Raw genomic sequence first — 72,089 nt, 5'->3', positions numbered from 1 at the left:
CTTTAGCCTTACAAGTAAACATTGTAGACCTGCACTTATTACCTGTCCTCTCCTTTCAGTGTGGACTTGCTATTCTGCCTTTTTCCTATCAGATATAGATGGTGGGAGATTCAAGGGCTGTAATGTTTTCAAATGTTAGAAGTAAGTAGTTCAACTGTCACTTGATAGCGAAGGCCATGCCTGTGGCCTGTGTTGTGCAAATGTTAAATCTTACTGATCGGGCTAGGCTCAGGTACTTCGGTATGGTGGCAATGCCTACTTAATTAGTGAAACCTCGGACTCTGCTGAATGGACCCAAAGGGTGTTTAACCTTTCCTTTCAGATTAGCCATCAGCTTTTCTGCTTCTTGTACCTCACCTGCTGTGAAAGGCCTGTGCTTATATGAGGGTCAGTTTGAGGAAGACTCCAGCAACTCTACTAAAGAGTAAGAGATCTTAGGTGTACAAGATTATAAAAGGCATAGATATAATGGACAGCCAGAGGCTTTTACATTGGGCAAAAATAGCTAACATGAGGGGTCATAATTTGAAAGTGATTTTGGAGGAAGGTATAAGGGGGATGTCAGAGGTAAGTTTTTTACACGGAGAGTGGGGGTGAATGGACTGTGTTACCAGGGGTAGTGGTAGAGGCAGATACAATAGGGGCATTTAAGGGACTCTTAGATAGGCACATGGATGAAAGAAAAATAGATGGCTATATGGGAGAGAAAGGCTAGATTGATCTTAGAGTAGGTTAAAAGATCGACACAACATCAGGGACGAAAGGACCTGAACTCCTCTATATTTTATGTTCCATCTACGCTGGTCACCACTGAGATGCACTTCCAGAGCAGCCTAGGAATTTACATTCACAACGCTGTGTGGTTATCTACTGTGCAGCTTATCATTGTGAGAGGACTATAATATTATTTTTACAGCCCTATTTGATGTGAGGAAGCAGCTGCAAAAGATTTAGGCTTTTTGCCCCAGCTGTTGTTTCTGGTGAGTTGCTTGGAAAATGCAGGAATGATCCTTTGCCAAAATGTAAATGAGGTGCTGAAACTCTCGGACTAATTTGTGTTTCCATTTGAATACCGGTAATTTGGGTGTGTTCATATGCAGCATTTAGTTCTGGTAAAGTGTGCTGCCATGGCTATTGCATTCCATCAAAGCCTGATTTGCCCCAGGAACATATGGACCTCTTCATGTCATTTTGGAGCTGTGAAGAGCTTCTTCTTCCAAATCATCTGCCAATTTTTACATCCATTGCATTTACAAAATAAAATGCCATGTAGTCATATAAGCTTGTGAATTTAGATTTATCAAACAATTTTCAATAAAACCAATATTTTCAGTTCCTCTCCCATTGTATTCTGCACAATGACAGAAAAGAATGTCTTCATCATGAAAATGCCTCTTCAAGTTAAATTTGCTTGTGAAATCAAAGATTGTGAGAAGTGCATTTGCCAGCTATTTCCCAATAAATCACCCAGAAGTCACAATTCCTGTAAAGAGTATGTTTACGTACAGTACATGTATGGGTCCACCCACAGCCTTCTTCATATATTAATCTTATGTTTGTTATTATAGAAACATAGAACATAGAAATATAGAAAACTCTCAGCAGCGTACATGCCCCTCGGCCCACAAAGCTGTGCCGAACATGTCCTTAACTTAAAAATTACCTAGGGTTACTCATAGCCCTCTAATGTTACTTGCTTCAAAAAGGTAACAATTATACCAGTGCCTAAGAAGAATAATGATGTCTGCGTTAATGACTATCACCTGGTAGCACTCATATTGACAGTGATGAAATGCTTTGAGAGGTTGGTCATGACTAGACTGAACTCCTGCCTCAGCAAGGACCCAGACCCATTGCAATTTGCCTATCGCCACAATAGGTCAATGGCAGACACAATCTCAATGGCTCTCCACACGGCTTTAGACCACCTGGACAACATAAACAGCTACGTCAGGATGCTGTTCATCGACTATAGCTCAGCATTTAATACCATCATTCCCACAGTCCTGATTGAGATGTTACAGAACCTGGGCCTCTGTACCTCCCTCTGTAATCAGATCCTTGACTTCCTAACTGGAAGACCACAATCTGTGCAGATTGGTGATAACATATCCTCCTTGCTGATGATCAACACTGGTGCACCTCAGGGGTGTGTGCTTAGCCCACTGCTCTACTCTCTATATACCCATGTGTGGTTAGGCTTAGCTCAAATACCATCTATAAATTTGCTGACGATACAACCATTGTTGGTAGAATCTCAGGTGGTGACAAGAGAGCATACATGAGTGAGATATGCCAACTAGTGGAATGATGCTGCAGCAACAACCTGGCACTCAACTTCAGTAAGATGAAAGAGCTGCTTGAGCACTTCAGGAAGGGTAAGATGAAGGAACACGTACCAATCCTCATAAAGGGATCAGAAATGGAGAGAGTGAGCAGCTTCAAGTTCCTGGGTGTCAAGATCTCTGAGGATCTAACCTGGTCCCAACATATCGATGTAGTTATAAAGAAGGCAAGACAGCGGCTATACTTTATGAGGAGCTTGAAGAGATTTGGCATGTCAACAAATACACTCAAAAACGTCTATAGTTGTATCGTGGAGAGCATTCTGACAGGCTGCTTCACTGTTTATATGGAGGGGCTACTGCACAGGACCGAAAGAAGCTGCAGAAGGTTGTAAATCTAGTCAGCTCCATCTTGGATACTAGCCTACAAAGTACCCAGGATATCTTCGGGGAACGGTGTCTTAATAAGGTAGAATCCATTATTAAGGACCTCTAGCACCCAGGGCATGCCCTTTTCTCACTGTTACCTTCAGGTAGAAGGTACAGAAGCCTGAAAGCACGCACTCAGCGATTCAGGAACAGCTTCTTCCCCTCTGCCATCTGATTCCTAAATGAACATTGAATCTTTGGACACTACTTCACTTTTTTTCATACACTGTTTTTGCATTTTTTTTAATCTATTCAATATAAGTAATTGATTTACTTGTTTATTTATTACTTTTATTTTATTTATTATTATTAGTTTTTTTCTCTGCTAGATTATGTATTGCATTGAACTGTTGCTGCTAAGTTAACAAATTTCACGTCAAATGCCAGTGATAATAAACCTGATTCTGATTCTGATCATTGTTTATTGAAAATTACATGACTGTTTACAAACTACTGATGTTGTTTTAGGTTGTCATGCAGAGAATATGAAGCCTCATCTGTTTATTGTTAATCCTTTGAGAGGTTTTCTTTGCTATCTTGTTAGGAAAAGTAGGCAGGGAAATGCTGGCTGAAATGCCGAAGTAATTCTGTTTCCATAATATACTATTTTGGACAATGTGTATACTCAGATGCACTGCCAAAGAAGCGAAGAAGACAGCAGCCCCAGAAGTAAACTTATTTACACACATGACCCAACACATTTATTTAATTAAGTTGAAAACAGTGACAACGGAGCAGTGTTTTTACAAATTTTCATGGAATTGCATTGGTGTTGGCAAACATAACAAGTTAGATTGCATTTCCAGGCACCAATATGAAACATTCAATTTGGTGAAATGAAAGCCTAATAGAAGCTCCTCAGAAATTGTTTATTTATTCACTTATGAGATGTGAGTTAACTAGCTGTCAGCATTTGCTTCTTGCCCTTAATTTGCAAGAAGTTTTTAGTATGCCACCTTATTGAATCACTCTGGTCCTTCTGATGAAGGCACTTCTATAGTGCTGTGGAGACAGAATACAAGATTTAAACCCCCGGTGATAAATTTAGAAGTGGCAAACGTTGGAGGGAAAACATATTGAATGTAAATGCTTGTATGCCAGAATTTGGTATGGCGCTCGGCCAGGAGAAGTAGCAGCCGGCGGTCAGCTGGGAGAAGCAGAAGCAGGTGGTTGCTTGGGAAATGGAGAAGTCGGTGGACAGCCTGGAGAAGGAGAAAATGGTGCTTGGCCAGGTGAAGAAGAAGCTGGCGGACAGGCTGGAGAAGGTTCGGAAGAGCTGTCCTGGGTGCAGACCGTCTTGCTGCTTGCTTCTCCAAGATATTGGAGTTAATACACAAAAGCAGTGTACAGTGTAACTGTGAGTGACTGTGTTGGATGTTGATAATGTGAGACCTGTTTCCCTTGTTTGGTGGAGGGACAGGTGATGGGGCAGCAACATGGCCTTGGTTGTAGCGAGGACTAGGCCTCAAGCGGGCTTGCTTGCTGCTACACTCCAGGTGAGACAACACTGGAGGTGGTATAGCATTGAGTCCATGCTTGGTTGGGAGCTGGTGTCACCTGTTAGTGCCGCCCTCTCTACTGTTCGACAGTTGGAAGGACAGGCCTGGTTGCCGACAGCTGTACTGTCAATTTGCATGACGCTCATGTGTTTTCTTGCAGGACGATGCTTGTGTTTTATTCTCTCTCTCACTATTTTGAATGTGTGTTGTGTGCCTGAGCCCCAGAGGAGCACTGTCTCATTCAACTGTTTCAACGTATGGCCTGAACGATAATTAAACTTAATTCGATTTGATTTGGATTTCCCAATTCATGGAGTGACATCAAAAAGGACTAAAGAACCCCAGAATCAAAATCATGCTTATTGTGAAATGCATTGTTTTGTGGCAACAATACAAGACCTAAAACAAATCCCAATAAATTATAATAAAAATAAATAAATAAAAGGTGCAAAAGAAAAATAATGAAGCGGTGTTCATGGATCAATAGAATGTTCAGAAATCCTATGGCAGAAGCTGTTCCTAAAATGTTGAGTATGAGTCCTCAGGCTGCTGTGCCTCCTTCTCCCTAATGGTAGTTATGAGAAGAAAGCACCTCTCAGCTGGTAAGGGTCCTTAATAATGGTTGTCACCTTCCTGAGGTGAAGACATCTCCAACAGGGGGAGGCTTGTGCCCATGATGGAACAGACAGAGTCAGACACCTCCTTTTGAAGAAGCCACCACTTACACAAGTGCAGGACAAAGTATTACTTCTCAGAGCCGGAGGACAGATCCTCAGCTGTAACAACCAACGGGACCCACTGCTGCTACTGAGAAACTTGGAGCAACTGAAGATAGGCTGAGCCCCTCAGAGATGGAATTGAGAATGTATAGCTTTTGGGGTTCTCTCCACCCATTCTCCCTAGCCTGTCATAACTCTGCAAATGTGTGGTAGGGGCTGGCGGTTGGAATTCTTTTGAAAAACCTTCCGATATAGTTCTCTGGGGTGTTTGGCAGCCATGGACACGATGGGCTGAAGGGTCTGAATGTGTGCTGTGTGCCTCTATGACTCTTAGGCGGTCCGCAGACCGAGCAGAGGGTAAACAGATTCCAAATGGTATGGAGCATAGACAAACTGATTTTAAAGATTTGCTGCTGAAGCCCCTGCAAATCTACTGTACTTCACAAACCAAACTGAGAAATAGGCTATGAGGACATTTTAATTATAAAGGTTGTTCTGTAGCGGCTTGGATTTTGGACCCCAGCACGTAACCCTAATAATCGCGGCATATTCCAAATTACAGAACATGGGGGTTTGCTTGGAAGAGGTGCCAACACTGAACTACTGTGGCATCTCTCTTCTCATTTGACAGAACCCTATCTATGATAGAGACCCTGAAAGAAATTATGGTGGTAGCTTTATCAGCTTTGAGTGAATGAATCACCAAACCCAAAATCTTTCATGACCAGTGCCCCCTTTGTTATTGTCAATATTGCATCCACACCCGCAATCATCCACCTACAAGAAAACTGGAAATGAGGTTGAAAGAATACAGAGAAACTTAACAAGGAATTTTCCGTGTCTGGAGGACCTGCGATATGTGGGAAAATTGAATAGGTTAGGACATTATTGCTTGGACCATGGAAGATTTGATAGAGGTATGTAAAATTATGAGGGATATAGATAGGGTAAATGCAAGCAGTCTAACTCTACTGAGGTTGGATGAGACTACAACTATAGGTCATGGGTTAAGGGTGAAAGGTGAAAAATTTAAGGGGAATATTGAGGGGAAGTTTCTTCACCAAGCGGGTCATGAGAGTGTGAAATGAACTGCAAGTGCAAGAGGTGCACATAAGCTCAATGTTTAAGAGAAGTTTTGATAGGTACTTGGGTGGTTGGAGTATGGAGAACTATTGTCCTGGTGCAGGTTGATGGGAGTAAGCAGTTTAAATGGTTTACCACAGACTAAATGGGCAAAGGGTCTGTTTCTGTGCTATACTTTTCTATAACTCTATGACTAATCAGTGATTCACAGGTTCCAAACTCTGTCAATTTTTGAAATATGTGTCATTGATCTGTTACTTGGAGATATATGTCTTTTAGAGTGCCTTAGATCTCTGGAGTCCTCTCTCTTTATCTTTCAAAAAGTGATGAATGATTAGCCTTTTTATTGTTTCATTAAGAACATGGTTTAAATCTCCATGGGGGACAGCAACCTTTCCTTTAATGTGGCTCAGGTAATTGCAGCTGCAACTGATATAAGTAACTCACATTTAAAATAAAGTGTTGAATGCTAAAGATGGCATTAACTTCTTCACTGTTTTAATCTGCACTCATCCTTCTATGTTTTCCTTATGACGCTGTCCTTGTAAGGGTTGAAAGGTTTGGTGTTGGTCATCAGACTAGCTAACAAACACTGCAGACTTGTTGACCACTACAAGAAGATAAGTGCACATGGATGGGACAGGGCTGTTTTATCAACACTACTGCATCTCCTGACCCCATGTGAATTAAATAAAAAAGATACTTCTATTTGGAGATGAACCTTGCATCTGTATTTACCGTAAGAAATAAAAGCAGAAAATTCTGGAAACACTCAGCAGGTCAGCCAGCATCTGTGGAGAGCAAAGCTGAGATAATGTTTCAGGTTCACAACCTTTCATAAAAAATGGAGTTCGGATGAAAGTTAATCACCTTCAAGCATTGTATCTATTTGAATGTGTTTAGGGAAGAAAGGAGCAGTGTCCTGGGTGTCACAGGGACCTAGGCTGGCTGGTGAAGAGTGGACCCCTAAGTAGTCATTTCCTTTGTTTGAGGAATCTGTTAATGAATGCTCGCATGTCGCCTAATGATAAGGTTCAATGCACCTGGGAAGTAGAACTTCAACATTCACTTTCAGATAATCAATGGAGTAAAATTTATTATTTAGTCAATAATTCATCTATCTGCGCACACCATATCTTAATTCAGTTTAAGATAGTACACAGGGCCCATATGTCCAAAGATAAGTTGGCGCATATTTTTTCTAATATAAGCCCTATATGTGACAGATGTAACAGAGAAGTGGCTACTCTAACTCATATGTTTTGGTCATGTGTAAGTTTAAACAATTTTTGGAGGGATGTGTTTGGAATATTATCTGAAGTTATAGATGTGGATGTTCAACCTAATCCACTTACAGCAATTTTTGGGATTATTCCAGAGGAAGTAAGCAAAGTGTCTGCTTCCGCCCAACATGTGATAGCTTTTTCCACTTTACTGGCTAGGAGAGCTATTTTGCTACACTGGAAAGAATCTAACCAACCTACTGTTTTCTATTGGCTCTCCTCCATTATGTCATGTCTAAGCTTGGAGAAAATTAGAAGCCAGACATTTGATATATCCTTTAATTTTGAACAAGTCTGGTGACACTTTATTCAATATTTTCACATGATTTAATTTACTTTTATTTATTTATTTTTCTTTATTCTCTTTGGGGAAAATCCTTATCCATGAAGGTTCAAGGAAGGGGCCCAGCCCTGTGTCTTAGGAAGGGACTTGGCCCTGTGCTCTAAGAAGGAGTTCCTCGTCCTGCCCAGGAAAGCCTCGAAGAGCCCAAGCCTCACCTAGTTCCGGGGTCCGAGCCCGAGTGAAGACCCAGGTTCTGGGTCCTTGTCCATTTTCTGGCTCGGAGTCCAAACCCAGGCTCCTAGTTCCCAGTTCTTTGTCCTGGTTCCTCTTTCCTAGCCCAAGTCTATGTTTGTGTCCCGGCTCCTAGTCTGTGTCCAGTCCTGTCCCTAACTCTAGTCCAGTCCAGTTCCCAGCACTTCAGTGTCTGTGTCTTCTCAACACCCCCCTTATGACAATCCTGCCTGATGGTAAGAGGTCAAAGAGCTTGTGGGACAGATGGGTGGAATCCTTGACAATACTAAGGGCCCTGCATACAACTGGTCAGGACACTCAACAGTACCACTCTACGTCCATTCTGTATGCTGTCTCATCATCATTGTTGATGAGGCCAATCAATTTTGTGTCATCAGTGAAGTTGATGATTCATTGTGAGCTGGATCGAGCAGTACGTTCATGCATCAATAATATGAACATCAGGCTAAACACACAGCCTTTCTGGGAGCCAGTGCTCAACACGATGGAGGTAGAGATTTTGCTGCCAACACTGACTGACTGTAGTCTTTCTGTCAAGAAGTCCGAGATCCAGTTTCAGAGAGAGGTGTTGAGTCCCAATGTCTCAGTGGTGTTGCCACTTATAGCAAAGGCTCAATACTGAGAGTGGGTTGGGGACATGGGGTAAAAAGCACAGACACAGCCATTTATAAAGTGCCTACTCCAAGGGAGCCCTCATCGACAATTGTACTCTAGATAGGCTTCCCTGATGCACTGTGCATTCTCTCGTACTGGCCATCCAAGGCTGGCAGTACTGAGATACCAAATTTGTGAGAAGACTTTTTGTCATGTTCTCAAGCCTGAATTGCTCTGTCTATTGAGGTTAAGGTCCTCCTTGTCACTGGACTCTTCTACCTGGCCACAGTGGATCTCTGCCACTTATCACAACTTGGCCATAGCATCGGAAAGGCCACTTGAGTCCTGTATTCACGGAGAAAGCTCTTTCATCTCTTTTGACGTCAGTGTGGAAAAGATGGCAATGCAACCACTGGACTATTGCAGCTTTGCAGGCTTCCTATAAGTGTACTGGTGCCAATAACGGCTCCTGTCAACAACCCAACAAACTTTTGACAAACTTCAAAAAGTTTATACTCCTTTAATATGTTGGATTGATGTGGATCATAAATAAGTTTCTCTTGATATGTTCCAAAACACAAGTAATTACTTCATCTTGGCTAACTCCAGCTTGCTGGAAGCTGACTGTGACCAGCACTGCTCAGAGGGACAGATCTTGGGGAATAAGGGTGGCCCTCCACTTCTATGGCACTCATGCTGGTATGTTCACCAACTACAGAGACTGAGCAGACAAAGTATGAGCCATGTCAGAACCAGGAATGTGGAAGAAAATGCCATTGGTCTTCCACAAATGAGATTTTGTTCTTGATCTGGGGAATCATCATTGTAATCATTCCATGAATTCAACTTTGAAAATTAAAGACATCAGGTGGTGCTAGAAGAAGGTCTGAAGGTTAGGAGAAGTAGGAAGATAATGGTAGCCACCAGGGCAAGTCTCATCTCCAAGCTGAATGAAAGAGGCAGCCATTGGCCACAGAGAATATAAGGGACTCCCAGACTCCTTAAAATGGTGCAGCAACACAACAGTTAATGCTGCATCCTGAGGGGTCCAATAGCTCTGGCTTGATCCTGACTTTGGGTACTGTCGGCATCGTTTTCAAATTCTTCCTGTGAAGAACTGAATTCCCAAAGGTGTGCTGGTAAATTAACTACTTGATGCAGGTAAGAGGCAAAAGAATCAAAGGACAGTTAAGAGGGAGAGAGGAATAGAGATGGAGGAGAGAGGGAGAGAGGGAGAGAAGGAGAGGGGAAGAGGGGAAGAGAGAGAGAGAGAAAATTAGCTATTGGAGTACAGGGAAATTGGGAATGGGTTAGATAGGTTTGTTCTTTCAGCAGCTGGCATGGACACAATGAGTTAAATAGCTTCTTTGCGTTTAAGTATGTAAGCAAATCAGTAATAACTTTAATAAAGAAAAATTTGTGGTGGTTGTCTAAAGTGTCCGATGATGACAGGAAACCTGTGTGGGAGAGTTTCTAAAGTGGAAACACCATGGCACTGGGGCAATTCCACTCTCTTGACCTCAGAAGTCCGTGTCCAGTGGTGCTATGAATAAATATCACACACTGTAGTCTTCCAGTTGTAGTGGATGACCAATAAATATTCTATGCCTTTCCACACCCTTCTCTCTAGTGTAGCCCTCCTGTCAAAGCGGAGTAGCAAAGTGCAGGCACATGCAAACAGCTACTTGGAGGCACTCAGCAGTTAGTGGTGGGGCAGCTCACTTACCTTTAGACCCCACCAGACATGTGGCTCTCATAAAGAAAAATATTCTTTTATAAAAGAATCATTTGATATATTTTTCAAAGCAAAAATAAATCAAGTGACTTATTGCATACTACAATACTAAACATGGATAAAGTACACCAGTCATCAACTGGGAGAGACAAAATGATGCACACAGACATTTTAAATCCTGCTGTGAAGTTCCACCTGTACTGAGTAGATGTATCACTTCAATTACCCAACCCCATTATCTGAGCAATTTGATACTAGTTTTCTGCACTTGCCACTGAGTGGCTTCTTGCTTCAATGACTGCAACTTCCACGTGTTCAAAAGTTGGTTGATAATGTGAACATTTTTCATTGTTGATCAATGGGAAGGAAATGCTGAGGAACATTTCAAGCCAATAATTATATCCATTCAGCAAAGAGGCATTCCTCACAAGCCTCAAAACTGGGTTCATTTTAAGCCAACACACCAATTGAACATGTCACAGTACACACTAGGGCGTGACTGATGAAATCTCAGCTGAAGCAGGACCATGTATCATTTAGTTGAAGAAAATTAGATCTACTTTCCAATTGCCTTCCGGCATGAGTATCAATTCTCACTTTAAGTGTTTTCTCTTAATCCTCTCACTTTCAATCTCCTTCATAGAGGGGAGATCCTGGACAAGGGACGATATATGCCTAATGTTTCAGCTTGGCATGTCAGTATGCTTCTATTTCTTGGCATCTCATAACATACAGGTAGAATCATGTATTTTGTAAGAGTCCCTCTGATGCACAAGATCATAAGAGGCTTGCAGGGCACTGTTGACTCAGCCGTTTCCATCTTGGGGACAGCCCACCTTGCTACCAATGGCATGTTCAATGACACAGCGCCTCAAAAAGGCAGCATTAGATTAGATTCAACTTTATTGTCATTGTGCCGAGTACAGATACAAAGCCAATGAAATGCAGTTAGCATCTAACCAGAAATGCAAAGAATAGTGTTATTTACAAAATAACTGCGAATAAAAAGTACATAAATAAAACAGCACACAAATGTAAAAGTACTGAGACAGTACAATATGGGTACAATACTGCTTAGCGCTGTGATGTGAGATTCAGCAGGGTCCCAGCCTCAGGGAAGAAGCTCTTCCTGTGCCTGCTGGTGCGGGGGTGGAGGCTCCTGTAGCGCCTACCGGATGGGAGGTGAGTAAAAAGTCCATGTTAGGGTGAGATACATCCTTGATGATGCTTTTCGCCCTGTCCAGGCAGCGTTTATGGTAGATGTTCTCAATGGTGGGCAATTAGGTGCTGATAATCCCCTGGGCAGTTTTCACCACACGCTGGAGTGCTTTGCGGTCTGATGTGGGACAATTGCCATACCACACTGAGATGCAGTTGGTGAGTATGATACAGTGGTAAAAGTCCGTCAGTATCCTAGGACAGAGATGAGCTTTCTTGATGCTCGGCAGGAAATAAAGGCGAATTTGTGATCAGGATGGGGGAGTTCAGAGACCAGGTGAGATCCTCGGAAATGTGGACACCAAGGAATTTGAAGCTTGATCGATGCTCCACTACAGCTCCATTGATGACACTCCATCATCCATGACATGTCCTCTTCCTGTTACAAACATCAGGGATGTGGCACAGGAACCTGAAGAACCACACTCAATACTTTTACAACAACTTCTTCCCCTCTGCCATCAGATTTCTTAACAGTCCATGAACCCATGTACACTACCTCATTGTTTGTTTATTTATTTATTTTTGTAACCGATACTAATTTTATGTCTTTGCATTGTATTGCTGCCACAAAACAACACATTTCACAGCATATGTCTGTGATAATAATCTGATCAGAAGTAACTATCTTCTCATTTGGGATTATAATCCATTGTTCATCGAATAATGCAGCAGCCATGGCAAAAGCTAGAACATTTCATACAGATGCGGCCTAGTGTCGTGAAGGCAGAACTTTTAAGGGTAAAGCATTACTCAATGTCTAGCTAGAGTATATTTAAAATTCAGCAAGCACGTTCATGTTTCAGGCATGGTATCAGCAACTGATGAGGGATGATGGAATATGCAGCAATGCCAGCAACTGCCACACAAGTGTGATTAAGCTGTGTATAATTGACCTAATTAGGATTATATTACTACAGTACTTTGCAAGCACGAGAAAATCTGCAGATGCGGGCAATCTAAAGCAACTCACACAGAACACTGAAGGAACTCAGCAGGTCAGGCAGCAACAAATGGAAAGAGAAAACAGTTGACATTTCGAGCTGAGTCCCTTCCTCAGGACTAAGAGGTAAGGGGGAAGATGCCAGAATAAAAAGCTAGGGGAGGGGAAAGGGGCTGGCTGAAGCCAGGTTGGAAAAGAAAGAAACTGATAGGAGAGGAGAGTGGATAAAAGGAGAAAGGGGCCCAGTGAGAAATAATAGGTAGGTGAGAAGAAGTGAAATGTCAGAGCAGGGAATAGAGGAAGCTGGCAACATTTCTGTGGGGTCTTGCACTGTATTGTTTGGTGGGATTCTGGCTTCTGTTTGTTGCCAGAGGTCAATCCTGTATGTTTGGGGGGGATGTTCCGTGTGGTAGTTCCTCCATTGTAGCAAAGCTTTTCCTCGATTTTAGGTGGTTGGAAACTGGCACATGATGATGTAGTGGGTGCCATGGATCCGAGTTCTGTTCACCTTTTTCAATTTTTGTCGTAGTGTGTCTTCGGATCTCTGGGGGAGCAATGCCTGCAAGTCTGTAAATGATGTTAGTGGGTGTGGGGAGCAGTGTGCCGGTGATTATTCGGCTGGCTTCGTTAAGCAACGGGTCTATTTTCTTCGCATGGGCTGATCTGTCCCACATAGTGTGCACTGGAAAGATTTTTTTGCAGTAGTGAAGTGGGCTGTGTTTAATTGACCTTGTCCATCTGGGAATCACACAGATTCTGCTTTCATAATAAAATCCAGTCTAACCCACACTGATATCTTTTCAAACAAGTTTTGCAACTGTTTTACAGGGGAGTGATTTTGGATTTGCTAATAACTCTAAATACAATGTGATGATCTGTCAAACATTGGCAATTTATTTTTTCGGATCACTGAGGTTAAAGGTCACATCAAACATAGACTTTGAGTGTTTGAAGTGATAGAAAAAAACTTCCTTGTGGTAATGTAAACACTATAATGAGGTCAACGTTCAATTGAATTTCCCAAAGGGCACTCAGTCACCTAATAATGGGTGAAGTGTTGCTCTACTCAAAGTTATAAAGATAAAGATTAGCTTTATCATATGCATCGAAATATGCCATTTACGTCACATCAAATCAAATTAGTGAGGATTGTGTTGAGCAGCCTACAAGTGTCCCCAAGTTTCTGTCACGACTACAGCATGCCCACCAATTAATAACCACAGCCATACATATTTGGACTATAGGTGGAAACTGGAGCACCCTGAGGTAACCCATGCTGTCATGGGGAGAACACACAAACTCCTGACAGACAGCATCAGGAATCGAACCCCAATTTCACAGCTGTCACTGTAATCATGTTACACTAACTGCTTACGCTACATTGATTTCCATCAACGCAGCATTTTTTTTCAGAGCTGTGTGAAGTACAATGGATTTAGCTATGATCTTTGAATCCTCTTTGGCTACAGGGGAAGTGCCGGAGGACTGGAGAATGGCAAATGTAGTTCCCTTGTTTAAAAAAGGCAATAGGGAGAAACCTGGGAACTATAGACCGGTGAGTCTTACGTCGGTGATCTACGAACTACTGGAAAGGATTCTTAAGGATAGGATCTACGAGTATTTGGAGAAGTACAGTCTACGCATGGATAGTCAACATGGCTTTGTGAAGGGAAGATCGTGCCTCACGAGCCTGATTGAGTTTTTTTGAAGAGGTAACAAAAGAAATTGATGAGGGTAGGGCTGTGGATGTGGTCTACATGGACTTTAGCAAGGCATTTGACAAGGTCCCTCATGAGAGACTCATCCAGAAAATCATGAGGCATGGGATAAGTGGAACCTTGGCTGTTTGGATAAAAAATTGGCTTAAAGGAAGAAAGCAAAGGGTAGTTGTGGAAGGAAAGTATTCTGCCTGGTGGTCGGTGACTAGTGGAGTGCCACAGGGATCTGTCCTGGGACCCCTGCTATTTGTGATTTTTATAAATGACCTGGAAGTAGAGGCGGAAGGATGGGCGAGTAAGTTTATGGATGACACGAAGATTGGAGGAGTTGTGAATGGAGCTGCAGGTTGTCGAAGGTTTCAAGAGGATATAGACAGGCTGCAGAGTTGGGCAGAAAAATGGCAGATGGAGTTCAATCCAGTTAAGTGTGAGGTGATGCGTTTTGGAAGGACAAACCAGAAGACTGAGTACAGGATTAATGGTCAGTTACTTAAGAGTGTGGATGAACAGAAGAACATTGGGGTTCAAATCCATACATCCCTCAAGGTCGCTGTGCAGGTCGATAGGGTAGTTAAGAAGGCCTATGGGATGCTAGGCTTCATTAACAGGGGGATTGAGTTCAAGAGTAGAGTGATCATGGTGCAACTCTACAAATCTCTGGTGAGACCGCACTTGGAGTATTGTGTTCAATTCTGGTCACCTCATTATAAGAAGGATGAGGAAGCTATGGAGAGGGTGCAGAGGAGATTTACCAGGATGTTGCCTGGTTTGGAGAGCAAGTCATATGAAGCAATGTTAGCAGAACTGGGACTTTTCTCTTTGGAGTGTAGGAGAATGAGAGGGGACTTGATAGAGGTCTACAAGATCATGAGAGGCATAGATAGGGTGGATAGTCAGTACCTGTTTCCCAGGGCACCAATAGCAAATACCAGAGGGCATATGTACAAAATTAAGGGAGGGAAGTTTAGGGGAGACATCAGGGGTAAGTTTTTTACACAGAGGGTTGTGAGTGCCTGGAATGACTTGCCAGGGATGGTGGTGGAGGCTAAAACATTAGGGGCATTTAAGAGCCTCTTGTACAGGCACATGGATGAAAGAAAAATAGAGGGTTATGGGGTAGTGTGGGTTTAGTACTTTTTTTTAAGGATTATATGGGTCAGCACAACATGGAGGGCTGAAGGGCCTATACTGTGCTGTAATATTCTATGGTTCTACGGTTCTATGGATTCCAGTTAACTGGGCCATCAGTAGATTGGGGCAGTCATTTATTTGGGAAAGTTCATAAAGCATAAAAACTAAATCAACAAAATAGCTGGTATTCCGTTCATTTAATTGGAGCACTATGCTACTTAATTGGAACAGGAGGTTGTTGCCAAACAGTTTCAAACTAGTATCAGTTGTGTGCACTTGTGTTGCCATTAGGCACTACATGTGCTTAAAGCAGTCAGTTTTTAAATACAGGCAGTTGCATGTGTTTGTATTCAAAAATCAGTGATTTTTGTCACTGATAGTTGGTGTGAAACAAACAGTAAGACAATTCAGAACAGTTTTGCTCACTGTGGTTTCAAGCATTCGGGTTTGGAGATGCCAGAAATGGCCGGGTATGAAAATGAAACAAATTCACTAGTTCACCAAGTTAGGAACTACAAGTAATTTGAAGGTATCAACAACCATCTTGAATGTTACAATGGAAGTAAAGATTTGGAGGGAGCAATTGGCTAAGTCGTTGGGTGAAGGCAGTGATTTTGAAGGCACTAAGTGTCTGCAGTGATTTTGTTCATTTCCTGTCAATAGAAAGATGAATCCCTCTGCTGATAATTATTAGGAAATTATACATAATTTTATAGTACTGTAGAGGTATTGGTAGTGTTTAAATTTGTTCTGTGTTTTATTTAAATTCATAGATAGTTATGCAGTTAAATAGTTATTTGTCTTTTTTATACCTTTTAACTGAAACTTCAGCCAATCAGGGCTAAATTATACTGGTCTAGATGTGCTCCAATTCATCGTCATCCACTGTAACTTCTAAGTCATCATGTAAAAGCACTGATAACTTCAATTTCTTGTTGTTGCAATTCTCAGCAACAGAATAAGGCTAACATCTAACATATTTATATTATATTTATATCTATATTTACTATAGATGATATGTCAATGCATCCCAGTTAAATTCAGCTTGAGATTTTACTGTGCAAGATGGATGTTAACTCTGCAGAAGACCTATAACTTAATCCACAGTCTTCATCCATATTTACGCAAACAGACTTCTTCTGCTTTCTTTCCACCTACTTCCAACATGTGCATGGGTGTAATCCAGCCGAGCAACAGCTGTTGATACATGTGACCCAGGGTTGCAGGAAACTCATTTGATAGCCGGATATCCTTTGGAAATACTAGTAGTTTTGATATTCCCTAGTGCTATCCATTATAAAAATCTAAAACTATATCTAGGCTCCTTACACTCTATTACAACTATATTTCCTCAAAGTTGATTGATATACAGCTTTAGTTAGTCCCTGTGGACTATTTTTGACCCTGTGTTTCCAAGAGTGGCCATTACCAAGGGATGAAACAGATTTTCAGCAGCTGTGATTACATTGCATGCTGGGTTTTGGGGTTAGTGCTTAACCTGTAAAATGTCAAAATTAGCCCATAAAATAATTTGTATCAGCCTGTTGGCTAAAGTGGAGAGAAGCTAGAACTAACTTATATCTAGTGTGGTCTCAGGGGACTGCAAATATATTTGATCCTATAACATTGCATATTCCAAAAATCAAAGATGTAATGTTTATTTAACCATCATAGGTCAGGTTATGAGTATTTTAAGTGAGATCAAGAACAAGAAAGAACTGAAAAACAAAAACCATGAAAAGAAATACTTTGGCAGCGCACACAAAATGCAGGAGGAACATGGCAAGTCAGGCAACACCTAAGGAGGGGAGTCAACAGCTTTGGACCAAGACGCTTCATCAGGACTGGAAAGGAAGGGGGCAGAAGTCAGAATAAGAAGTTAGGGGGAGTGGAAGGAGTACGAGCTGGCAGGTGACAGATAGAGGCAGATGAGAGGGAAAGAGGGTGGGTGGGGTTGGGGGATGCAGTCAGATAGTGTCAGGTGATTGATGAGGGGCTGAAGAAGAAGGAATTTGAGAGGAGTGGACAGTGCACTATGAAAGAAAGGGAAGAAGGAGGGCCACCAGAGGGACATGATGGGCAAGTGAAGAGAAGAGAAAAGAAGGGTGAGATGGGAACCAGAATGAGGAATGAAAGAGAGAGAGAAAGGGGAGAGGGAGAAATTGCCAGAAGTTAGCAAAATTGAAGCTTACACCATCAGGTTAGAACATAGAACATAGAATAGTACAGCACATTACAGGCCCTTCGGCCCACAATGTTGTGCTGACCCTCAAACCCTGCCTCCCATATAATCCCCCACCTTAAATTCCTCCATATACCTGTCTAGTAGTCTCTTAAACTTCACTAGTGTATCTGCCTCCACCACTGACTCAGGCAGTGCATTCCACACACCAACCACTCTCTGAGTGAAAAACCTTCCTCTAATATCCCCCTTGAACTTCCCTCCCCTTACCTTAAAGCCATGTCCTCTTGTACTGAGCAGTGGTGCCCTGGGGACGAGGCGCTGGCTGTCCACTCTGTCTATTCCTCTTAATATCTTGTACACCTCTATCATGTCTCCTCTCATCCTCCTTCTCTCCAAAGAGTAAAGCCCTAGCTCCCTTAATCTCTGATCATAATCCATACTCCCTAAATCTCCTCTGTACCCTTTCCAATGCTTCCACATCCTTCCTATACTGAGGCGACCAGAACTGGACACAGTACTCCAAGTGTGGCCTAACTAGAGTTTTATAGAGCTGCATCATTACATCGCGTCTCGTAAACTCCATCCCTCGACTTATGAAAGCTAACACCCCATAAGCTTTCTTAACTACCCTATCTACCTGTGAGGCAACTTTCAGGGATCTGTGGACATGTACCCCCAGATCCCTCTGCTCCTCCGCACTACCAAGTATCCTGCCATTTACTTTATACTCTGCCTTGGAATTTGTCCTTCCAAAGTGTACCATCTCACACTTCTCCGGGTTGCACTCCATCTGCCACTTCCCAGCCCACTTCTGCATCCTACCAATGTCTCTCTGCAATCTTTGTGTCATCTGCAAACTTGCCAACCCACCCTTCTACCCCCACATCCAGGTTGTTAATAAAAATCGCAAAAAGTAGAGGTCCCAGCACAGATCCTTGTGGGACACCACTAGTCACAACCCTCCAATCTGAATGTACTCCCTCCACCACGACCCTCTACCTTCTGCAGGCAAGCCAATTCTGAATCCACCTGGCCAAACTTCCCTGGATCCCATGCCTTCTGACTTTCTGAATAAGCCTACCGTGTGGAACCTTGTCACATGCCTTACTAAAATCCATGTAGATCACATCCACTGCACTACCCTCATCTATATGCCTGGTCACCTCCTCAAAGAACTCTATCAGGCTTGTTAGGCACGATCTGCCCTTCACAAAGCCATGCTGCCTGTCCCTGATCAGACCATGATTCTCTAAATGCCTATAGATCCTATCTCTAAGAATCCCTCCAACAGATTTCCCACCACAGACGTAAGGCTCACTGGTCTATAATTACCTGGACTATCCCTACTACCTGTTTTGAACAAGGGGACAACATTTGCCTCCCTCCAATCCTCCAGTACCATTCCCATGGACAACAAGAACATAAAGATTCTAGCCAGAGGTTCAGCAATCTCTTCCTTTGTCTTGTGGAGCAGCCTGGGGAACATTCCATCAGGCCCCGGGGACTTAGCCGTCCTAATGTATTTTAACAACTCCAACACCTCCTCTCCCTTAATATCAACATGCCCCAGAACATCAACCTCACTCATGTTGTCCTCATCATCATCAAGTTCCCTCTCAGTGGTGAATACCAAAGAGAAGTATTCATTGAGGACCTCACTCACTTCCACAGCCTCCAGGCACATCTTCCCACTTTCATCTCTAATCGGTCCTATCTTCACTCCTGTCATCCTTTTGTTCTTCACATAATTGAAAAATGCCTTGGGGTTTTCCTTTACCCTACTTGCCAAGGCCTTCTCATGCCCCCTTCTTGCTCTTCTCAGCCCCTTCTTAAGCTCCTTTATTGCTACCCTATATTCCTCAATAGACCCATCTGATCCTTGCTTCCTAAACTTCATGTATGCTGTCTTCTTCCACCTGACTAGATTTTCCACTTCACTTGTCACCCATGGTTCCTTCACCCTACCATTCTTTATCTTCCTCACTGGGGCAAATTTATCCCTAACATCCTGCAAGAGATCCTTAAACATCGACCACATGTCCATAGTATAATTCCCTGCAAAAACATCATCCCAATTCACACCCGCAAGTTCTAGCCTTCTAGCCTCATAATTTGCCCTTCCCCAATTAAAAATTTTCCTATCCTCTCTGATTCTATCCTTTTCCATGATAATGCCAAAGGTCAGGGAGCAGTGATCACTGTCTCCCAGATGCTCACTCACTGACAGATCTGTGACCTGACCCAGTTCGTTACCTATACTAGATCTAGTATGGCATTCCCCCTAGTTGTTCTGTCAACATACTGTGACAGGAATCCATCCTGGACACACTTAACAAACTCTGCCCCATCTAAACCCTTGGAACTAATCAAGTGCCAATCAATATTAGGGAAGTTAAAGTCACTCATGATAACAACCCTGTTATTTTTGCACCTTTCCAAAATCTGCCTCCCAATCTGCTCCTCTGTATCTCTGCTGCTACCAGGGGGCCTATAGAATACCCCCAGTAGAGTAACTGCTCCCTTCCTGTTCCTGACTTCCACCCATACTGACTCAAAAGAGGTTCCTGCTACATTACCCACCCTTTCTGCAGCTGTAATAGTATCCCTGACCAGTAATGCCACCCCTCCTCCCCTTTTCCCCCCTTTCTATCCCTTTTAAAGCACTGAAATCCAGGAATATTGAGATGAGGATGGAGGTCACCTAGACAGAATATGAGCTGTTACTCCCCCAACCTGAGTGTGATCTCATTGTGGAAGTAAAAGAGGCCATGGAAAGACATATCAGCATGGGAATGAGGTTTAATTGAAATGAGTGGCCTCCAGGTGATATTGCCTTTCTCAGTGTATGGAGTGAAGGTGCTCGATGAAGCAGTCCCAGAAAGAAAGATTTTTATTAAGGTATGCTACACTTAATGAAGTATAAATGTTAGTCAGGACTGGATTAACTCATTAATTCAGTACCGATGAATGGTCTCAGCCCAAAACAATGGCTGGTCATTCTCTCCACAGATGCTGCATGACATGCTGAGATTCTCCAGTGCTTTGTTGATCCAGACTTCCAGCATTTGCAGAATCTCTTCTGTTTATAATTTCAATGCACTTAGCTGAATGAGTAAGGCAGATGAATTGAGGGCATGAATTGACTCCAGGGACTGGAAAATTGCGTCCATAACAGAAAAATGCATGAGAATATGGCAGGACAGGCAGTAAAATATCCAGTGCATCCATGCTTTAGCTTCTACCGAGGAAGAGGCAGAAATAAAGAGGGTGTGTTATTTTGACAAGGGAGGACATACAGTAACAGCATTGCTTAATGAGGATTTTCTCAAGGGATCATCTAATGAAGCCATCTGTTTAGAACTTAAAAACAAGAAAAGGATGGTCCTTTTGGTACGGCTACATTATAGACCTGCCCCCAGTAGTTCGTGGAGCAGATATGCAGAGATTGCACACAGTTGTGCGAATTGTACTAGTGGGAGATTTCAATTTTCCTGGCATCATCAGATGGGCCACTAAGAGTACAAAAGGAATGGATGAGGCAGAGTTAGTGTGGTGTGCCCAAGATACTTCTCTCATTCAATAGATGGAGGGACCTATTTGGGTAAACGCAATATGGATCTCCTCATGGGAACAAGCTGGGGCAAGTAACTGAAGTGGCAGTTAGGGAGCACTTTGGGTCCGGTGACCACAATTCTATTAGTTTTAAATAGTTATAGAACAGGATAGAATACATGCACAAGTTAATGCTTTGAAAATGACTGGGGCCAACTTTGAGGCATTAAGGAGGACCTAGCCCTGGTCAGCAAGACAACTACTTTAAGGGAAAGGAACAGTTTGAAAGTGAGATTGGCAGGAAATGTAGAGGAAGCTTGATCCACGCGCAAAGCAGCTGAGGGGATCTGGCATTGAGCAATAACTTTGATAATAAACTTCAAAATAACAAGCCATGAGGGGACACAAAACAAGAGAGAACAGATACTTAGCATAACAAGGTAACAAGTTCACTGATGGCTAAGAGCAACTGGCTGAGGCTGGCTTGTTTGTACAAGGATTGTGGATGAGAGCTGGGTTTAAATAGGCTGCCGCCAATGGTTTACAAATGAGTGGCAGGTGACTCCTGTTAACTGGGTGGAAATCGGGAAGTGCCTGCCTCTGCAGGCCTGACACAGTCCCTGATGGCCCAAAGTGATCTGGATGGGTCCGATGAGTGGTGAATACAGGATGTAACTTGACAGCACCCAGGATCTCTCCTCTGGGCTATGACCTTCACAGTTGACTAGGTACTGCATGTCCCATCCATGATAATTTGAATCTATCAACCGGTGAAGCATGTTCACTGGAACAACTTCCACCATCCTTGGATCTGGAGGTGCAGGCTCAGATGAGTTGAGTGGTCCATGGGCAATGGGCTTTAGAAGGAGACGTGGAAGGTAGGTGTGATGCAGAGGGACGGTGGCAGCTAGAGGTGGTAAGTGATTGGGTTGGTGTGGTAGGCAATCTTAAAGGGACCAATCGACTGGGGCGAGAGCTTGCTGGAGTCCATGCACAGAAGCAGATGTTGGGTGGATGGTCAGATATGGTCCTCAGTCCACAGGCACCGATGGGGGAATTAGGTGCAGTTGGCAGGTAGGATGGCCCTCTATGTCCTCTTCCAAGCATTCCAGCATTAGCAAACCAGGGTCCCAGCAGGTGGGGCTTCTACCATTGGCTCTTTCATTGGGAACAATGGGGATTGGTAGCCATGAAGCGCTTAAAAGAATGACATACTTGTGGCTGAGGAGGTGTGTAGATCATGGAACAGTTCAACCCAGAGCAGGCATTTTTTCCATGTGGAGAAGTTAGAGGTGGCAAAGCACCACAGAAAATTCTTCACTTGCTGATTGGCTTTTTCAGTGTCCATTGGTCTGGGGATGATAGCCAGAGGACAAACTCGCTGAAGTGCAGAGAAGGGAAGCAGGAGACGAATTGTGGGTCACGGTCCAACTCAGACTACTAAGGGAAGCCGTGGAGGTGAGCTATATATTGGAGAACCAGGTTCGCTGTCTCAGCGACTGCCAGAAGTTTGAGGAGGGTAATGAAGTGGGCCGCATTGGAGAACTAGTCCACACCATCACAATAGCCCCTTCGTAAGGTGGGAAACCAGTGATGAAGTCCATTCCAATGTGAGATCATGGGCATTGGTAGGGGTCGCAGGAGCCCAGAGCACTTCTGGTTGGAAGAATTAGACAGGGCACATTGAGGGCAGGCAGAGATAAACTGAGGTACAAATGTGATTATGGTGGGTCACCAGAAATGGTGTTGTGGAAAACCCACTGTCTGTTGCATGCTGGATGACCAGAGGGGGATGAGGAGTGCCTCAGAGTGCACAATCATTGGTCATTGGCATATACGTGCAGTTGTCGCGTGTCGGCTGTAGCAGGTACGTGCTGTAGATGCTGGCTGATATGGTTCTCAAGAGCCCATGCAATTGGGATGAGGATCTGTGGGGACAAAATGATGGGCTGAGGGTCAACCTCAGTCTCCGCTGGGTTGACCTGTCATGACAGGGCATCCACCTTAGTGTTCTTGGAGTTGGGTCAGTAGGAAATAAAGCTGAATTGCTCCGAGAGGAGAGCCTGGTAAGCCTGACGTGGTTGGTGTTGGCAGGTCATTTGTATGGATACAAGGTTCTGGTGGTCAGTCCAGATCAGGAAGAGTTCAATGTTCCCCATCAGCTTATGTCTCCATTCCTCCAAGGCCCATTTAGCGGCGAGTAGCTTCCTGTCTCCTACTACATAACAGCGCTGTGTAGAGTTGAAATTGCCTGAAAAAATGGCACAAGGGTGTGTCTTCTTGTTCGGTCCTCAGTTGGAGAGGATGGCTCCAGGGCTCATGCCAGATGCATCCACCTCTACCACTAAAATTCTGGAGGGGTTCAGATGGTGGAGAATGGGAGCAGTGGTGAAGTGTGTCTTGAGTTTTTTGAAAATGTAGTAGTGGCAGCACCAGGTTTTCTGTGAGATAGGTGATTTGATGAGGGAGGTGAGAGGTGTGGCAATTGGGATGTACATCCTGCTAAAATAGTGGTAGAAGCTCAAGAAGGCCACAAAAGCCCTGTAGTTTTCAGAATCAGAAAGAGGTTTATTATCACTGGCAGGTGTCATGATATTTGTTAACTTAGCAGCAGCATTATAATGCAATACATAATAATAGAGAAAGAAAAACATCATAAATAAGTAAATCAATTACAGTACTGAATCAATTAAAAATCATGCAAAATCAGAAATAATATATATTAAACAAAGTAAGGTAGTGTACATGGATTCAATGTCCATTTAGGAATTGTATGGCAGAGCGGAAGAAGCTTTTCCTGATTCACTGAGTGTGTACCTCCAGGCATCTGTATCTCCTTGCTGACGGTAACAATGAGAAGAAGGCATGTCCTGGGTGATCAGTGTCCTTAATAATGGACGTCGTCTTTCTGAGGCACCGCTCATTGAAGATGCCTTGGGTACTATGGAGGCTAGTATCCAAGATGAAGCTAATTTTACAATTGTCTGCAGTTTCTTTCAGCACTCTGCAGTAGCCCTCCATACCAGAAAGTGATGCAGCCTTTCAGAATGCTCTCCATGGCATGTCTATAAACTTTTTTGAGTGTTTTTGAGTGTTTCAGTTGACAAACCAAATTTCCTTAAACTCTTAATGAAATATAGGCGCTGTCTTGCCTTCTTTATAGCTGTATCAGTATGTTGCGACCAGTTTAGAACTTCAGAGATCTTGACACACAGGAACTTCAAATTGCTCACTCTCTCCACATCTGAGGATTGGTTCATATTCTTTTACCCTTCCTGAAGTCCACAACTAGCTCATTTGTCTTTCTGACATTAATGCAAGGCTATTGTTGTGACACCACTCAACCAGCTGGTATATTTACTCCTGTACGCCCTCTCATCTCCATCTGAGATTGGACCAACAATGGTGGTATCATCAGCAAATTTATAGGTGGTATTTGAGCTTTATCTATCCACACAGTCATGGGTATAGAGAGAGTAGAGCAGTGGGCTAAGCCCACACTCCTGAGGCGCAGCAGTCTTTCTCGTCAGCGAGGAGAAGATGTTATCACCCATCCTCACAGACTCTGGTTTTTCAGTTTGGAAGCTGAGGATCCAATTGCAGAGGGAGGTACTGGGGCCCAGCTTTTGTAGCTTATCAAGAAGTATTGTGGGAATGATGGTGTTAAACATTGAGCTATAATCAACAAATTGCATCCTGACGTAGATGTTTGTATTGTTCAGGTAATCTAAGGCCTTGTGAAGAGACATTAAGATTGTGTCTGGCATAGGCCTATTGTAGTGTTAGGCAAATTGCAGTGAGTCCAGGTCTTTGCTGAGGCAAGAGCTTATTCTAGTCATGACCAACCTCTCAAAGCATTTCATCACTGTAGATGTGAGTGCTACTGGGCGATAGCCATTAAGGCAGCTCACACTACTCTTCTTGGGCACTGGTATAATTGTCGTCTTTTTAAGCAAATGGGAAATTCCACCTGCAGCAGTGAGAGGTTGGAAGTGTCCTTGAATACTCCTGCCTGTTGGTTGACACAAGTTTTCAGAGGCTCATCATGTACTCCATCGGGGACTTCCACCTCTCGAGGGTTCACCCTCTTTAAGGGTGCCTAACATCAGCCTCCAAGACAGAGAACACAGAGTCACCAGGTGCAGCAGGGATCTTCACAGCTGCAGTTATGTTCTCCATTTCAAAGCAGGCATGGAATCTCTGTATCAAAACAGAGAGTTGGTTGAGAGTGCTGAGCAGATGGCCAATGTTTTCCTGCTGCTTCTGGATTGTGTACTCATGTTGGCAGGCGACTTCCTTTAGGCAAGCAAACTCGGCTGGGTCTATCGTTGGTTCACCCATCCTGTCAGAAAATGTAGAGAAAGCTTCACCCAGACAAAGAACAGCAGAGATAATTTAGCAGTGAGTGATAACTTTACTAATAAATTGCAAAATAACAAGCCAAGAGAGGTCACAAAACAGGAGAGAACTGACACTTAGAGTCATTGAGAAGTACAGAACAGAAACAGGCCCTTCAGTCCATCTAGTCCATGCCAAACCATCTAAACTGCCTACTCCCATCAACCTGCACCAGGACCATAGCCCTCCATATCACTACTAACCATGTGCCTATGCAAAATTCTCTTAAGCATTACATGGTTAAGGCCTGATCACGAGAAGTTAGCATTGATTTGTGCATAGGTGAAAGTTTTGGGCTTATATGAAGAGGTAAGTAAGAGGATAGATAATAGTCTGGCAGTGGATGTGTTTATAGACTTTAGTAAGACCTCTGGCAAAGTTCAACATGGCAGGCTGATTTGGAAATTTAGGTTACAAGGGATTCAGGAGCAGCTAGTGAGGTGGATTCAGAATTGGCTCAATGATAGGAAGCAGGCAGCAGGAGGTGATGGTTGATTCTCCTATTAGAGGACTGTGACTGTGACTCCTATTAGAGAGTGCCCTAAAGTTCAGTGTTGGTACTTCTATTATTCAGCATCAATGTAAATGCTTTAGGTATGAATGTGCATACAACAATTAGCCAGTTTGCTGATCATACTAAACTGGGGGTCTTGTTGATAGTGAAGCTGGTCACAATGAATTGCAAAGATATTTTGATCAGCTAGGGAGATGAACTGAGGAATGGCAAATGGATTTCAACTTAAATAAGTGTGAGGTGATGTATTTTGGACATGCATACCAAAGATGGACACTGAAAGGGCTATAGAACAGAGGGACCACTCTGTTATAAGTACACAATTTGCTGACAGTGGCTACACAAGTAGACAAATGGAAAAGAAAGCATTTAATACTCTGCATCTCATCAAACAGGACATCCCATTTAGGAGAAGGGACATTATGTTGCTATTATATGCAGTAAGTCATTAGTGAGACTGTACATAAAATATTCTGTACCATTTTGGTCCCCTTGTTATGGGAAAGACAAGATTTACAATGATGCTGTCTGGACTAGAGGGCCTGAATTAAAGGGAGAGGTTGGCTGTGATGGATCTTTATTCCTTGTAGCATAGTAGAATGAGGGGTGAGCTCATAAAAGTCCATAAAACCATTAGGGGTTGGATAGTCAAAATATCTTCCCTAGGGCAGGGACTCCAAAACAAGAGGTACAGGATAAACCGGGAGAGATTTAAAAGTGACCTGAGAGACAGCTTCTTAGCATAGAGGACAGTGAGTACCTGGTATTCAAGGCAAGTACAAATCCAACAGTTAAGAGACATTTGGATAGGCGCTTGGAGGGTTATGGGCAATTGGGACTAGCAGGGAGGATACTGTGGTCAGCATAGACCAGTTGGGCCAAAAGGCCTCTTTCTGTGTTGTATGGTTGTGTGAATTTGTAAATAACCCCATGTTATTTTCGATTCCTTTTTACTTTCTTGGGATAAACTAGGTCACAAAGTTTCTTCAATGTATTCAATTTGTGATGGGGCAATGACTCATTCCAGTGATATTGGTATTCTTTAGCATCCATTATTTTCTGGCATAGGACTGTCACAATGTGTATTGATTCAGCAGTGAAACATTCTGGTCCCAAATTGCATTGCTATTGATTCCAATGTTAATTCTTGGGTTTGACAGCATGACTAAAACAGGCATCGAAGAGAGTAATAAAGGGGCTCAGTCACTATTGAGTGACATTTGCACTATTCATTATTGATGACAGAGGCAGTTTCACAGGCCCTAAATGTTTCTGAATCACTAGCCTGTGAAGATACAACCAGTGATGACTGCTGCCACTTAGTAAGCACAAAAGCCTCGGTGACAATTGTTCTTGGCACTTTAGGTTTTCTCAAAGAAGGTGTGGAAGGAAACCAGACTACTTTCTATTGTTTTATCTAAATAATGTTCATGAATGTTTCCTCTCTATATACGTATGTTCAGTTCTATTCTTCATAATGACTTGAATGGGAGATCTAAATACCCTCCATACCTATACTACTTCCACTTATCTCTCTGCCCCACTCAATTCATCAAGATGCATTATCAGCTACTCATCTGTCACACTGTAACCTTACCCTTTATATAGTTCATCTCCTTCCTTCTCAGTATTCCAAGCACTTACATCTTGCATGATGTAGGAAGTGAATCAGAGAAGACTAAACTGAATGATTCACTGAGCAGGTAGAAAGGACAGCTCAAGAAGCTCAAACACCAGGAAATCTGCAGATGCTGGAAATTCAAGCAACACACACACAAAATGCTGGTGGAACACAGCAGACCAGGCAACATCTATAGGGAGAAGGATTGTTGAAGTTTCAGGCAGAGACGTCGACAGTACTTCTCTTTATAGATGCTGCCTGGCCTGCTGTGTTCCACTAGCGTTTTGTGTGTAGCTGAAGAAGCTGCTCACCAGAAATCTAACTTGTGCCTTTACTTGACGCATAAGGATGAAGATCCAGGTTTCTGAGGCCTACTCTTTGACAGAAAGAACTTGCCAGCATTTGCTACTGTCTCTTGACTGCTGGTCAGTAATATCTGGAGGCAGAAATCGTCAAAGCATCAATTTGTACAAGGTTCTGGCCGGTGCCATTAACTCCGCAGGCAATCATGCCAGGCGAATTCAGTGAATGTGGCATATGACGTAGGCAATATGCTCTGAGCTTTATTACCTATTCTGCTGAAGGCAAGGGGAGTCAAGCAGAGAAAACTCATTTGACTTACCCCAGATTGCTTACACTTTACTGCCTGGCTGGTGAGAATGCTGTAACAAGTGGAATCTCATGATCTGTTGCTGGTTGGATGCCAGTTTGGCCAGACTGTCTTGGCAACTGCTCCCAAGCAGAGGTTGCAGACCACAAATTTATCACCAGCCCATGACAGAATTATAGTGACTGAGAGATTTACTTGCAGATTTATGGACTGGAAAAGATATTGCTTCTTTATCTTTTTGGAACAGTGACCCAGAAATGTGAAAATGATACTTAAACTATGATGGATGGGTTTCAAAACCCAGTAATTAAAACAGTCCACTTGCATAATTTTCTTTTTATCAGCAGTCCAATCATCTTGAGACAGGTCAGGGCGAGAGATTTAAAAAGGACCATTCGGGCTTTCAACTTTTTCTGGTGGCCCGATCAAATCAAGGGAGGAAGCTAGATGCAGTCAGGGTGAGAGATTTGTAAAGGAACAGCGGCGGATTTTCTGTTTTTTCCAGCAGCCCAATCGAATCACAGCTCTTTAGCAATGGTAACTAAAAATAAGGTGGGGACAAGCAGAGCAGCCATTGTGTGAGTGGACCAGTGTTAGAGTGGGAGGCTTGGACTCAATAGGCTTGAGCCAGGTAAGTTGCTTCTTCTTCATTCTTCATCTCTTTGTGCATAGTTAGAGCAGCGAGGATGGCTCCAGGGATTGTGCTGTGTTCTTTCTGTGGGATGTGGGAATTCTGGGAGACATCCAGCCTCTCGGATAACTACATCTGCACCAGGTGCACCGAGCTGCAGCTCCTCAGAGAATGTGTTAAGGAACTGGAGCTACAGCTTAATGACCTTTGACTCATACGAAAAATGAAGAGGTGATAGACAGGAGCTACAGAGGAATAGTCACTCTTAAGATGCAGCAGGCGGATACCAGGGTGATTGACAGGAGAGGGAGAAAGGGCAGCCTGTGCAGAATACCCTTGTGACCATTCCCTTAATAATAGATATACCACTTCGGATACTGTCTAGAAGGATGACCTAAGCCCTACTTGGGGGGGGGGGGGGTGGGGGGGGGGGGAGATGTGGAAAAGCCACAACAACTGGGTCTCTGGCACTGAGTCTGGTGGTATGGATCAGAAGGGAAGGGGAAGAATAGGGGATTCCATTGTTAGATGAGTAGACGTGAAAGGGATATCTGGATGGTATGTCGCCTCCCAGATACCAGGGTCAGAAATGTCTCAGGTGGGGTCCATGGCATTCTAAAGGGGGATGGCAAACAGACAGAAGTCTTGGTACATATAATGGTACCAATGAAATAGGAAGGAAGAGGGAGGAGGTCTCGAAGGGAGAATTTAGACAGTTAGGCAGAAAGCTGAAAAACAGGACTTACAGGGTAGTAGCCTTTGGATTGCTGCCTGTGCCAAATGCAGGTAAGGGTAAGGTACGAGGGTAGAAATAGGATGATCTATCAGATGAATGTGTGGCTGAGAAACTGGGGCAGGGGCCAGTATTTCAGATTTCTGGATCATTGGGAGCTCTTCTGTGAAGGAATGACCTGTACAAAAGGGATGAGACACACCTGAACACAAGGGAGCCAACATCCTTGTGAGTAGGTTTGCTAGAACTGTTGGGGAAGGTTTAAACTAAATTGGTAAGGGGGGGGGGGGGTGGAAAATTCAGAGTGCTTGGGTTGTGGATGGGGCAGTTGGTATACAACTTGATGCAGTGTGAAACAAGACTGTGTGGAATGGCAAAGTTGCACTCAGTGGGATGAGTGTGATATGCGGGCAAAACCAAAAAGGGTGGAAAATAGAGGACTGAAGGCATTTTTGAATGCATTCAATAAAGTAGATAATCTTGTAGTGCAGATAGAGATTGGCAGGTATGACACTGTGGGAGTACTGAGTTGTGGGTGAAAGAAAATCAGAGTTAGGAGCTTAACATCCAATGATACGCATTGTATTGAAAAGGACAGGCAGGTACTCATAGGAGGCTAGGTGGCTCTGTTGGTAAAAAATGAAATCAAATTATTAGAAAGTGGTGTCATAGGATTGGAACATGTAGAATCCTTGCGGGTAGAATTAAGGAAGTGCAAAGGTAAAAACACCCTGAAGGGAGTTACTTACAGGCCTCTGAACATGAGCTAGGATGTGGGCTACAAATGACAACAGGAGATAGAAAACTCATGTTAAAATAGCAATGTTACTATAGTCATGGGGAATGTCAATATACAGGAAAGATTGGGAAAAGCAGGTTGGTGCTTGATCCCAAGAGTGAGAATTTCTAGAATACCTATGAGATTTCTTTTTTAGAGCAGCTTGTCCCACTAGGGGATTGGGTGTTGTATAATGAACCAGATTTGATTAGGATAAAGGAACGCTTAGGGGAGAGATCATAATATAATAGACTTCACCCTGCAATTTGTGAGGGAGAAGCTGAAGTCAGACCTATCAGTATTACAGTGGAGTAATGGAATTATACAGCCATGAGAGAGGAGCTGGCCAAAGTTGATTGGTAAGGGACACTAGTAGGGATGATGGCAAAATAGCAATGGCTGGAGTTTCTGAGAGAATTCAGAAGGTGTAGGATAGATACATCTCAAAGAAGAAGTATTCTAAAGGCAGGATGGCACAACTGTCGCTGACAACAGAAGTCAAAGCCAACATTTAGAAAAGAGGGCATATAGTAAAGCAAAACTAGTGGGAAATTAGAGGATTGGGAAGCTTTTCAAAACCAACAGAAAGCAGCTAAAAGCCATAAGGAGGGAAAAGATGAAATATGGAGGTAAACAAGCCAATAATATAAAGAGGATACCAAAAGTTTTTTTCATATATACCTGTATAAACAGTAAGAGAGAGGCATACTGTTGAAAAATGACATTGGAGAGGTAGTAATGGGGCACAAAGAAATGGTGGACGATCTAAATAAGTATTTTGTGTCCACCTTCATGGTGGAAGACACGAGCAGTATGCCCGAAGTTCAAGGGTGTCAGGAAGCAAAAGTGAGTGCACTTGCTATTACTAGGGAGAAGGTGCTTGTGAAACTGAAAGGTCTGAAGTTGGATATGTCACCTAGACCCAGAGGACTACACACCAGAATTCTGAATAAGGTAGCTGGGGAGATTGTGGAGTCTTTGGTAATGTCTTTCAAGAATCACTGGATTCTGGCCTTGCTCCAGAGGATTAGAAAATTGTAAATATCACTTCACTCTTCAAGAAGGGATGGGTGGAGAAGAAAGGAAATTATAGTTCAGTTAGCCTGTCCTCAGTGGCTCGGAAGATGTTGGTGTCAATTGTTATGGATGAGGTCTTACGGTACTTGGAGTCATGTGATAAATAGGCTAAAATTAGCATGGTTCCCTTAATTTGCTGGAATTCTTTGAGGAAATAGCAAGCAGGATATACAAAGGAGAATTGGTGGATGTTGAGTATTTGGATTTTCAGAAGTCCATTGACAAGGTGCCGCACATGAGGCTGTGTAAACAATATAAGAGCCCGTGATCATAGAAGATTGGCTAATTTGTGGAATTTGTTGCCACAGGCAGCTATGGAGCCATCCATTGGCTGCACATAAGGAGGAGGTTGATATGCTCTTGATTAGTCAGGTTGTGAAAGGTTACGGGGAGAAGGCCGGAGAATAGGATTGAGAGGAAAAGTGGGTCAGCAATAAAAGAGTGGCAGAGTTTACTCAATAGGCTGAATGGCCTAAATCTTCTGTTATCTCTTATGGTCTTATGCTCTAATGTTTTCCTTCCCACTGATGTAGTTATATTTCAGTTCCCTTTTCTATATATAAAAAAACCAACTTCTGCTGGCTACGATGTCTATGAACTTGCCTTACTTATAATTTTTAGAATATCTTAATTTAAAACATTCTTAATTAGAAAAAGACTGTCAGTTTTTCAATCTATTGGACAACGCTTCCAGTGTAACCAAGAAAATGCACCTCTTGATTTTAAAAAAGCACTTGTTGTGATCTTTCCTAAGGAATGCCTTTTTTTTTTACACTGGAAGCATTTCATCCACAGCACACAGTGCCCAAGCAAACATTCCAATGTCTTATAAACATTTAAAAAATGATGCTTTAATTCCCATATCCACATAATACAGTCCAGTGTGTGAGTGTGTAAACTCATAGCAACTCAATGAATTTTTCATATCATGCCGGTGTGTTCCAAATTTATGCCCAGTTATTCTGTCAATGAATGTGTACATTTGCTGTTAATGTGACACTGAAATAGAAGATACCTGGTGCTAATTCTTGCCCTGATTTGAGAATAAGCCCTGATGTTAAATCTTTATAGATCAACAACAACAAGCTCAACATTGTTTAGCTCAGTTTCTAACTCACTTGGAAAGTCTTCCTTGCATAGGGACAGGTGTCCTTCTTTGGGAGTTTTCTGGCTATTCATAACGACCTCAATGACTTGCTGGTTTCTCTTTCTTTCAACATTTTTGCACAGAGTTTGAAAGCAAAGCATTGCCACTATGTAAACTCTGGGAATGAGTGCAGAATGTACAATTTTGAGTCAGCAGGTATGGTACTTCCTCAGTTGGATGGAAATGTGCCAAAGTTCTAAACTTGTTTGAATTTGTCTGCAAGACTTATCCCTGTTTTTATTTTCACATGCAGTTTTGATTCAATGTTGCCAGTCAATGTGACTCTGGAAGGATACACAACTGGCAGATTTCCATTCTCGATGGCACTGGTGAAACATCTGACCAATACAACAACACAAGCAATTCATGGTCACTGTTTCTAAGAGGAACTATCTATTTTTTAAAAATCCATATTATTTAATTAACTGAAATAAAATTTCATTGCTTTTATGGTGGGATTTAAACTCCTTTCTCAGTACTATTAACCTTTATCTTACTTCTATTATGACAGTAATTTAGCCTTAATATCAATGGTCTGAGCTCTTAATTAAATAAACTAATTGTTAGGACAAAAAGGAATGTGGGAGTAATGGTCAGTAACGAATAGCAGTGAAAGTAGTAGATTGTTTTTAACTCTGCTTGCTGTTTTAGAGTGATTGAGTCATACAACACAGAAATAGTCTCTTGAGTCTACCATATTCCTGCTGACCATCAATATCTATCTGTACTTATCCCATTTACTCACACATCATCCATTGGTTTTCAAAGCTTCATTATTCATGTCCTCACTGGTGTGTGCAAATACCTTTCTCTACTGTTTTCTCAGGCACTATGCTCCAAATTGCAACCAATTTGTAGTGGTTATTTTTCTACACATCCCCTCATGCCCTCTAGTTCTCATCTTATACTTATGCCTTCTGTTTAAGACATTTCTCATTAAACCCCCACTTAATTTTGGACATCTCTATCAGTCTCCTCTTCAGCCTTCTCTGCTCCAAACAAAACAAACTCAGACTATCCAGTTTCTCCTCATAATTGATATATTCTGGCCATGCAACATCCTGATGAAACTCCTCTGTATTCCACTTCCTTCCTGCAGTGTGGTGACCAGAACGTCATGCAATGACTGGCCTCACTGAAGTTTTAAAAAGTTGTGCTATGACCTCTATTCTATGTTCTGGCTAACGAAGGCCAGCATCTCAAAATGCTTTCTACACCACCACCTTTAAGAATATTTGGACATGTACACCAAGTTCCTCTGTTCCTCAGTACTTCCTGAGACCACATAATTCAATATTGTATATCAATCCTTAATTAAGTATCCCAAGTGCACATCACCTGATGTTTATCTACCATTGTTCTGATCATATTGCCAATTTATCAATTATCAGCCTCAAGCCTAAAACTGACCCCCTCACAATCAACTACATGATCAAGTTTCATGTCTTCCCCAAACTTACTATTTATACCTCCCATATTTACATCTAATTCTTTCATGCATATAGCAGATACAAAGAGTCCCAGCACCAATCTCCGTGGAGTTCAGCTAGTTACAGGCTTCTAATCACAAAGTGTCTCTCCATCATTGCCTTCTGCCTCTTATTACCAAGCCAACTTCAGATCCAAATTACCTTGGAACTCTTAGTCTCTAAATGTTTTCTTTTTCATTGATCAATGCAAATCATTTGGGTACAAAGTTGGTTGCCAGTTTGCAATGGTGTTTGCATTGCAACTAAATTTGTAATTTCCTGTAAGGTCTTTAGTTAATGAGGGAAATTTTAACCTAACAGATATCAGGAAACTGACAAGTGTAATAGTACTTTTACCCCTCACCAAGTTTTAATTTCTAGTAAGTCAGAAGAGATATGACATTGAGTATTATGTCAAAGCAGTGCTCGACCTAATTCCTTGAGGTTCTTGCCTAGTAAATTGGGTTAAGATTATTCTAAATGTGTTCACATTAATTGTATCAGCGCCTGGTGCATGAGAGAGTTTAGCAACTTCACAATTATTGAAGGATTTTGAACTAAAATTTATTGCTAATGGTAACTTCAGTAAAATAACAGATGCCATAATGTATAACACAGATCATCATATGAATTCAGTGCAGCTTCTAAAACCAGCAATACATGTACTGAACTCTATATTGCTCCAATGTACAAGAGTTCATATTACTAATTCCTCCCCCTTCTCCAGGACACCTCTCCCCTGTGCCCCTTCCTGATATATTTTAATATTCCTACATTAATATACCATTTTACAATACCCAAAATTATCTATTAATAATTCACTTAATAATATTACTGTCACTGTTTTTCAAAGAAAATTGTACTAGAGGCTTGAAACGTGTTGACCTGAGTCACATGTACTATTTGATTGCATATTAGATCTTTATCGCCAGGATAATTCTGATGTGAGCTTGATTTTCCTCAAGGTTGAAGCACATGCAACTTGACACAGAGGTAACAAATTAGCCTCTCTGCTGCTTAAAGAATTGAAGCATATGGCATAGACTGAAAGGAAGAGATTCAGATCATAAATCAGTGCAAAAATTTTTTGAATGTATTAGAAATAATAAAAAGAAAGGTTTGGAGCTTTGATGGGAAGTGGTAATTCATCCTTCAAGTTTTAAAGCGAGATCTGAATTAGAGAGTAAATTACATCTATTCTCATTTTGCACTCTTGTCTGAGTGGCAAAGCTGGAATAAGGTTAAATGTTCTTGCTAAAGCCTGAGTAGAAGCAGAAAGTTGTTCCTTATTGCTCTGTGGAACTCTGCATCTGCACTGGCAAGGAAGTAGTTGGGTTTGAGGGCCGGCTAAAGGCCAGCATAAACATGATGAAGGAAATATGTGGGCAAGGGGATGAGTTGATTCAGTTACCTTGCAATCATTTCCTTCTTTGTTGGAATTTACAGGAACACTGACAGATTTCTTTGCAAAGGTACTCAGCGTTCAGATGCTAATAAGCTGGAAAGTTTCTGAATACATAAACACGTGTTTGTAACCAAAGGTTTGAAGGTATTGAATAATATAGGAAATGGAGAAGGTAGTCCAAGGAAGCAATTTATGCAGTCAATGTTGCCAAATGATGTAGCAAGTGCCTACATCAATATTATTAAACATCACGTAGCTGCAATAAAGCTGAGCAAGGTGATACTCTCCAGGTGAGCTCTGTAGAATTTACAGAACTTCATAGAAATGTGCTGGACAAAAGAGGTAGAGTGTCATTCCTGCTCCTCTGTAAAAATATCCTACACATCCTCCCTAATCTCAGAGGGGTGGCATGGAAGCATAGTAGTTAGCATCATGCTTTTAAAGTGCCAGTGATATGGGTTCATTTCCTGCCTCTGTGAGAAGTTTGTATGTCCTTCCCACCACCCTGTGTTTATGCTCCAGGTGCTCTGGTTTCCTTCCACAGTCCAAAAATGTACGGGTTAGTAAGCTATTTTGTTATATGGGTGCAACTAGGCAGCATAGGCTCATTGGGTTGGGACGGCCTGTTGCCAAGCTATATCTCTAAATAAAATAAAAGTATCAAAATGTAGCCAATTCCCCTTTGAAGACTGTCACTGAATCTCCTTTCATTGCTCTTTCAGGTTTGAAAATGTGAGCACTTAGCTGCAGAATTGTTTCTTGCTGTTACAGATGGAAGGGTTCTGTTCTATTAAAACACAGATCCAGGCTGCAGTAAAATTGGATGATTGCTTTTTACCAGCTTGTTGAGAATGACAACATTTGGAAAAATTTGACAGCTTAGCAATCATCTTCAGATTCCTGCACATGAAGACAAAAGTGTAAGTATCTGATTTGCCACTTCCATTGGAAACTAGAAGGTGGGCAAAGCTGAGGCATTTACTTTTACTTTTATGGGATCTTTCTGTTAGCAAGTCTAATTCTCAGAAGACCTTTTTTTTCTAGTTCAAACAGCAGTATTGTGAAGATCATTAGTATTTAATCTTCACTCGTATCAAAAAGGATTTTACTGTGTGAAGCATAAGGTGACATAAAGCAGTATTATTTAAATGCAAATCTCAAAAACGTTTTCTTTCATACTAGAACTGATCACCTGAAGTCCTTGAAATCTCGCCAACTGTCAATGAGCGCTCTTCCTTTCCAAGATCTCATGTTTCCCTTTCATTTCCATTGTCTCTGCTATATCGTTATACTTGCTTTATGTAACTATTCCACGTTTCTCTTTAATGGATTCACACTGCTACCCAATTGCCAAAAATCTATTGCTGACTTCTTTTCGAAATTTTGGAAAAAAAGTGACAGAGAAATGAAGAAATGGAAAATGAATGATAAAATATATTAAAACTGCAAGGTAGAACTCCAGTAAGCAAAGTAGGACCACTAACGTTTCTACAACACTAGTTTTTTAAAAATTTTCTGACATTTATGCAGAATGGACCTTCTATCCTGCAGCATATTATTCACAGTAAAGTGCAATAAGCAACATGTTGGAGGAACTCAGCCAACTGGAAGTGTTTTTTAAGAAAAATGGGCAGTCAATATTTTGGGTCTTGTGTCTTCAATTCACATCAAGGTTAGGCGGGTGCATTTGTTTTCTTGACATCCTTATTGTAGTAACACTGCTCTTCTTCGTAATCACGGTGTTAGTAAAATCTTTCTGCTTAGCTTCTTTCTGTGCTATCACTATCTGTTTAAGGATCAGGCACATGCCCAGAAATTTGATCCAGTTTGCTATTGATAAATGGGCTACATTGTAATGGGAACACATTGTTCTATGCCTCCAACACCTCAGAGTCAGAAGACAAAGCACTGTTTCTTACACAGAGCATTTTCAAGCTTCTGACTCAGAACAAATTTTTATCCAACATTGACGTAGTTGTAAATAAATTCAGCAAAACACAAAGTGTTGCATTTTCGTACTGAAAGGTGGTGCAAGAGGACCGCCATTGATGACTCCAAATCTCTAGGTGCTGAGTTTCTGACCTACACTCAGTGGCCACTTAATATTAAGTATACAATACATCCACTGTACACCTGTATGTTAATGCAAATATCTAATCAACCAGTCATGGAGCAGCAACTCAATGCATCAAAGCACGCAGACATGATCAAGAGATTCAGTTGTTCTTCAGACCTAACATTAGAATGGAGAAGTAATATGACCAAAGTGACTTTGACCATGGAATGATTGTTGGTGCCAGATTGTTGGTTTGAGTATCTGAGAAACTGCTGATTTACTGGGATTTTCATGCACAATAGTCTCTAGAGTTTACAAAAACTGGTGTGATAAACAAAAGTAAACATTCAGTGATCAGTAGTGCTGTGGGCAAAATGCCTTTTTAATGAGAGGGGTTAAAGAAGAAAGGCCAGACAGGTTCAAGCTGACATGAAGGTGAGAGTAACTCAAATAACCACATGTTACAACAGTGGTGTGCAGAAGAGCATCTCTGGATATTCAACAGATCAAACCTTGACGTGAATGGGCTACAGCAGCAGAAGAACATAAACATACACTCAGAGACCACCTTATTAGTAACAGGTTTGCATATTCAGTATGAAGTTGGATGATTTTAGGTGAATTACATTGAAAACAAAATCACGACTTTAAAGACAAGCCTGCTCACCAATAATGTTTAGATGCTGATGTCTTTGTTTTCAGCACCCCAGAAGTTTATATCATTCATGTATTTTTGTTGCCTATACAAACAAAGTGTATACAACTGCTTCCATGCAATGACCAATAACTGCATGAGGGCACTTCATGGTGATAGTATCTCCATACTGGATTGGCTAATAATGTTTGGTTGCTTTGTACCATTTTTGATTCCTCTGATCATAGACTCTGGCTCCACAGACAGATTGAACACATCATCTAACTTGATACTAGAATTCTAGTGTAAACATATGGAGGAGATTTGAAGGAGGAGACATTTGACATTTGGAGGAGATGTTAGGATAATATATAAAGCTGAGCCAATGTCACATTGCTCAGATTAGTGTAAGACCCAATAGAACGACTGGAAGAATAGCAAGTTGTACTCCCTGTATACTCTACACTATTTCTTCATTCATCCAACACCAGTAAAACCTAGTTACACCATCATTCATTCATTTCCTGTTTAAGGGACTTTACTCTGTGAAAATTGACCGGAGCATATGGTTGCATAATATCAGTGACTGAAATTATAAAATAATTCATTAGTTGCAAGTGATTTGGGGTATCCCAGAGGCAACAAAATTTCAAAGTTCAAAGCACAAAAGCATCATATACTGTAAATTTGTCCTATCTTGTATTTCTGCAGCTTGTTCTCAAATATTGTTTGAATTGCACGTCAGAGAAATGAACAAATGAAACACATACAAAGTGTGTGTCTATTTCCTTTATTTATTTCATTTTGCATGCTGGAAATCTTTTACTTTTTTTTATTTGGATCACAAATAAAATTGATTGCAGTCTCAAATCATGGCTGTTTCTTATTATTTCATTAAATTCATGTTTTAGAGGGTAAATAGCATCCTAATACTGTAAAATTAGATGGTTATAGCTCTTAGACCTATCCAAAAATACTACAGAACTGTTTTCATAAGTAAAGGAAGCAAATCACAGGGGGGGCAGGTGACAACATTGCAAGAGTCTGCGGTAGGAATGAAAGATTAATTTATTGCAGTTCAAGACCATGTCCCAAAGGGAAGCATCAAGGCCAATTCAGGCAAAGTAACTTCTAGCAAATATTCAGTAGCATAAGGAATATAAGAATAGGAACGGTATGTAGCATATATAACGTGCAAGTTTGCCCAAATCAACTTGCATTTTAATATATGGATCTCTTTAAATTTTTGTTTCCCTTCAGAGTTCACTTAACATCAGAAGTTGGATGTATAAAATAGGGACTTTAACTGGTAAGTAAGGTTGAGAGGAAAATGACTGCGAAACTGGTGATCCTTCCACTACAGTGCCCTTGGAATATCTGCATCTTACTCCTCCCACTCACTAACTTCTGCTCTGTGCCTCCATGCTGTCCATCACACAGTGTACTCCCTCTCTCTGTTCCCCTTCCATTCTCCCTCATTGCTCTCCCCGACTGTGCATATCTGTGCTTTCACTCAATCTCTCTGAGTCAATTAGGGAGATCTTAAATAGATCCTTTGCATCTGTATTGACTGGGAAGACAGACACATTGTCTATATAACAGCAGTGAGGTCATGGACCATATACGGATTACAGAGAAGGAGATATTTTTCGACATGAGGCACATTAGGTTGGATAAATCCCCAGGGCCTGACAAGGTGTTCCCTCAGACTTTGTGGGAGGCTGGCGCAGAAATTGTGTGAGCCCGAGCAGAGATATTTCAAATATCCTTCGCAACAGGTGAGGTGCCAGAGGAATGAAGGAGAACTGATGTTGAAGAAGTTTAAGAAGTGCTCTGAAAATAACATGTGAAATTATAGGCCGGTGAGCCTGACATCATTAGTGGATAAGGTATTGGAAGGTATCTAAGGGAGTAGACAGATATATTACTTGCAAAGACAGTGACTGATTAGGGATAGTCAATATGGCTTTTTGCATGGTAGGTCGTGTCTAACCAATCTTAGAAAGTTTTTCAAAGAAGTTTCTAGGAAAGTTGATGAAGGCAAGTCAATAAATTTTGCCTACATGGACTTTAGCAAGACCTTTGACAGGCTTCCACGTGGCAGGTTGGTCAAGAGAACTCAGCTACTTGGCTTTCAGGATGAGGTAATATATTTGATTAGACATTGGCTTTGCAGGAGAAACTGGAATGTGGAAACTCGAGGCATGTAAGTAGTGGCATGCTGTAGGGATCCATTGTTGTTTATTAACTATATAACTGATCTGGAGAATAATGTTACAAACTATATCATCAAATTTACGGATGATACCAAGGTTGGGGGCAAAGCGGACAGTGAGGAAGTCTATCAAAGCTTGCGGGGGGATCTGGACCAGCTGGAGAAATGGGTTAAAAATGGCAGATGGAATTTAATGAAGACAAATGTAAGGTGTTGCACTTTGAGAGGACCAAACAGGGTGGGTCTTACATAGTGAGCAGTAGGACACTGAGGAGAGTGGTAGAACAGAGATATCTTGGAATTCAGATCCATCAATTCTTGAAAGTGGCATCACAGGTAGATAGCGTTGTGACAAGAGAGTTTTTTACATTAGTCTTAATAAATCAAAGTAATGAATACAGGAGTTGTGATGTTATGCCAAAATTGTATTAAACATTGGCGAAGCCCTAATTTGGAGTATGTGTGCAGTTCTTGACAACTACCTACAGGAAAAATACCAATAAGATTGAAAGAGTGCAGAGAAAATTTACACAGATGTTGCCAGGCCTTAAGAACCTAAGTCATCGAGAAAGGTTGAATAAATTAGAATGTTATTCCCTGGAGCATAGGAGAATGAGGAGAGATTTGACAGAAGTATACAAAATTATAAGAGTTAGATACAGGGCAAATGTAAGCACGTTTTTCCTCTGAGGTTGGGTGAGAATACAACTAGAGATTAAATCTGAAAAATTAAATGCTTGAGGGGAACTTGTCCACTCAGATGGTGGTAAGAGTGCGGAACAAGCTGCCAGCAGAAGTGCTGGATATGGGTTCGATAAGAGAAATTTGGTGTACATGACTGGGAAGGGAATGGAGGGCTATGGTCTGGCCACAGATCAATGGAACTAGACAGATTAATAGTTGGGCATGGACTAGATGGGTCAAAGGACATGCTTCTGTGTTTTTTGACTCTATGACTCTTCTGTCGTTCTCCCACTTTGAGCTCACCCAACTCTCTCTCCCTCACTTTACCCCATCCTCTACATCAAGATGTCACCTCACCCCATGTTTCCTATCACAATCTGCACTGCTATATACCTCCTGATTTCTGTCCTACTGTCCACTCTTCTCCCTACTTCCCTTTCTATTCTTTTACTTCTATCCTGTCCATCTGCCACTCTCCTTCATGATGCCCCCACCAAATTCCGCACCCACCCCTTATCACTACAATCCCATCATGCTGTTCCTTCCCTCCCCACTTTCCTTCCTGCTCTACACTGCCCCGATCCTCCCTTCATTGCCCTCATTGCCTCATTGGGCACCCTGAAGCACCAATCCGCAACGTCCCTCCATCAATTCCCTTTCCCACGCCATCTTCTCCTCAGAATGTTCCCTCAAGCATCCCCCTCAACATTCTCCATGATGCCATTTGCTATGGCCCTCCTTGCTGACTTTCCTCTGCTGTGACACCATTCTGCTCTGATTATGATGACTGGAGTACTGTTGATGTAATCTGAGCCCAATTTGTAAAGATAAATTATGGTCACTTTCATTCCTGAGTAAAAGTAACGTGACATGCATACAAAGGGTGGTGAGAGTGCGGAACAAGCTGCCAGCAGAAGTGATGGATATGAGTTTGATTTCAACATTTAAGAAAAAATTGATAGGTACATGGAGGGGTATGGAAGGCTATGGTCTGGGTGCAGGTTGATGGGACTAAGCACATCAACAGTTGGGCATGGACTAGATGGGTCAAATGGCCTCTTTGTTCAAAGTTCAAAGCAAATTTACTATTAAAATATGGTGGCCACATCATTAGGTACCTCCAGTACAAGTTGAGCTGCTGTCCTGCCTTCTCTGAAATGACACTTACTGCTGGTCCCACGACACTGATATGATAATACCCAGAAATTTAATGTTTCTGGCCCTCTCCATCTCTAAACCCCTAATGAGGACTGGCTCATGGACCCCTGATTTCTTCAATGAGCAGCTCATTCACTTAAGGACATGTATTTAAGGTGAGGAGAGGAGGTTTGAAAGGGATGGGTGTGTCTTGGGTCCAGGAAATGGGTTGCCAGGGATGGTAATGGAAGCAGCTGAGAGATAAGTGGAATTTCAGAGGCTTTTAAAGGGACTCCTGAATATGCAGGGGATGGAAGGATATGGTCCACGTGAAGGCAGAAGAGATTAAGTGTAATTTGGCATCGTGTCAGCACAGAGATGTGTGTCGAAGGGCCTATTTCTGTGCTGTACTGTTGCATTTCTGTGCTCTATGAAGATTGCACTGAAGCAGAACTGGGTAGTGCCTGCCTCGTTCTAACAGCATGTCTTTTGGAGCAAATATTCCAATCTTCATTTTTAGACTAGTAAACAGCTGCTAAGTGAAGCAAGCAGTTAAACAAATAGCATAATTTTGCTAAAAATTCACATTCTACTTTTAAAGCAGCTGATGTATGCTGTATGCTTTGAAAGACTCATGATCTCTATTTTTATAGGGCAATAAAGTGGCAAGCTGTAAACAGACTGTGGTAAATTCTCAAAAAATTTCCTTGTGGATTTATTTTCTTTGAGGCACACCAAAGGCATGGGCATCACAATCAGATAAATCTATTGCTGCAGAGGCAAATTGTCAGACTGAAAAGGAAATTGGTTGATACAGAGGCAAGGACCAGATGTAAAATGGAATTTGTTGATCTGAATAATTAGTTGACTGAATAAGGAAACCAGACAGATGGAAATGGGTGATTGGAGAGAGGAACGGGTCAGAAGCAGAGGTATAAATTTAGTACAGCAATACCGCACCGCACAGTACAACAACGAATCCTTCGGTCCAACATGTCTACAGTGACCTTTTTGACCATCAGGGAGAAAAGAAAATATAATGTTATTGTGGATTTGATTGAATAGAGAGGCTGTTATGTATTATAACTTCAAAACATTAAACTAATTCCAAAGAAGACATGGGAGTCCAAAATACGGACCTAACCTTGTGTTCATTTTAAGAAAGCTTCATGGGGTAGTATGATGATGCATGCAATTCACATATTTTTATATATAACCCAGCATGAATTACTTAAATGAACAAGAATGCTTAATTAAACAACATATTTACAAGATTACTCAAATAATACTTAAATATGAAAAAAACAACAGAGGCAATTGGTTGTATCAAGGGAGAAATCACATCTCATTTGGCACCTGGATGAAAGGAAAAAGGAAGACTTTGGGGGAAGGATAGATTATATTGATCTTAGAGTAGGCTAAAAGATTGGCATAACATCATGAGCCATAGGAGTTTGTATTATGCTGTACTGTTTTATCTTTTATGTTCAAGCTATGTGGAATAAGAAATTCACTTATGGTATGAGGGAGAATGAGAAAATGGAATAGAACAGTCAAATAGGGAAATGTGTCAATCAAGAAGGTACTTGGTGTAAAGATAACAGAATTAGTCATATTCAATAGTCAGAGTGTTTATCCAAATGTAGGAGAGTTGGAAATGAGAGGGTTTTGGTTTAAAGAGAAAGAGAAAGATCTAAAGAGAACCTGAACAGTAAGTTTTTCCACAAAGTGGTGGATGTATGGAATAAGTTGCCAGAGCAAGGGGTAAAGGAGAGCACAAGTACAATGTTAAAAAACAAATTTAGGTACATACATAGAACGTGTGTTTGGAGGGATATAGGCCAAACATGGGGAAATGGGACTAGCTCAAATAGAAAATTGGGTTGGCATGGACAAGTTGGGCTGAAGAGCCTGTCTTTTGTGCTCTTGAACTCTGTGACTATGGAAGGGGATATTGTTCCTTGGAGTAGAGAATCTTTTGAATGGACAAGGAGGTTGATCAGCTGGAAGTAAGAAATTTAATGATGGCATGGAATTATTTTATAACTCTTGCAATCATTACAGAACAGAAGAAGGGTACTTGATTCGTCAGATCTTTCTGCAGAGCTCCAGTCTATGCAATTCCTCTGTTTTAATCACAACTATGGACACTGCTACATAGAGAGAGAACAACCGAGTCAGCCCTGATTTCACGGGTTAGATGGAGGAGAAGTTAGAGTCAGAGGAGGTTGAGCTGACAGTAATGGTTCCCTCAGTGTGATAACTACACCTAGAGCAGCAAGCCCAGTCCAAGCTGGAAGAAGAGGTGCCAGCACGCGCATTGACACTTCAGCAACTCACGACAGACAGCCAGAATCTGGTGGCAACCATTATTGCTCTCAAAGCCAAAATTCAGCAGCTCTCTGCCAGGGCCAGCACCTGTCCCATCCTCCTCTGTCGCAGTCTCATCAGCCTCACCCACTAATGTCCTAATTCCTTTAAACCGAGCATTCCTCTACCAGGCAGGCATGCCAGTAACCCCAATGACTGTAGAAACTTTATTACCCAGTGTAAGGTGATTTCCCAGTCCCAGCCTGGTCAGTTCAGTGATGATGCTCATAGACTAGCTTACATAGTGAATCTCTTAGACGGATTCCCACTCAGCCTGGTCAGCACCCTATGAAAACAAGGTTCCCCTGCAATCCAGTCTTTCCAGGAAGTTGTAATCCAGTCCGAGAGAGTGTTTGACCTTCCAGTGCGGGGTCAGGAGGCTGCCCAGTGGACCTGCTTCAAGAGGGAGGGACAGTGAAGGACTATGCAATAAAGTCCTGCACTCTTGCAGTTGAGACGGGGTGGAATGTGAGATCTCATCCCTGCTTTCCAGCACAGGCTGAGCACAGAGGTCCAGCATGAGATCACAGTACATGATTAACACGCCAGCCTGTTAAATCTGGCCACTCGAAATGACAACCGAGAAGAGAAGTGGCACACAGAAAGAATGTCCTGGGCCTCCCACTCAGCCTGTCTTCACCTCTTCTCCCAGTATACAGTCCATGGAGGAGCCCATGCAAGAGGCAGCCAGCAGCTCTCTCAGGAGGAACAAGATCAGCACAGGAGAAAAGGTTGCTGTCTCTACTATGACATTCCAAGGACGCTTGTGAGCATTATGACACAAGAACTCAGTAAAAAAGGATACCCATCAGCAAGAAGCGGAATTCTGTTAGATTGATTCTCCCTGTAAACATCTTCTAATCGAGTATTTCTCCCAGCTTCCCTGTCTCGGTGGTCCCAGACCCATGAACTTCTGGCATTTATTGTCTCCAGGATTGCTAGAACCTCATGGATATCTCTTGGGCTCAAAGATAGAGAGTTCCCACTCAACAATTGAGAGAGAATATTGATATCAAGACTCCGAATGGTTGGCCTCTGGCACCAGCAAGATTCACCTTTTCACAGTACCCCTCCAATGTGCCAGAGGGCAACAAGATAGAAGTTCTCCTTCCATCTTGTTGATTCTGCTGGTGCTTGGCCTAAAAGACATATCCATAAGATAAGAATGCACAGAGTTGAGGGTGATGTATTAGCATGGATAGAGGATAGGTTAACTAAGAGAAAGCAAAGAGATGGAATACACGGGGGTTCCGCTGGTTGGCAATCAGTGGTGAGTGGTGTGCCGCAGGGGTAGGTGCTGGGCCCGCAACTGTTCACGATACACATTAACGATCTGGAAGAGGGGATCGAGTGTAGTGTATTTGAGTTTGCTGGTGATACTAAATTGAATGGAAAAGCGAATTGTGCAATACAAGGTTGTGCAATACAATTTAAGACAAGGTTGGATAGATGTTTGCATAGCAGGGGAATTAAGGTTTATAGAGGAAAGGCAGGTAGGTGGAGATGAGTCCATGGCCAGATCAGCCATGATCTTATTGAATGGCAGAGCAGGCTCAACAGGTCAGATGGCCTACTCCTGCTCCTATTTCATACATTCTTATGCTCTTAACTTGCCACACCTTGGACGCATCCGTGGAGCCTGGGTGCTCTTGCAGGCGGGTAGCTGAAAGAAGACGGCAATCATGCACACATTCCAGCCAATTAGGATTTCTTTGTAATAGTGTTTATCTCTTTTCCTTTTGCTTCTGTCTTGTCAAGTCTTGATCGAAGTATATTAGTGATTTAGACAGATGCTGTTAAAGGAAAGGTATTAATTTAATTCCAAGTTACTGCTTTCAAGCTGCAATTATGGTGTTAGTTTTTAGTTAGTTTGAGAGGTTTTTGTTAGTGGCCCTGTTAGCTTAGTGTTTTATTATTTTCCCTTTGTTTGTACGGTTCTTATTCAAACTCAGTGAACTGTGTCTCTCCCTCTGCAATCGGGCCATCTCTAAACTCCTGTCTGCAAGACTTGACCATCAAAATGGAGACAGTGGAGTGAGAAAGCTGAAATCAGCCCTGAATTTCATTGGAGAGATGGAGGAGAAGTTAAGGCTGGGTTAACAGTAATGGCTTCCGCAGTGTGACACTTCCTGCACTTAGGCCTTCACTGAACTACTGTCAGTTTTGTCCGTATGCCACTTTCTGATTCTCAAAAGGGAAGGAGACAGAGGACAGAAGGCTGACCCAGCTCCCTTAACGTCTTCCAAAGTGAAGACATCTCCAAAAATGATATTATCCTTTGACAGTTTTTGACACAATATATTCCACTTGCCAGATCATTCTATTATATCCTGTAGCCTCCTTATGTCTTCTTCACAAAAGTAGAAAATGTGAGAAAATCTCAACAAGTCAGGCAACATCTGTGGGAAGAGAAACACTTGTAACGTTTTGGGCCTGTGCGCCATTGGCAGAATTGGGAAAGACAGCATGCAAGTAGATTTCCAATAGGAAGGAAGGTGGACAGAGCTATGTAGAAAAAAGGAGGTTTTCTTGATTAGAAATAACTTCCCTACTCACTTATAAAATATCACCTAATTTGGCCACTACACTTTGTCTCCCTTATCTCTGGAACCTTGCTCTTTAGTTGCAGAGATAAGGGAGCTAAAGAGCAAGGTTACAGAGATAAGGACAACTAATTGGTGGTCTCAGGAGGCAGAGGAGCACCTAGAGAATGCTTTGAGTTGGTGGACTGGGCTGTGTTCATGGACTTATCAGAGGACCTGAATCAATGCACCACGGTTGTCATGGACTTTTTAAAAACTGTTGTAGACAAGTTGGCTTCAGAAGGAGGAAGCTAAAGGTTTATGAGCCGTTCTCATTGGGGGAGCAGAGATCGGGAGGTTCAGCAACTTTAAATTGCTCTGTGTCATCATTTCAGAAGATATGTCCTGAGTCTATCTGTAAGTGCCATTGTGAAGAAAGGATGGGAGTGCATTTGCTTTCTTAGAAGTTTGTGAAAATTTGACATGTAATCTGAAATTTTGATAAACTTCTATAGAAAGGTGGTGGAGAGTATATTGACTGGTTGCATTGCAGTCTGGTATGGAAACACCAATGCACTTGAATGAAAAAGCTTATAAAAAGTAGCAGATATGGTCCACTCCATCTCACCATTGACCATATCTATATGGAATGCTATCGCAGGAAATTAGCATCCATCATTAAGAACCCCCACTATACAGACTATTCTCGCTTCTCACTCTTCTTATTTGGAAGAAGACCCGGCAACCTCAGGACCCACACCACCAGGTTCAAGAACAATTATTACCCCTCAACCATCATGCTCTTGAACCCGGGGGGATAACCTCACTCAACATCGTTCATCCAATCACTGAACTGTTTCCACAACTTATCGACTCACTTTCAAGGACTCTTCATCTCATGTTCTCAATATTAATTGCTATTAACTTTTATATCTTTTATTTTTTCCCAGCTCAAGCTGATGAAACCTGAAGTACAGGCCTAGTCAAGCATATTCATTTCTAAATTGCTAGGAAATTTTGGACTATTTTGGTGGTTAGTATTGTGGCTTTCTGAAGATTTATATAGATATTACTGTGTCGCCCTAATTGTGTCGTGACTTTGGAATGATAACAGTTGTTGACATTACTATTGGGATAATGTATACTCTGTTTATATTCCAAGGCCTTTCAATCTCCGCTTTTAACTCAGCGTATTTCTAGTGTCTTTCATCTATTGATTTCTGTAAGTTATATGTGTTTGGAATGGCTATTACTATTAAATAAGTTGTTCTTGCTTGTTTAATCTGTCTCATGACAGTTAATATGGATTGTCCTATCTGTAATAATGGATTGGTCATAATATTATTTGTGACATTCTGACTAAAACTGGATCAGTCTTGTGTTTATAGTAAGGTATGATTTATTTTATGTTTTGTATTTTAAAGCAAGATTTTGATTAATGATATTTGCCACTTGATTGTGCCTGTGTAAGTAATCAGATTGTGTTGAACTGCCACAGGATCCTGTAATGTGTTGGATTGTTTCTGTTTATTTTCTTAGCTTTTTTGACATTTAACGTCTTGAATTTGTTGGTCTTTTATTATGTATTTTTGATAACCTTTTGTGTTATCCACCTGGTCCTGTTTTGTCACAAGCAATCCTGTTTCTGGGAAGAGGTCTCCAAATCTTGCACTTTCTTGTCAACATCTATTCTGCTCAGATTGTGGGCATATCTTCCATGGAGGGTCATGCTCTTCCATTGGTTAACTTTTTTTCTTCAATAGTGAGAACTTCTTCACTTTTCTGGGTTGTGCTTTCATTAAGTTTAGTGGTGTATACTATCAGAATTATATATACATGTGTGGAGTGCTGAATCCTGTATTTGTAGTTGAAAGTATGTCTTTCAAAGTTTTATCTGACTGTTGTGTAGATTTTTAATGTCCATTATTCCTCTTCCCCCTTCTGTTCTAGGTAGTGTTTATTACCGTATTGTTATTATTATTTCTCTTTTCTTTCTTTTTGTATTTGCAGTTTATTGTCTTTTACCCATTGATTATTTGTCTGTCCTGTTAGGTGTGGTTTTTCATTGACTCAGTGGTGTTTCTTGTATTTGCTGTGAATATCTGCAAGTAAATTAAGCTCAGGGTTGTATATGATGACAGAGATGTACTTTGATAGTAAAATTACTTTGAACTTTGAACTCCCTTCATCTGTCAGTTATATGAATTGGAACAAGTTGAGGCCCCTGGTAAAAGTTACAAATATGCCTACTGATGCAAGGTCTTGATCCTTCTCCCCTCACCCCACACCCACAAAAGCTGCTCAATGTATTCAAGTAGATTGTTGCTCCAGATTCCAAAACGTGCAGTCTCCTGTGTCTTCCTCTGCTTACAATCTGTTTCCAACTAATCTTCTGTCCACACCAGTGTCCCTCTCCATAAACTGTGATTTTCTGCAATGAACTTTGATAGGACATTTTATCAAATACCTTCTGCAAATATCAATGATTCCATGTATCCACTGCACATGTTATTATGGAAAGATGTCCATTTAATTTTTCTTTCATAGAACTCTGTATATGCTCCCTGGATTACCTGGAATTTTTTTGAAGAGTCTTCCCATAATGTTGCTTCAAACATTTTCACTTTGGAAGATGTTAAGGCAACTGGATCTGCTTCTGGCTTCTTTTCTCTGTTGTGAATGTGATAAAATGCAATGGGGACAAAACAGAAGAATGGTACAGACTGGAGGAAGATCTAAAAGACCAAATGCCCCCCTTCTGTTCTGTAATGATTCTACAAATTACAAAATAGTTTCAGATCTACTTTGCATGCAATAAGCATGTTTAGTCAACTTTCCTGTTTTATCTACACTCATGACTGTGTGGCTGGGCACAACTCAAATGCCAACTATAAATTCACTGATGACACCACTGTTATTGGCAAAATCTCAGATGGTGACAAGGAGGAGTACAAAATTAAGACAGATCAGCCTGGTGGAGTGGTTTTGCAACAACAACCTCCCATTCAACATCAGCAAGGATAAGGAACTGATGATGGATTTCAGGAAGAGGAAGTTGGGAGAACGTGCACCAGTCCTCATTGAGGGACAGCAGTAGAAAGGGTAAGCAGATTCACATTCCTGGGCAGCAATATCTCAGAAGATTTATTTTGGGCTCATCACATTGATGCAGTCATGAAGAAGACAAATCAGTGGTACCACTTCATTAGGATTTTGAAGAGATTTAGTATGTCACCAAGACTCTTGCAGATTTCTATAGATGTGTGATGGAGGGTATTCTACTGGTTACAACACAGGCTGGTATGAAGGTTCCAAAGTGCAATATTGAATGAGGCTGCAGACGATTGTAGGCTCAGCCAGCTCCATCATGGTCACAACCCTCCCCGTGATTGATGACATCTTCAGGAAATGGTGCTCAAGAAGGCAGCATCAATCAAGCACCAAGTATCCCCTGGTATTTAGGTGAATGGTAGAATCTAGCGAGTGCTGAAGAGAATGTTGGGAAAATTTTTAAAAAGTGGGATTAATACAGAGGAACATACCAAAATGCTGGAGGAACAGCCAGCTAAGCAGCATCTATGGAAGGAGATAAACGTTCATCATTTTGGTCAGTATGGACTCAAAGGACCAAAGCAGCTTTTTACTAGGCTGTATCTCTTTAAGGCTCCAGGGTGTTTTAAGCTGTATCTTAGTTGGGAGCACTCTTGTTTATGAGTCAGAGGATTGTGGGTTTAGAACAGAGGCTTAAGTATGAACTCTGAACTGCACTCCAGTGATTTATCAGGGAGGGCTGGTCTAATGGAGATCCCATTTCTTGGATGAGACAATAAACCAGCATCCTCAATATTCATTCAGGCAAATCTCATCCCCTGTGATGAAAAAGAGCAGGAAGTGATACCTAGAGTGAGTAAAAACTACTCTTTAATCAAAATTTAAAAAAAACAAAATACATAGCCTTTATCATCCTTTATTTATATTAAAGTTTGCTACATGCAAATTGCCTCTGCTCAGGGACTTAAACCCACAACCCTCTGAGTCATAAGCCAGAGTGCTGCCAATTAAAAGACAGCTCAAAGATTCATAGAGCCAGGTTGCATATGAGAGTGCTTGCATATTAAAGAAGACTTCCAGACTTCATAGGGAGTAACGTGCTCTGAAATGGTCTAACCATGTGAAAGGAGCCAAATAAAGGCAATTCTCTCTTGAATCCTTCGAGAAGTGTAGTAACGACTATACGAGAGTCTGTATCTGTGTTACCTTTTCCCACACACTGCAAATCCATCAAGGATTTGATGCCTTTTGATTGGGGAAGCATTCTTAGTAATGTGAAGCATATAGCAAGAGAATTTTGCTCGAGAACTAGTGGTAGCTTTGTCAAAGAGGTAATTTTATAAACTAGTAAATAAATTGACAAATTGTCTCATTATTGTCATATGTACTGAGGTACAGCAAACAATTTTGCTTGATATGTCATCATGGAGATCATTTCATCACATTGGTACATCAATAACAAGGGAAAAGCATTAACAGAATGCAGAATATCATGTGACAGTTACAGAGAAAGTGCAATGCAGGCAGACAGCAAAACGCAAGGCCATGACATGGTAGATTATGAAGTCAACAGTCTATCTTAGTATTGTATTATTAGGGTAGAAGCTGTCCTTGAACATGTTAATAGGAGCTTTCAGACCTTTGTATCTCCTGCTAAGCAAGAGAGGGAAGAAGTGTTAATTCTTCAGCGGTTTGATCGGGGCACGACGGCACAAGCGCATGGATGTCAGTCGGTTAGAACAGCGAGAAGAGTTTAAAAGGAGACAGCTTTATAGAGTGGGTGTCAAGGAGCATGAGACGGAGTAGAAAGAGACAGAGTCGGAGGACCTTAGTTCAACAGGGCTTCGGTGATAACAGGTTGAGACAAGGTAAGTTGCCTGTGTAGAATACAGACAGGAAGTATGTGTGTGAGGCCGGTGTTCTGTGCTTGGTGTCAGATGTGGGAAGTCCTGGAGACTCCCAGCCTCCCAGATGACCACATCTGCGCCAGGTGCGTTGAGCTGCAGCTCTTTAGGGACCACGTTAGGAAACTGGAAATGCAGCTGGATGACTTTCGTCTGGTCACGGAGAGTGAGGAGGTGATAGATAGGAGCTATAGGCAGGTAGTTACTCTGGGGCCTGGGGAGACAGATGTGGGTAACAATCAGAAGAGGGAAGGGCAGAAGTCAGAGGCTAGAGAGTACCCCTGTGGCTGTACCTCTTAACAATAAGTACTACTGATTGAGTTCTGTTGGGGGGGGGGAACCTACCCGGGGGTAGCAACAGTGGTCGCGCCTCTGGCAAAGAGTCCGCCTTGTGGCTCAGAAGAATAGGGAAAGGAAGAGGATGGCAGCAATGATAGGGGACTCTATAGTTAGGGGGTCAGACAGGTGATTCTGTGGATGCAGGAAGGAAATATGGATGGTAGTTTGCCTCCCAGGTGCCAGGGTCTGGAATGTGTCCACGATTCCCTAAAGAGGGAAGGAGAACAGCCACAGGTCGTGGTATATATGACATAGGTAGAAAAAGGGAGAAGGTCCTGAAAACAGACTACGGGAAGTTAGGAAAGAAGTTGAGAAGCAGGACCTCAAAGGTTGTAACCTTGGGATTACTACCTGTGCCACCCAACAGTGAGTATAGGATAGAATGAGGTGGAGAATAAATGCGTGGCTGAGGGATTGGAGCAGGGGGCAGGGATTCAGATTCAATATGTTCCAATGAAACAGGGAGAGGATGGTAGGGTACAGGAATTGTGGTGTACAAAGGCTGTTGTAAATCTAGTCAAGAAGAAAAGAAAAGCTTACGAAAAGTTCAAAAAACTAGGTAATAATAGAGATCTAAAAGATTATAAGGCTAGCAGGAAGGAGCTTAAGAATGAAATTAGGAGAGCCAAAAGGGGACATGAGAAGGCCTTGGTGGACAGGATTAAGGAGAAGCCCAAGGCATTCTATAAGAATGTGAAGAACAAGAGGAGAAGACGTGAGAGAAGAGGACCAATCAAGTGTGATAGTGGAAAAGTGTGTATGGAACCAGAGGAGATAGCAGAGGTACTTAATGAATACCTTGCTTCAGAATTCACTACGGAAAAGGATCTTGGCAATGGTAGGGATGACTTACAGTGGACTGAAAAGCTTGAGCATGTAGATATTAAGAAAGAGGATGTTCTGGAGCTTTTGGAAAGCATCAAGTTGGATAGGTCACTGGGACTGGACAAGATATACCCCACGCTACTGTGGGAGGTGAGGGAGGAGACTGCTGAGCCTCTGGTGATGATCTTTGCATCATCAATGGGAATGGAACAGGTTCCAGAGGATTGGAGGGTTGCAGATGTTGTTCCCTTATTCAAGAGAAAATTATAGACCAATGAGTCTCACTTCAGTGGTTGGTAAGATGATGGAGAAGATCCTGAGAGGAAGGATTTATGAGCATTTGGAGAGGCATAATATGATTAGGAATAGTCAGCATGGCTTTGTCAAAGGCAGGTTGGGCCTTACGAGCCTGATTGAATTTTTTGCGGATTAAACACATTGATGAAGGTAGAGCAGTAGTAGTGTATATGGATTTCAGCAAGGCATTGGATAAGGTACCCCATGCAAGGCTTATTGAGAAAGTAAGATGCATGGGATCTAAGGGGACATTGTTTTGTGGATCCAGAACTGGCTTGCCCACAGGAAGCAAAGAGCGGTTGTAGACGGGTCATATTCTGCATGGAGGCCGGTGACCAGTGGTGTGCCTCAGGGATCTGTTCTGGGACCCTTACTCTTCATGATTTTTATAATGACCTGGATGAGGAAGTGGGGGGATGGTAAGTTTGCTGATGACACAAAGGTCGGAGGTGTTGTGGATAGTGTGGAGGGCTGTTAAAGGTTACAGCGGGACATTAACAGGTGAAAACCTGGGCTGAGAAGTGGTAGATGTAGTTCAACCCAAGTAAGTGTGTGGCGGTTCATTTTGGTAGGTCAAATATGATGACAGAATATAGTATTAATGGTAAGACTCTTGACAGTGTGGAGGATCAGAGGGATCTTGGGGTCCAAGTCCACAGGACACTCAAAACTGCTGTGCAGGTTGACTCTGTGGTTAAGAAGGTGTACCGTGCATTGGCCTTCATCAATCGTGGGATTGAGTTTAAGAGCCAAGAGGTAATGTTGCAGCTATATAGGACCCTGGTCAGACTCCACCTGGAGTACTGTGCTCAGTTCTGGTCACCTCACTACAGGAAGGATGTGGAAACCATCAAAAGGGTGAAGAGGAGATTTACAAGGATGTTGCCTGGATAGGGGAGCATGCCTTATGAGAATAGGTTAAGTAAACTCGGCCTTTTCTCCTTGGAGTGACAGAGGATGAGAGGTGACCTGATAAAGGTGTATAAGAAGCATTGAATGTGTGGATAGTCAGAGGCTTTTTCTCAGGGCTTAACTGGCTATCATGAGAGGGCATGGTTTTAAGGTGCTTGGAAGTAGGTATAGAGGAGATGTCAGGGGTAAGTTTTTACGCAGAGAGTGGTGAGTGTGTGGAATGGGCTACTGGTGACGGTGGTGGAGGTGGATACAATGCGGTCTTTTAAGAGACTCCTAGATAAGAACATAGAGCTTAGAAAAATAGAGGGCTATGGGTAAGCCTAGTAATTTCTAAGGTAAGGCCATGTTCGGCACAGATTTGTGGGCCGAAGGGCCTGTATTGTGCTGTAGGTTTTCTGTGTTTCTAAGAAGAATGTCAGGGGTGCCACGGGTCTTTGATTATGTTGGCTGCTTTACCAACTCAGTGAGAAGTTTAGACAGAGTCAATGGAGAGGAGGTTGGTTTTCATGATGTGTCCACAAATTTCTGTGATTTAATCTCTGGCAGGATCAAGCTGTGATGCATCCAAATAGGATTCTTTCTATGGTGCGTCATTAAAAATTGGTAAAGGCCAACAGTGATATGCTGGATTTCTTTATCCTCTTAACAAAATAGAGGCTTTGAAAAAAAGTTTTATATTGGTTTTCAAGAAGGAAGGGAAAGTGATGATTCATAAGAAATATATCTCTGAAAGTGGGATATAGCAGCTTTAATCAATAGTTAATTTTATGTAAGGAAGATGCACAAGGCATAGAATGAGATGAACTAGAGTCTAGTGGTATTTGAACATCATAGCTCCAGGGAACAGTGAGGCCATGGATGAGAACAACGATATAACCAACAATTTTCAATGTGAGGTTTTGGGGGCTGAGAAGGGAGGGTAAGTCTAATGTCTCAGTAAGTGAGAAGGAATATAAGCAGTAAGAAATTCTGATACTTTGAAAATTATCTTGAGTTGAAGATGGGCTACTGTTAAGTTTAGTGAAATTCTTAGTTGATAGGCAAATGAGCAAAGGTTTTACAGAGGGCGGAATGAAGTCTGAGCTCCGGCAGTTTCCACTGCAGAGAGACACAGGGACAATATTCAGCAAGTTTGGCAACTTCCATATGAGAGATGCATCCTTGAAACCTTAACTCTTTTCCATCCCCACCAATGCTGAACGACTAGATAAAATTTCCAGTTTGATTTCAGATTTCCAGCATCTGCAATAGTCAGCATTCACAGAAAAGGCCAGCATGTGACAGTGAGGATATAGGATTCAGATATTGCCTGCTCTCTTGTTCTAAGACAGCTCACTTGATGTCTACTGAAACCAGGAGTCTCTTGATTTCTTAAATAGCTCCCAGTCAGTTCAAGAAAGACTGAGATTAAATGGCCTAGAGGTGACCAAGAGACTAAATTAGCATCTTCTGTATATCTATAACTCATTCAAATATAAAACAAATATCTTTCCATAAAAAGCAGTGAAAAATGAGGAATATATTTGATGCTTTCAGTCTCATGCCTAGACTTCCTTCATTTGGAGATTATGAGTTAGAATTTTCTTGTCTTCACTTTGGCATTATGTGATATTCTAAATAAGGAGGAGTTTGGGGTCAAGGAAAACAATAATGTCTTTTATTGAAAACAATAAATGTTAATGGTAGAAAGACCCATGGGTCATGTGAGATACATAGAGTAGCCCAATTGTTTGCGGAAATTGTTGAACTTCTATGTGTAAATGAAAGACTGGTTTCAAGCTACGACCATTTTATTAGCAGTGATTAACACCCTTCATTCAACTGCATGGAGATACCCAACTTCAAAACATTTCTCTGTTGTCTTTAATTGAAATGAATCATGAGAAATTATAGAACTTTATTGCATGGTCCAGGCACATTTGGGACTCCAGGAGTCTCTTGATTTATTAAATAGCTCCAACTCAATTCAAGAGAGACTTGTGAGAGCACTGTAAGCATTAGCCTCAACAAAATCTCTACTGCAGAAAAGGAGACTTCTGTTCCAGGACTGAGTAGAGCATAGTTAAGCTATTTTACTACATCTGCAAACTGGCATCTAACCTACAACTTGTCTGACTAAAAAATGTCCCAATATTCTATTCATATTATCTAGCAACATGATGAAAAAGTGCTATTATGAGCCATTGATTTACCAGTAACCTATCTGCTGGTGATCAATTGGGTTTCACCAGCTGCAAAGTAAAACAGCATCATGGGCACAACTCTCCTCACAATCCAGGACTTTTTCAAGAGGCACTATAACCTTCAACTCATTATTTAAGACCCTCACAACCTGAAGCATGCCCTTGTCTCATTAGCACTATTGGCGAAGAAGTATCGGAGCTTGAAGACACTAACTGCTCGCCTGGTTACTTTCCCATACAAGCCCTTCATGTTTTCTTCTCCAGACAGACTTTTCATACACTGTTTCAAGGTTCCCTGTTGGATGCACTGAAGAAATCCCATCGTTTCCCATGAAGGTCCCGTACGCTTTCTTCTCAAGTTCAACACTCCATACGTTGTTTTATGATCCCTGTTGGATGCACTCAAGAAATCACACCTCATCTAAGCTTCTTAAATAAGTTCAAATCAAAGCTGGGGAAGTTAAAATCCCCATTATGACAACCCTATTGTTTCTGCAGTTTTCTATAATCTGAATACTTATCTGTTACTGTCGGAGGCTATTGGGGGATGTATTAGACAATGAAATCAGTGAAATGACACTTTTTTATTTTGGAGCTCTACCCAGAGTGTTTCTGTGGATAAACCTTCCAGTATGTTTTTTTTTTCCCCTAAGTACTGCTTTAACATTCTACCTTATCTGCAGTGTAACCCCTCCGTCACTTTTTCCTCCTTCTCTATCACATCCAAGCTAATGAAACTCATAAAACTGGAGATCATTCCAAAAGTCAACCCTAGATATTGGCCCAAAAGACTTCCACCTAGATGTGTCATTTGTAGAGCAACTTGCAAAATCCTCTACCATTTTCCATTTCACAAGTAAAAGCCCATCAGTTCAATAAGTTGCCCATGGAGCAGAACGAATGTTCCAACAGAGCATCTATTACCTGCTGGGCTAAAACACTATTTCAAGTGAATCGAGAGAGAAGTACAAAGGTGATGTGAAAGAATTATCAGCAATGAAAGGCAAACCTCAATCCCCAGTCATTCTCTGAATCTCTTCTGATTTTTTCCCCCATAACTGTTAGTAACTACCCTCTCCTGTCAAGTTTCTATGAAATGTACAAATAAAAAAAAAACACTTCAGATACTGGAAATCTGAAATAAAATCAAAATCTAATGGAAATAACAGGTCAGGCTATATCTGTAGGAAGAGAAACAAAACTTACATTTCATCTTGAAAACCCTTCATCAGACACTCTGTCTTTTCATATAGCTTTTGGGTTGTTAAATGTTTTTAAAATTAAAAGGTTTTATCAAATGCTGTGTGATTTAACTAGATCTAGAATTGTTTTTCTTCTTTCTCCTGTTGTGTATACCTGATAATTTTATAAACATTAGCTGCTAATTTGCTCAAAATTTAACAATATTATGATAAATGCATTTCAACATTCACAATGGTAATGGAGGATGAGGAAAATGAACCCAAAAGCCTCCTTCAGCAATTATTCTGACCTGTGTATAGATTTTGAGATATTGAATTCACAGTAAAGACATTCCAACGTGCTACCTCTGCTGCACATTTCACAATGGGATTCTCCATAATGTCCACACTTGTGATTTTATGGTATCTGTAGAATTACACAGTATATTCATAGTTTCCATGCTCATGTTTTTTTCATTCACTCCTAGCTTGTTTGACTGCCCGCATATATGTCTTGGCTGAACAATTATATTATTCACTAACTCTCAGTATCCAGATAATGTGCAGAGCAAATATAAATTTTCTTTGAATGGAAATTCCAGGCTCCAAACAATTTATATTCAATGTACTGGAAAATCCTCCAGCATTCAGGTTTCTGCACAGATTAGTTTTAATCATTCTGTCTATAAAGGCTACAGAGTTAAAGTAGATCTTTTACAGTTCTTAATCGTAACTGTTTTCAGATTTATGCCTAATTATTTATGAGATGTCATGAAATAAACTTTCATTATGTGGAGGAGTAATATTTTGAAGGCTGTCATAATACTTTCATAATTGGAGTAAAAGAACTCCTGTATTGTTAGCAATATTCAGCCTGCTACTGCCATAATTTCGAGCTCCCTGCTCCACTGGAATATGAAACACACTTTTTTTTTGCCCTTTCTCCTCTGCTCATTATAAGCACTTGCAATAGGGATTGTGATCATGCACAGGCTTTCAGGAAACATTCTATGTAAAGTGTGCAATGGGCAGTCAAATGACATCAGGCTATGTTAAGCTAAACAGGCTCCATTTATTTCTGGACTCCCTGAATTCAATGGGAGATCCACATTGAAGACTGACTGATGCCTGTTTAGTCTGGTTCATCTATAGCCATCAACCTCTTTAATTAATTAAGAGATCACAAAAAAATAAAGTATTTAAACATCCAGTTAAGCTGTGGGTAGTAAAACAGTAAATAAAAAGCTCACAATAGTACAAGAAAACATACAATAGATTCATATGTTCCGTTCCCTCTCTGCAAGAAGGGGAAAGCTTTCATTTCTTACGTGAGTAGAGACTGAAAATCATTATTACTTATCTGTGGCAACAGAGCTTTAAAACAAATGCCGAACATGTCCTGGAGAAAAAATGCATTGCAAATTGTCTCTTAGTTTCTCGTCTGAAGAAGTTCCACTGAGAGATTGATTAGAAAGCACAATGCATCGACGCAAGAGGGAGAATAATTAAAATAAGTAAATTAAAATGTCTGTCACATAGGCTAGACTTGTAAAGAAACTGCTGGAAAATATGTCAAGAGACTGACAGAGCATGGCGTCGGAATCTTTAATTAATCCCCCCTATATTGAAGCAAAAAAAAAGCCAAACAATTTAAATCAGGGTTTTAAATAGCTCCTGAATGTGTTGTGATGGGAATTGTGAAGACTGATGGTGAAAGAGGACAGTAAGCTGACTTGTAGCACTACACCATGGTTGGTTTTTGAAAGGTTTACTACATGAATGAAAAACCAAGGAGCTAAACTGTCAATTTGCAGATGTTTCCACCAAAAATAAGAGCAATAAAAAAAAACTTTTTTTATATTTGTGCCACAAATTACAATGTAGAAAGTATACTGCTGCTTTGAAAGCATGTTGTGTCCTAAAGCAATGCAACAGTGTGTGGATATGTGTTTGCTTTCACTTCATAAAAGATTAATCTAAACACTTATATCTTATATCTAACCACCACCTAGGTCATGCTCTCTTCTTGCTGCTGCCAACGGAAAAAGCTACAAGAGCCTCAGGGTTCACACCACCAGGTTCAGGAACAGTTATTACCTGTCAACCATCAGGCTCTTGAACCAGAGGGGATAACTTCACTCAACATCACTTGCCTCATCACTGAACTGTTCCCTCAAACTATGAACTCACTTTCAAGGACTCTTCATCTCATGTTCTTGATATTGATTGTTTACTTATTATTATTATTATTATTATTATTTTCATTATTTTTTGTATTTGTACAGTTTGTTGTCTGCCCTGATATGTGGTCTTACATTGATTCTTCTATGGTTATTGGATCTACTGAGTATGCCTGCAAGAAAATTAATCTCAGAGTTGTATATGTACTATGATAATAAATTTACTTTGTTCTTTGAAACAACCACTCTGCAATTTACTGCAGAGGAGGCTACTGTTTATTTCCTGTGTTTATATGTGTAAATACAAGACTTTTTGTAAAGGCTGTGTTTGTATACAATGCATCAAAATCTGTAGAATATCTAAGTGGAAGCAGTGACAATGGCTATCAATGTCTAATCAGTGGCGAGGTCACTTATACAGGGAATTATAATAGAAGGAGCTTGACGTGAATTCTTTGCTAATGGGAAAAATAAATTTGGCTGTCAAAATATGGTAAAAAGCTCAAGGTTCTAATGGACTAGGTGCTAAAGTCAACAGTTCAAAGCTTCTAGGTTACTAAAATTGTAAACACAATGTTCAGATGCATGACACGTAGGTTGACATAATCCTCAGTAGGCCAGGCAGTATCTGGGGAAAAGAGTAAACAGTTGACATTTCATGCCAAGACCCCTTGTCAGAACTCTTTACCATAGATGCTACCTGGCCTGCTGAGTTCCCCTAGTATTTTGTGTGTGTTGCTTTGATTTCCAGAGTCTGCAGATGTTCTCTTGTATATAATCCTCAGTGATTATTTTAAAGCTGTGCTTTACTCTGGTGAGACCACATTTGGAATAATGCATGCAATTTTATTTACTCCGTTTTCAAAATTAATAATAACTTATTAGAGTAAGGGCTTGTAAATCCTACAAGGCCAATCCCACCATTTAGTGGCATGAAGTTTCAGGAGAGACAATCCATCCTGTGCCTTCTGTCTCTTGAAGAAATATAAAGATGCAAGTGGTTGAAATCATGAAAGGATGGACAAATTCAGTGAGCTTTCCTGCCAGGAAGTCATATCAACAAATCAAAGTTAACGTAAAAAGTTCTGAGGAAAAAAACCAACAAACAATCATCAGGAGGAACTTAGAGATCGATCAGCATCAAATGCAAGATTTCAACCCAAAACGTTGACAATTCCTTTCTTCCTGCAGCTGCTGGTTGACCAGCTGAATTCTGCAGCAAATTGTTTGCTGCTCCAGATTCCAGTGTCTGCAGTCTCTTATGTCTCCAGTAAAAAGATTAAGTTTTATTGTTGACAAAAGGGTGGCAAGTGTATGGAAAAGATTGCTGGCATGGATACTAGCACAAGAAATCTTAGTGTTCATCAAGAAGGAATCAACCAGACTTTTGAAAGCAATAGAATTCAAGGTTGTTGAAAATGTGGAAAGGGAATACAATGGATAAGTGGGCTAGACAGTCTGAAGGTTTTTGGCTAAGAATGTTATAATCTTACTAAGTAAGAGACTTGCAACATAGTAACAGGCCCTTCCACCTCTATGAGGCCACGCTGTCCAATTACACCCAAGTGACTAATTAACCTACTGCCTGCACATTTTTGGATTGTGGGAGGAAACCGGAGCACTTGGAGGAAACCCAGGCATCACAGAGAGAATACACAAACTCCTTACAGGCAGCACTGGGAATTGAACCCAGGTCACTGACCCTGCAATAGCAATAAGCTAACCTCTGTGCCGCCCAAGATATTTTGAAGGTCAATGAGATGGAAGGTTATCAATATGAAACATTAACTCTGTTTCCCACTCCAGACATGTTGTCTGACCTGGTAAGAGTTTTCACTTTTTCTGTGTCTGTTTTCAAATATCTACATTTGGGTTAGGTTAAATCAAAGTGTGAAATGGATCATTCAGGAGATTTTGTCCTTTAGCCAAAAACATTAACTTTCAATACTGGTTAAGCCATAATGATGTGCACTTTAGAAAATATTCAAGGGCTCAAGAACTTAAACAATGCAAGAAAGTCCCAAACCTTAGCTACGGTCGGCACCACCCATGTGACAGTGATGTTATTATGACAGTATCAACATACTTACATTCTGATTTTGTGTCCTATGAAGGAGCGAATGATAAATTAATGATCAGGAATATGAACCTAAGAACGTGTATCCTCCTCTGGCTATATAGGCCATCATTTGAATTATTCCTAGATGTAGAATGATCCTGACAAGGAATTTTCACAAGTAATGACAAAAATTCCTTACTCTACAGACACCATGCTTCTCTGTGTTGCATCATGAGCTCCATGTATAACTCTGTCTTTGGGTCAGTTTGACAATTTGAGGAGGTCTAATCTCTGTGGCTGACCATCTCATGATTTCTTGATTGCAGTGCTCTTTTGTTAAGAGGCTTTACTTTTAAAGTAAACCCCTGTTGGATGTTAACATTGATGGCTCCAGCTACTTCTTTGACCTAAAACTGAATTTCATATTCTTTCTTCAGCTTGAACAAGAAGTGATCAGCTCTCTCTCTGCCTCCTGTCTGGTTAGGATTTGTTACAATTTTTTAAATATTGCAAACTCAAAATTGTGAATTACCTTCTGGTTGGTCAACACATCCTTCACAGTTACATTGATGTTATGCTTAGAATGGCTTTTCCTTGGGAAGTTAACATCAGCGGACTATCATTGTCATAATGCAGCTACATTTCAGGTGGGAGTAAGTAAGCTTCAGTATTCCCCAGCATTATCACTATGATTGTTGAAATCATCTAACCACAAATTAACATGAAATTCCATGTGTAAGGAGCAAGTCCCCAGGCATGAGATGGAAAAAAAATGCAGATGCAAGAAAATCTGAAATAAAAACAGAAAATGATAGAAACGTTCAACAAGTCAGACTGCATCTGTGGAAAGAGAATGAATGTGCAAGCTATGAAAATAAGTTAAGAGAGTTGTGGCGGGGGGGGGAGAGAGAGAGGAGGTCCACTGTTTATTGTTCTAAGTTCTTCCAACAGGAACAGAGCTGCATTTTCTTTACAATGGTTAATAATTGATTTACTCTTCAACATAAAGGCTATCTCATTACAGTATCATAAATATAGGTCAGTGGAAAGTCAAAAACTACACAGGGTGAAAATATGTCCCCCTATCCTCCTAGTTTCACAGCTTGTACCTTGAGCGAGCTCTTGGTTACGGAAATTAGGAGGAAATTCTTTAGTCAGAGTTGAAATCATTGCCACAGGTAGCTCTGGCTGACAAATCATTGGGTATATTGAAAGCAGAAGTTGATAGATTCTTGATTAGTCTGAGTATGAAGGGATACAGGGAGGAGGCAGGAGAATGAGGCTAAGAGGGAGAATGGATCAGCCATAATGGAAAGGCAGAGTAGATTCAATAGACCGAATGTTTAATTCTGCTCCTATGGCCTTATGGTCATATCTAAGAGCTTGCTGCGATAGTACAGTTTTGGTTAATTTCTGGGTTTGTGAGCCACAGACTGTCTCAAATCCTCTTAAACATTTCTACTGCACCTGCTTCCAACCAACTATACCCTCCTCCCTCCACCACCAGTATGTCTATTTCCTATGACCAATCCAAACAATATTCTGGTGAACCTCTTGTACACACTTTCCAAAGACTCCACATCCCACCTGTAATTCAGCAACCGGAAATGCACACAATACTTAAAATCCTCATACAACTTAGAATCACAACATTTAAGCGGCATTCAGACAGGCAGAAAAACAGATGGGGAATGGAGGGATACAAATTGTGTGCAAGCAAATTAATATTATGGTCATTCCAGATTCCTGGATTGAGGGGCCTGATCCTACGTTCTATAAATATTACAACTGTAGTCTAACCAATTTCTCACAGTTGCAACATAACCAATATTTTACAGCTGATAACTTTTATACCTAATGCCCCAACTAACGAAACAATCATGCACTGCATCTTCTTTACTATTCAATTACATATATTGCCATTTTCAGGGAGCTATAGACCTGCATCTCGAGATCCCTCTGTACATCAGATAGCCACTACATTGAGGCTTTCAATGCATCTTTTTTTTCTTCGGGAAGTCCAGACTGTATGTACTTTATGTAATTTATGTATGTAAGTTATTGACTAAATAATTAAAAACAGAGAACATACTGTATAACATAGAACGTTACAGCATAACACAAGCTCCTTCTCCCCATGATGTACTGATCTTATAACTTACTTTAAGATCAGTCTAACCCTTCCCTCCTACATAGTCCCCCATTTTTCTATTATCTAACCACATAATAGCAACCGCTCTTCAAAGGTATTGAATCACTTTCAGATTTCCTGTGAAGGAGTGCTCTAATATGAGATCTTTTGCCATTTCAGAGATTTTCCTTCTGTGCTCATGCCTCTGGCTCTTTAAACACAGGGGTTTAACTGCTACTCCAGCATAAGCCCTGCACTTTCTCCTACCAGCCGTGGCAAGAACCCAGTTACAGCCTGAATGCTGTCCTGCATTCTAAATAAGGCCTCTCCTAGGAAAATGCCATGGGTTTCTCTCAGTGATACATGGGCTGGTTATTAAATACAACGTTGTCAGGTTACTGCCTGTAAAACCTAGCCCTCTGTGTCCTTTACCTGTCAGTGTGCTGTCGAGAAACGGGTCTGTGTTATATGTTGCTCTCACCAGCAGCTTCTTTTAGTAGTTTAGCATGGGGAATGTTTCCATATTGATGAGTTTTAGGATGATTCACGCCTTACTAATTGGGATCAAATGACTGTTGTGGATCCGGCCTTCAACTCTATGAGTAATCAGAGGTAGGCCACTGAAGCTGATGCCCACTGAAATGTCACCACTCAAAGCAACTAATGTTCATTATGCAAATGCAGGAGTGATTCTGCTCTGTATCCTTTTCAGTAGTCTGGCCATCCATTTCTTTCTTTCTTTCTCTCTCTTACACACACACACACACACACACACACACACACACACACACACACACACACACACTTCATCTTCCTTTCCCTCACCATTCCCTGTCTCGTCTCCACCTCCAATCACTACCCGGGCTATGGCCACTAAGAGAGACAGGGAAAGGCCAACCAGGCCCTTCATCCTTCCATCACTCAACTTCTGCTGATCTTCCACCTCAGCAGCACATCAGAACATTAAAAAACCTACAGCACAATACAGGTCCTGCAGCCCACAATGCTGTGCCGAACATGTACTTACTTTAGAAATTACCGGGGCTTACCCATAGCCCTCTATTTTTCTAAGCTCCATGTACCCATCCAGGAGACTCTTAAAAAACCCTCATCGTATCTGCCTCCACCACTGTCGCCGGCAGCCCATACCACACACTCACCACTCTCTGTGTAAAAAACCTACCTCTGACATCCCCTCTGTACCTACTTCTAAGCTCCTTAAAACTGTGCCCTCTCGTGTTAGCCATTTCAGCCCTGGTATAGCCTCTGACTAACCACACGATCAATGCCTCTCATCACCTTATACACCTCTGTCAGGTCACCTCTCATCCTCGGTCGCTCCAAGGAGAAAGGGCCAAGTTCATTAAACCTATACTCATAAGGCACGCTCTCCAATCCAGGCAACATCCTTGTAAATCTTCTCTGCACTCTCTCTGTAGTATCCACATCCTTCCTGTAGTGAGGTGACCAGAATTGAATACAGTACTCCGTGGGGTCTGACCAGGGTCCTAGATAGCTGCAACATTACCTCTCAGCTCTTAAACTCAATCCCACAGTTGATGAAGGCCAATACACCATATACCTTCTTAACCACAGAGTCAACCTGCGCAGCAGCTTTGAGTGTCCTATGGACTTGGACCCCAAGATCCCTCTGATCCTCCACACTACCAAGAGCCTTACCATTTACACTATATTCTGCCATTATGTTGGACCTACCAAAATGAACCACCTCACACTTATCTGGGTTGAACTCCATCTGCCACTTCTCAGCCCAGTTTTGCATCCTATCAATGTCCCTCTGTAACCTCTGACAGCCCTCCACGCTATCCACAACACACCCAACCTTTGAGTCATCAGCAAATTTACTAACCCGTCCCTCCATTTCCTCATCCAGGTCATTTATAAAAATCATGAAGAGTAAGGGTCCCAGAACAGATCCCTGAGGCACATCACTGGTCACCGGCCTCCATGCAGAATATTATAGTACCGATCTACAACTACTCCTTGCCTTCTGTGGGCAAACCAGTTCTGGACCACAAAACAATGTCCCCTTGGATCCCATGCCTCTTTTCTTTCTCAATAAACTTTGCATGGAGTACCTCATCAAATGCCTTGCTGAAATCCATATACACTACATCTACTGCTCAACCTTAATCAATTTGTTTAGTCACATCCTCAAAAATTCAATCAGGCTGGTAAGGCCCGACCTGCCTTTGGCAAAGCCATGCTGACTATTCCTAATCATATTATTCCTCTCCAAATGTTCATAAAACCTATCTCTCAGGGTCTTCTCCATCAACTTACCAACCACTGAAATAAGACTCACTGCTCTATAATTTCCTGGGCTATCTCTACTCCCTTTTTTTGAATAAGGGAACAACATCTGCAACCCTCCAATTCTCCAGAACCTCTCCCGTCCCCAGTGATGATGCAAAGATCATCGCCAAAGGCTCAGCAATCTCCTTCCTCACCTCCCACAGTAGCCTGGGGTACATCTCGGATGGTCCTGGTGACTTATCCAACTTGATGCTTTCCATAAGCTCCAGCACATCCTCTTTCTTAATGTCTATATGCTCAGGCTATTCAGTCTGATGTAAGTCATCCCTACAATTGCCAAGGTCCTTTTCTGTAGTGAATAGTGTAGCAAACTATTCAATAAGTACATCCGCTATCTCCTCCGGTTTCATACAAACTTTTCCACTGTCACACTTGATTGGTCCTATTCTCTCACGTCTTATCCTCTTGTTCTTCACATACTTGTAGAATGCCTTGGGCTTCTCCTTAATCTTGCTTGCCATGGCCTTCTCATAGCCCCTTCTGGCTCTCCTAATTTCATTCTTAAGCTCCTTTCTGCTAGCTTTATAATTTTCTAGATCTCTATCATTACCTAGTTTTTTGAACCTTTTGTAAACTTTTCTTCTTGACTAGGTTTTCAAAAGCCTTTGTACACCATGGTTCCTGTTCCCTACTATCCTCTCCCTGTCTTATTGGAATGTACCTGTGTAGAACACCACACAAATATCCCCTAAACATTTGCCACATTACTGCCATACATTTCCCTGAGAACATCTTTTTCCATTTTATGCTTCCAAGTTCCTGCCTGATAGCTTCATATTTCCCCTTACTCCAATTAGATAGATAGATAGATAGATACTTTATTCATCCCCATGGGGAAATTCAACATTTTTTTTTCCAATGTCCCATACACTTGTTGTAGCAAAAACTCATTACATACAATACTTAACTCAGTAATAATATGATATGCATCTAAATCACTAACTCAAAAAGCATTAATAATAGCTTTAAAAAAGTTCTTAAGTCCTGGCAGTTGAATTGTAAAGCCTAATGGCATTGGGGAGTATTGACCTCTTCATCCTGTCTGAGGAGCATTGCATCGATAGTAACCTGTCGCTGAAACTGCTTCTCTGTCTCTGGATGGTGCTATGTAGAGGATGTTCAGGGTTTTCCATAATTGACCGTAGCCTACTCAGCGCCCTTCGCTCAGCTACCGATGTTAAACTCTCCAGTACTTTGCCCACGACAGAGCCCGCCTTCCTTACCAGCTTATTAAGACGTGAGGCGTCCTTCTTCTTAATGCTTCCTCCCCAACACGCCACCACAAAGAAGAGGGCGCTCTCCACAACTGACCTATAGAACATCTTCAGCATCTCACTACAAACATTGAATGACGCCAACCTTCTAAGGAAGTACAGTCGACTCTGTGCCTTCCTGCACAAGGCATCTGTGTTGGCAGTCCAGTCTAGCTTCTCGTCTAACTGTACTCCCAGATACTTGTAGGTCTTAACCTGCTCCACACATTCTCCATTAATGATCACTGGCTCCATATGAGGCCTAGATCTCCTAAAGTCCACCACCATCTCCTTGGTCTTGGTGACATTGAGACGCAGGTAGTTTGAGTTGCACCATATCACAAAGTCCTGTATCAGTTTCCTATACTCCTTTCCTAACTTGTTTGTTCCTATCCCTCTCCAATGCTATGGTAAAGGAGATAGAATTGTGATCACTATCTCCAAAATGCTCTCCCACTGGGAGACCTAACACCTAACCAGGTTCATTTCCTAATACCAGATCAAGTACAGCCTCTCCTCTTGTAGGCTTATCTACATACTGTGTCAGGAAACCTTCCTGAACGCACCTAACAAACTCCACCCCAGCTAAACCCCTTGCTCTAAGAAGATGCCAATCAATATTTGGGAAATTAAAATCTCCTACCATGACAACCCTATTATCATTGCATCTTTCCAGAATCTGTCTCCCTATCTGCTCCTCAGTGTCCCTGTTACTATTGGGTGGTCTATAAACAAACACCCAATAGAGTTATTGACCCCATCCTGTTCCTAACTTCCACCCACAGAGACTCAGTAGACAATCCCTTCATGACTTCCTCCTTTTCTGCAGCCATGACACTAACTCTGGTCAGCAGTGCCATGCCCCCACCTCTTTTGCCTCCCTCCCTGTCCTTTCTGAAACATCTAAAGCCTTAACTTCCTTAACTAACCCTAGGGGTTCCTTAGTTCTCTTGTCAAAATCAGACACGTTTGTACACACAGAAACTCCAGAAACTCAGTATTGAGAAATCAGACACATGTATTCTTCCAATGTAGCCTGCCAATTCTGCTCTTCTTTTAAAATGTATGATTATTACTACCTGATACTACTTATAAACTCTTGATTTGTCCGTTTATTGCCTTTTTTAAAACTCCACCTTTCTGTCCCTTTCTGAACCAGCACATGCTGCATCACATTTTTAAAAACTCGAATGCCTTGCTGCATTTTTTTTAAACTCGAACATTTCACTACGCTTTAACAGGTAGGTAGTCGTCTTGGGTTCATTTAAATCTTCTTTGTCAATACTGATATGTTTTGTAACTCCAAAATATAAAATTAATTGCAATAAAAACAAGGGAGTCCAAGAGACATATGCTTAGTTTCATTTTACTTTATTAAGATGCATTTGAATGACATATGTCAATCATGTACTTTAACATATAATTCAGATTGAATTATTTAAATAAACAAGAAAGAAAGCTTAACCAAATAATATCAGAATCAGGAATCAGATTTAATTTCACTGGCATATGTTATGAAATTTGTTAACTTTACAGCAGAATACAATGAAATAATGAAATACATGATAAATAAATATTGAAAAAATGAGTTACTTTAAGTATATATATATATTCTATTAAGTAGTGCAAAATAACAGAAATAAAAATGTGGTGAGGTAGAGTTCATGAGTTCAATGTCCATTCAGAAATTGGATGGTAGAGGGGAAGAAGCTGCTCCTGAGTTGCTGAGTGTGTGCCTTCAGGTTTCTGTACTTCCTTCCTGACAGTAACAGTGTGAAGAGGGCATGTCCTGGGTGGTGGGGATCCTTAGTGATGGACACCACTTTCCTAAGGCACTGCTCCTTGAAAATATTTGGATACTGCGGAGGCTGGTACCCATGATAGAACTGACTAATTTACTGCAACTTATTTCAATCTTGAGCAGTAGCCAACCCACCCTCCCCCGCACCTCCCCACCAATGTCAATACCAAATGCAGCCAGTCAGAATGCTCTCCACAGTACATTTGTAGAAATTTTCGAGTCTTTTAGTTGATAACCAGATCTGCTCAAAATTCTAACGAAATATAGCCTTCTTTAGGCTATCCAGGTAGGTCCTCAGAGATATTGACAGTCAGGATCTTGAAATTGCTTTCTTTCTTCTCTTCTGATATAAACACAAAACAAACTCACATGTACACACTTAAGCCAATGGACTCTCTCTCTCTTACACACACACACACACACACACACACACACACACACACACACACACACACACACACACACACACACACACACACACACACACACACACACACACACACACACACACACACACACACACACACACACACACAAAATCTTCCAGGTTATATCATTGAAGTCCAGAGTAATTATCATATTCATTGAAGAAACAAGGAAACAATCCTTCTGGGCCTTATGTCAAGACAATTCTTAACAATGGTAGCTTCCTCTCATCCTGAAAGTGTTTTCTGGAGGTGTAGTCAATCTTTATACAAAGTATCAGAGCTGAAAGCTTGTGTTAATGTTCTCCTAGTCTCACTGTGATGTATTTGTTTTGCCATCCCTTTCAACAGAGAAAGCTAACTAATTAACAGCAGCATGAGCTGCAGCGTATGTACCTGCTGTTTCTGGTGGGTGGAACAGTGTGGACAGTGGATGAACATATTAGTTCAGACCCTTGAGAGGAGACAAGTTTCTTCATGTTCACTGAACAGGTCACTGGGAAGATGTACAATATTTTGGTGATTTAAGAGATTTATTTTATTGGAATCAGGTCTTCAAAAAAGATATTGGACATGAATAGCAATTATTGAAAAACAGCACCAAAGTTGTTAACATGAAAATGTTTAAATTCCTCTCCTATTTTCCCCAGTGCAAGTATTTGATTCTAAGATCCTATTCCATTAGTGAAGTCGAGCGTGGAGACTGATCAGAGACTGGGTATCCTATGACCAGTGACTCAACTCTTCGAGGACTTTCCACTGGCTACAAGCCAGAGACATGATGGAATACCCTCCGCTCAAAGGAATGAGAAAAATGCTAGCCGCTCTCAGGAAACTTGGAGCGGCTAGTAGAACTCCAGAAACTCGGATTTGAAATTGACATCCAGTCCTGTCTATGTGGAGTTTGCACATTCTCCTTCTGATTGCATGGGCTTGCTCCGTATAGTCCATTTTCCTCCACAGCAGGATGGTGCTCAAATGGCTACTGTAGATTTCACCCAAAGTGTACAAGATGGAGTAATAGAACCTGTGGGGCCGGGTCAGGGTCTGAAGAGGGAGGATAAAGTGGATGGGAATTTGGACAGAATAACATTGTTAGGGGAGGAGTAGTGTGAAAAGAGCTTTTGATAGCTGGCTTGGGCTCGGTGGACGAAAGGGCCTATATTCAGGCTGTATCTCTATATGACTCTGTCTTTAACTATCCGGGACCAAGCAGCAGCACATCTAATTGACATGCCGTCTAACATTCTAAGCATTCACTCTCTCTCACCAATGGCTGTAGTGCACATTGTCTATTAAAAAAAACACTGTGTTTATTTGCCATAACATTTCTGATAGCATCTCCTAAACCCACAAATTCTACCAGCAAGAAGGAGATGCATGGAAGCATTGCTGTAGTTCAGTAGGTTCTCCTTCAAATTCCTCAACAGCCCGACCTGTTCTTCACTTTACAGTCTAAATCGTGGAACTCTGGACTGTACAGCACCGTGGGTGCATCTTCACTACAGGGATTATGGTTGTTATCAGACATGGCTTTTCACTGTCACCTTCTCGAGGCATTTAGCAACAGGCAGTAAATGTTGCTCTTGCCAGCAATGCCCAGATCTGAAGAAATAAATAAATGTATATGAAAGCATTAGAACAGAAATTTCTGTATTTTTGCATATAATGAGGCTGTAAGACAATAACGGCTTTGTTTTGTTAAACTACTTAAGCAACCTCTGTCTCTTACGAACACAGATGCCAGTCGTCGTCCTCTCCCCAGTATTAAAATATTTCATTTGGTGAAGTGAGTGATGTGGCTGAAGAATTAGCTTGGGTCTCAATGACTCACAGTGACAGTTAATAAAAATAGATCTTATTGTTATAGTAATGACATTACTACAATACTTTGATTTGTTTAAAAAAATGCAACTGTAATTGTAAACTCTTTGATTTCTGCTGGAAACAACCAAGTAGGAGACTGCCTCTCAGTATCTATCACTTTGCAGTAAAGGATAGAAATAGCTTGCTAACTAAATGATGACTAAGATACTGAATAGTGACGAAGTTTAAGGAACACATAAGAAAATAAGAAACATAACAAGGAGTGGGTCTTTCACCTCCTTGATTCTGCTCTGCCATTCTGTTGCATTGAACTGCTGCTGCTAAGTTAACAAATTTTACGACACATACCAGTGATAATAAACCTGATTCTGATTCTGATTCATGCCTATCCTAAATAAGCCCTTTCTCTCGAACTATATTCTCTAGTTTCAGATATCCTCATTTGGGGAACCATTACTTCAGAACACATCC

Source organism: Hemitrygon akajei, chromosome 9 (genome assembly GCF_048418815.1).
Source record: "Hemitrygon akajei chromosome 9, sHemAka1.3, whole genome shotgun sequence".
Classification (NCBI taxonomy): Eukaryota; Metazoa; Chordata; class Chondrichthyes; order Myliobatiformes; family Dasyatidae; genus Hemitrygon; species Hemitrygon akajei.
Note: the sequence above shows the minus strand (reverse complement) of the source record.